The sequence below is a fragment of the Cornus florida genome, unplaced genomic scaffold (assembly GCF_030987335.1).
Source record: "Cornus florida cultivar Cherokee Brave unplaced genomic scaffold, ASM3098733v1 CherokeeBrave_3.0.0_Hap2_Chr09, whole genome shotgun sequence".
Lineage (NCBI taxonomy): Eukaryota > Viridiplantae > Streptophyta > Magnoliopsida > Cornales > Cornaceae > Cornus > Cornus florida.
In genome coordinates, this window is record NW_026775579.1 from 20,478,416 (window position 1) to 20,550,504 (window position 72,089).

A 72,089-nucleotide genomic window follows, 5' to 3' on the forward strand; every position below is an offset into this window, starting at 1 on the left:
TTCCATGCAACTCAACATCCTTCCGATGAGGATGATTGTTTCCTTATCGATGTGGTAGATAAAGTGGTCGAAGAATCTCTCCCCTTCATTTTAAGCAAAGATCCTTTGGAAACTTGCATGTCTCATTTTGACTTCTCAAACTTTGATATTGACCAATCAATCCAAGAAGTAAACTCCTTGCTTGACATTAATGCTGTCATGGATAATCCTCCTTAGGAAATTCCAAAAGAACCACTTCCTCAACTTTCTTCTACTCCTCCGGTCCCTTCCTTGAAGTCTCCTCCACAACTTGAGCTAAAGCCGCTCCCGGCTTACCTCAAGTATTTGTTTCTTGGTGCAAATCAAACTTTTCCAGTCATCATTGCTTCTGACCTTTTAAAGGATCAAGAAACTAGACTTTTAGCGGTGTTACAAGAGCATAAAGAAGCTATTGGCTGGGCAGTGGCTGATTTGAAAGGAATCGACCCTTCTATTTGTATGCATCGCATCCATATGGAGGAGGACGCTAAACCTTCTAGAGAGGTGTAGCGCCGGTTGAATCCTAACATGAAGGAAGTGGTCATGAAAGAAGTGATCAAGCTATTGGATGCATGAATCATCTACCCCATCTCCGACAGAAGTGGGTGAGTCCCATTCAAGTTGTTCCTAAGAAATCCGGCTTCACCGTCGTTGAAAATTCCGCGGGAGAGCTCGTGCCACAACGCACCACCACCGGGTGGCATGTGTGCATTGACTATCGAAAACTCAACTTTACCACTAGGAAAGATCATTTTCCACTCCCATTCATTGATCAGATCTTAGAGAGGTTAGCCGACCAAAGCTTCTATTGTTTCTTTGATGGTTATTCCAGCTATAACCAAGTGGCAATTGATCCACAAGATCAAGAGAAGACCATATTCACATGCCCCTTCGGAACCTTTACTTATTGACGCATGCCTTTTGGGTTGTGCAATGCACTGGCCACGTTCCAAAGATGCATGATGTCCATATATTCGGATATGGCTGAAAAATTCTTAGAGGTATTCATGGATGATTTTTCCGTCTTTGGATCCTCCTTTGACTTGTGTCTCCAAAATCTATCTCTTGTACTTCAAAGGTGCAAGGAAACAAATCTCATTCTAAGTTGGGAGAAAAGTCACTTTATGGTCCAAGAAGGAATCGTTTTAGGACATGTCATTTCAAAAAGGGGAATTAAGGTTGACAAAGCTAAAGTGGAGTTAATCTCTAATCTTCCTCTTCCAAATTCGGTCCGTTAAATCCATTCCTTCCTTGGACATGCCGGTTTCTATCGTCGCTTTATTAAAGATTTTAGCAAAATCTCTCAGCCCTTGTGTAATCTTCTTGCCAAGGACGTTCCATTCAATTTTGATGAAGCTTGTATGGAAGCTTTTGTGAAACTTCGCACTCTTCTCTCATCCGCCCTAATCATGAAACCGCCTAATTGGTCTCTTCCATTTGATATCATGTGTGATGCATCCGATTATGCATTAGGTGCGGTTTTGGGCCAACGTGTGGAAAAACTTCCATACGTCATCTATTATGCTAGCAAGACTCTCTCCGATGCCCAGTTAAATTACACCACCATTGAGAAAGAATTACTAGCTGTGGTGTATGCCTTAGATAAATTCTGTTCCTATCTTCTTGGATCCAAGTTCATTATTTTCTCAGATCATGTCGCTCTTAGGCATTTGCTCGCTAAAAAAGAGACCAAACCCCGTCTAATTCGATGGATACTCTTACTTCAAGAGTTTGACATTGAAATTAGGGACAAAAAAAGGGACCGATAATGTTGTCATAGACCATCTCTTTCGTTTACTCATTGGAAAATCTTCTGAATTTGCTGCAGTACGTGATTCCTTTCCGGATGAGCAACTTTTTCAGATTTCCCATTCCAGTCTCCCTTGGTATGCAGATATTGTCAACTATCTAGCGATACGCAAAATTCCATCCAATTGGTCCAAACAAGAGAAAGACCGGTTCTTCTCCCATGTTAAGCATTTCTTTTAGGAAGATCCGGAGTTGTTCAAATATTACCCGGATCAAATCATCCGGAGATGCATTCCGGACAATGAAACCACAAGTGTCATAAATTTCTGCCATACTCTTGCTTGTGGGGGACACTTTAGTGCCAAAAAGACCGCCGACAAAGTCATTCAAAGCGGATTTTATTAGCCATCCTTGTTTCAGGATGCATACAATTTCTGTAAATCTTGTGAGCGATATCAATAGCTCGGATCTATGTCCCGGAGGGACATGATGCCCCTCACTCCCATCTTAATCATAGAAATTTTTGATGTGTGGGGGATCGACTTCATGGGACCATTTCTATCTTCTTATGGCTATGAGTACATCCTTGTAGCCGTGGATTATGTTTCCAAATGGGTTGAAGCCGAAGCTACCAAAACCAGTGATCATAAAGTAGTGATTAACTTCATTCAATCCAATATTTTTAGTCGTTTTGGTACGCCCCGAGCAATCATTAGTGACGGTGGATCTCATTTCCGAAATCGTTACCTTAAATCCGTCCTCTCCAAGTACTCCGTCCTTCATAAGGTTGCCACACCTTACCATCCTCAAACGAGTGGTGAAGTGGAAGTATCTAATCGGGAGATTAAGCATATCTTGGAAAAAATGGTTCGACCGGACTGCAAAGATTGGTCATTAAGACTAAACGATGCGCTTTGGGCTTACCGGACAGCTTATAAGACATCCATTTACATGTCGCCATATCGACTTGTCTTTGGCAAGGCGTGTCATCTCCCCGTTGAACTAGAGCACCATGCTTATTGGGCCATAAAAAGGCTTAACTTTGATCTCAAACAAGTCGGCTCTACTCATAAATTGCAGCTCAATGAACTTGAGCAAATTCAAAATGATGCATATGAAAGCGCCAAAATCTTTAAGGCAAGGACCAAAACTTTTCATGACAAGCACATTGTCAAAAAGACTTTTGCCCCTGGACAAAAAGTTTGGCTTTTCAATTCTAGATTGAGACTCTTTCCCGGAAAACTTCGTTTATGATGGGATGGTCCATATGCAATCACATCCGTCTTTCCTCATGGTGCAGTCGAACTCCAAGATCCTACCAATGGATCTCTCTTCAAGGTTAAAGGCCAACGGCTTAAGCCTTACGTCGACGGCATAGTCCCTATTCGAAAAGTTGAGAAAGTCCTATTGACGGACCCAATTTACGAGGATTGATGCGACACGCAATGCCTGGTTCGTCTAGCTATCGACATTAAATTTAGCATTCGTGGAAGCAATTCTTCCGATTTCTGAACTTCTGCTTTCTACATGTCCAATGCCAAGCATTTCCTGGGAATTTGTTAAATTTGACCAATCGTATGCCTGCTTCTAGAATTGGTTCATCCGGCCTTCCGGTGGTTCCAATTGGTTATCTTTATCATTTCCAAATCCTTGTTCAGTCTCTGGACACTTCCTAAGTCATTGGACATGTCTCCCATCCTATCCCAAATTCTTTTACTGTTCAAATCTCATGGCCATCCTTTGTGAATTAATTCGTTCCATCTCATTCTCTGAGGTTAATGAATCTTTATCGCACCTCATTTCATATTTGAAGTCCAATTGATTCAGTCAGGGGCTTGTATGTTGCACAAGGCAGCATCTCTAGAGCTCCCGCGGGCGCCCGCAGCGCATCTACGGGTACCTGTAAAACCTACCAGTGTACTTAGATATCTGGCGGGTGCCCGCCGCGCATCCGCGGGTGCCCGCGAACCTTGCCCGTGCTCTGTGTAGCACCGCGGGCGCCCGCGGATTCCCTCCGCTGGATTTTAAATGGGCTTTCAAGCCCATTTATGCTCTTTTAACTCCTATTCTCCCTCTCTACTCTCACCCCCATCCCTCTCAAACCCTCAAACCATCCTACTCTCTCATTCATTCATCTCACCCATCATGATCTTCCAATCTCCATCCTCATCATCCATCATTCAAGCTTGAGGGGATTTAGTCCTACACTTTGGGTAAGTGTTTCTACCTTTCTTTTTCTTTAAATTTTTGCACTAAGGAGTATAGGATTCTTGTTATGAGGGATTGGTGATTGTTGGGTTGTGATTGAATGTCCATTACAGGTTAGAATTTTGTAGTTTCGCATTTCTAACCTTATTTTTGCTCTCTTCCCAATTCTACTGTACACCAGGTGTTCGATAGAAGTCCTGAACCAATTTTCTTCCTTCTAATGGCTCCTAGGGTTGTTTCCAAGTGTGCTCGTTCATTTGAGGGGCCTTCAAATTGGGCTGATTGGCCAATTGAAACCGAAGCAAGATTCGACATTGTAAATAATTTCGAGAGCAATTTGGAGACCGCATGGTCCATCCGCAAATTGAGGGCCTGTGGCCTCGCCTCTCTTTTCAAACCACGCACTCATTCTTACTACCCGCGTGTGGTCCGTCTATTCTATGCCAACATGTTCCAGTCATGTGCGGAACCGGACAAACTCAAAACCACCATTGATGGCTATGATTATGAATTTAACCTGGATGACCTTGCTATGACTATGGATTGCCCCTTGGCTTCGCCGGTGGATGAGGCGGGCCTCCCCCTTTATGTTGAAGGTCCCGATCGGCTTACCTTGGCGGACATTGTGGGAGAAATTTGTCATGGTATATTCACCGACAACAGAACCACAAGCACCAATAAATCCTTCTTACCATGCCTGCTGTGGTTTCTTGATTCGGTCCTGGCCAAGAACGTCCTACCCGTGCCAGGCCATTCTGAGCGTAAGGGGGATTTTCTGAAAACCCTCTACCATGCTGAAAAGGAGTATTGGTTTTGTGTCCTACAGCTTGTCTGGGACCAATTGCTAAAAATCTACAATGAATTAATCTTGGTTCGGTCGCGCACCACCACCACCTGGGCATTCCCATTTCCATACCTTATTAAAAGGTTGCTAAAAAATGCGGGGTTTCGAGCTCCCAGTGGTGAGAAGAAAGAGAAAGATGTGTTGAACTTCAACCTTGGGGTCTGGAAGTCCAGCACAGTTCAGCTTAGACGTCCCGTCAGGCCCGCATTGGTGGCGAGTTGGATTGGGGTGCTCCGGCTCCCCCTATGGCTCCTGCCCCTCATGTTCATGATGCCCCCGCTGCTTCAGCTGCCCCTTTTATACCGCCGCCGGATGTCATGACTCACGCCGACTATCTCGCCTTGAATGCTCGTCTTGATGCATTTACCTTGTGCTTTGACGCCATAGAGGGTGCCGTCCAGAAGACTCAGGAGAATCAAGAGATTCTGTAGGCTATGCTCTAGTCATTGATTGACCGTACACCTGGCGCACCTGGTGCTTCCTCCTCTACTCCGATGGTGGAGTGATTTCATACTTTTCGTTTTATTTCCCTTTTCAGTAGTACTTTTTAGACTTATTTTTGGCCGCGTTTGGCATTTGCTTTTCAGTTTTTCTTTTGAACTTATAACTGCATCACTTTTGCTACTTTGCATGGATTATAATTTTTAGTCGAATAAATTGCAGTTATTTTCATTGAATCTGGATTCATATGATTCTTGCTTTGTATAGATGTCTTTTGACAGGTTTTTGAAACCAAGTTTGGGGGCATGCTCATGGAATTCACGAGGTGGCCTATTTTTGCACCGCCACTCCAATCCTCTCAACTTGGTACTATTGTTCCTTTCCCCCTTTGTTTATTCTCTTTGCTTGTCCCTTGTCTTCTCACATTGAGGACAATGTGACATTCAAGTTTGGGGGTGCATGTACATGCTATTACATTTTTGGTGCATGTGCATGTTATTGCAGTTTTGATGATTTTTGCTCATTTTTGATGCTCATAAGTTAATAAAATCATATTATTTAAAGCAATGATAGTGTAATCATGGAACTTTTTGAAGGTTGAAGCATGTGCTTAATACTTTGTGTTTAGAAGTCAAGACAATTTTTGAAAATAAAGAAACTTTTGAAATAAGCATGTTGATTCATAATCGGTTTGTATAAAGACTTCAATTAAATTTTCGTCGGATTTCATACTCTGTTATGCTTCACATTGCACATTTGCACACCGGAAACCTAATTGTGAGGCATGCAACCCAAATTGACCTTGATCGGGACTCAGTGATCTGAATTAATGACCCTAATGAATGGATATCCTTGGCATTTCTCTTAAAAAAAAAAAAAGCAAATCAATGACCAGTTAAAGTTCGTAACCTTTCCAACTATAGTTATTAAGCCCTAGGAGTGTTTCTACACTTAGCACCCTAAAGCCATCTGGTTTGGGAGTTGTTGGCCTAACACTTGTTACATGGGTTAGTTAGAAAGCTTAAAAAACTTAGACATTGCACGGTTGTTTAAAAATAAATAAATCTGGTTCGTCAAAGTTCATAGCCTTTCCAACTTGAGTTATTAAGCCCTAGGAATGTTTCTACATTTAGCACCCTAAAGCCATCTGGCTTGGAAGTTGTTGGCCCAACACTTGCTACATGGGTTGGTTAGAAAGCTTAAGGGATTTTCGACATTGCACAACCATAGTATGTTTCATTTTGAGTTAGAATAAAATTTTCAATAAGCAACAAAAGTTATATTATAAATAAAGTTATGCCTTGGGGACCTCATTTAGAAGGAGATTTAATGATGTGAAAAGGTGCTCTTGGGATTGGAAAAAGAAGGTAAAAGCCGCATATTGGGAGTTCGGCTCACTTTCACTGAAGTTAGAGTTCATGTTATTCAACAGATGACAATTGAAGTTTTTATATAGAACTTGATGATTCATGTTTTAAAGTTGATCTTATTTTGCCATTTTGTGTGTTAAGGCTTCATATATGCAAGGTAGTCTGCTTATTGTCTATCTTCGAATTTTTTGTGTTCCAAATCATAGTTGAGCTTCGTCGATATTTTTGTTTCATGATTGATGCATGTGTCAGCATTTCATTGGTCATCATTTTCATTAAGCTCTTGATTTTGTTTTGCTAAGGGACTAACAAAATGTAAGTTTGGGGGTGTGATAAGCGCTGAATATTACATATTCAAGCGCCCTTTCTTGCATTAGTTAAGTCCATTATTAGAGGATAATGTACAGTTTTAATTCATTTGTGTATTTCTTTCTGATTTTAGGTATTTTGCCCAAGAATGATCAAAGAAGCGGTTTTGATATCATTTGTGTTGAAATACGTGCGCCGTGTCGGGGAGTCATCTTTTAGATCAAACCTCTTCTGTTGCCGTTATTGTGAAGACATGGCTTAGTGTTTCAGAGTGGAAGTATGTCTTCACTCCAGCTTGAAGAGGCTTGTAACAAAATAAAGCCTTGATGAAGTGCAGCTGTAAGCTCCCGCGGGCGCCCGCCGAATTCCACACCTCACTGCCAGGTTTCGCGGATCCTTGCTGAGCTCCCGTAGAAGCCCCCGCGAACTCCCGCGGGCTCTCGCCGCGTTATTGCGGGCGCCCGCCAAACACACCAGTAGCATCCTCGCAAGGCCAAGCCACTGCGGGCGCCCGCGGAACTGTAGAAGGCAGTTCAACTGCCCCTGATTTCCAGCTTTTTGGTCCCCTTATCCTTCTTTTGTGTGGTCTAGCTTCATGCAGAGGGGGGAGCTCGGGATTGTGAGTATGGGGAGTGGGTTTTGGATGGATAAAGTTGGGAAGGTGATCTCATATCACATATCTAACATTTTTGGGGAGATCTAGAGAAGAGAGAGAAGTGTTCTTGGAGCAAAGGTGCAGGAATGGAGGGATATTCTTCTTCCTCTTTATTCCTTGTAGCATTAATGGATAACTAAACCTCCATCTAGGGAGGTGATGAAACCCTTTCTTGTAAGCATGTTTAATTTTTGATTTATTTTGGGGAATGAAATGTATGTATGGCCAAGTTCCATAATCTAGAGCATATTAAAATTTGTAATGAATGTTTTTAATTATAAATGATCATATTGAATCAAATGTTCTTGTCTTAGATTATTTATTCTCATGGTTGTATGGCTAGTATTTTCATAGTGACAATGGAAACAAGACTATGGAATGGTTTTAATGGCATGGTTGTTGAGAAATTTGTTAATCCATAGCTTAAGACTTTCTTTTGATGGGTTAATCTTGCATCTTGATTCCATGTGCTTTTACCATTTAATTAAAGGTTTGATAATCTCTAGCTTAGCGAGCATGTCTAAGGTTACACCATAGTCTATGTAGCTCAAGTATGTGAAGCTTTGATAGGTTATTCTTACCTTGTGATTAAATGAATTTCTTGAAGATATTGTAGTAATTATGTGTTGCTATGTATCATGGTTATGTATGTACATTAATTCTCCAAATCAATCATATACTTAGCATGTGTAAAAGGTAGGAGTGGATTCACTTCCCTAGACCTCTCTATCTAGGTCTTTTTCTTTCTAAACTCCTTGCAATTTATTGTTTTATGCATTTCTCAATTCATAGCTTAAGTGACAAACCAACAAATCCTCGTTACCCCTTTATCATTCTAAAAATAATTCTAGACACCTAAGTTACCATAAATTAGCAGTCCCAGTGGTTCGACTTACCCAACTAATAGCCCTATTTTACAATGATTTGTGCTATTGCAAAAGGGTTAAATTATAATTGATAGTCCAGCCTTCAATCACAAGATAATGTGGCAGTACGAATAGTGACCAGAACCCGCCCACGACGTACTCAAATGTGTGGTAGCAACGACAGTACCTAGTGCCCGCCCACACTTACTCGTTAGTAAGGTAGCATCGACGGCAAGTAGTACTCGCCCACAACATACAACTTTGCACGGTAGCATGACAGTATAAGGCACAAGTTCATAACCTGCCCCCCCCCCCACTAGGTCTACCCTTGAAACTCTCGATACAAATGACATTAATGTCATAAATGATCATTACCAAAAGCACTACAGAGACCAACATTTCGTGAGAGTTAAGATATGGTCCAAGGATGTCCGGCCGGACCATCTTGGCCAATCCCAAAACTCTAACAACAATGTCATAGGCACCATTATGCTTAAGGCCCTAAATCCTCAATACAGCAAAACCAACATCTCTAATGTCTCAAAATGCCACTACCAACAACATCAATCGAGAATCCAAAATCTGAAAAGCAAATCAAAACCTCCAAAAATCAAAACGAACCTCACCACAAGACATTTCATCGAAAGTCCTACATTTCTCCCTGAAATAGATCAACTACAAGACCAATCACCATGATCAAACATCAGATCCACATCCCTATCACGGATAACTAAATCCTCAAAGTACAAATCCACCAAGTGGCACACACATCAAAATACCAACAACCAAGGTCACAAAATGAATCTCTCAAAATCGTATTTGGCAACACTAAGCTAAATCAAAATTCCTCAATTTCAATCCACAACCAATCATTGGAACTACGATTCCTCAAAACCACGCCTAGTCATAACTAGGACGAGAAAACTCCACAATAAACCATATCCAACAACGATCCTCCAAAACTTCTCCTAAGAGTCAACCACATCCAGGCCTCCAAAACTGGAACAAGTCTCCAAAAGACATTCTCAAAAGAGTACCGAGCTCACCTCTCGAATCAATCAAATCCTCAATGGTATGGACACAAGTGCCCGTAAAATGATCTTACACCAATCAACTCACTCTGAGCACCACAACCGTCAACAACCACGGCAGAAACTCCCCAAGGGAAGACACGAAAGAAAGGAAACCACCAGTCCTAAAAAGGACAACACCACAACTCCATCTCTGAAATGAAAGACAACAAGGTCAAAGACTTCACCCCCTACATAGAAGTAAGTCGACCAAAATCCATCAAATCCTTACGAAGGACTCAAGACAACAAAGATGATCCTCATAGACCAACCAACCCCAAAACAGTGCACAACGCAACGGAGGGAAGAGACTCACTTCTTGTGAAGTCCCTAACACGAACCAACACAAAACCATTGTGGAAACCCGTATACACACTACGTGCGACCGAGGGAAATAAATGGGAAAACCAAACCTGGAAGTCATGCATATGACAAGGAATGCAACTACCAGAAAGAAAATCTACTCACATAGATAAAAATCAAAAGTACATGCTGCACGTCTCCACATAAACACAAAAGCATGTCATTAAAGCGCAGTAACAACATGGCATCTCTAAGCATATAAGAAAGGCATGCTATTACCACACAACAAGAAGGCAAATGTGGATAGACCTCCACCTACTTACGCATCACAATAGCATAAATCATACTACTAACATGGTAGTAAATGAAACTGCAGAAGATAAAAAAAATGATGCAATAATGAACCCTATGGACATCGTGTTCTAGAGTGTCTGAGTAAAAGGAAGGACCAGTCCTAACCATAAACTGACTCCAAAAACGAATGCGACAACAACCTGTCTCAAAACAAATGTGAGCCCTTACCATAACGGTAAGACTCTAACAATCCATCTCTGAATCTAAAGGTGACACTACAAGTGACACTAACAATGTAATGCTCTCTCTACCCGAAGCATCAATCAATCAACTTGATCCCAAAAGCGTCATCACGCAAGGAGAACTCCAAGAAAATGGCAACTATAGCCATACTAACAACAACCAAATCAATCACTACAACTGATCCCCAAAACAACCATCATCATTATCGATTAAAGGGCAATGCCTAACAAAAAAAAACCAACATTGATTCCATCCAAACTACACTTGTAGCTAGCCAGTATGGTAGCATGACAGTGCCATGCACCCGCCCACAAATGTACCCACCCACGAAAAACGCAAGTTCCAGAGGAATCATCCTGAACAATCAAGGATCCTAAGAGGTCCATAACCTCATAATGGCCCAAAACCAATAAATCCAGCGCTAAAGCAATGCCAAATGACTCACCTCACGAGAGTCTAAACGAAAGGTGTCCCTCCACCTACCTAAAAAACAATGCTAGGTTGACAATAACCTAAACCACTACAAGACTGTGACTGCAATCACCATCAACCTCAACTCGGGTCTCAATGACTAATCCCGTGTCATGCCAAATATGCAACATAGTTATGCATATACAATTCAAATCTAGCATACGTCACATGTCATGCTCTTTACATTAGAATTAAAACAAGCTAAACAGATAGCATACCACATACAACACGTAAGCACATAAACATGTTGTCAAACCAAAACATGTTATAATGAAGCATATAAACACATAAAGTATGGCAACAAAAGCATGATATGCACCCAAAACCCATCGTCTAAGGTATTCAAACCAAGGAGATCTGATACCACTTGTGACGGCCCAAGTTTTTCTACCCAGTGCGTCAGTGATGAACCGAAAGTTGATCCGATAACGGATCCGAAATGCGGAAGCAAAAGATGAAACCAAAGTCTTTAGAGATATAAACCATCTCTAAGACACCAATTTGACCTTCCATGAAGTCACGAAGCTCAAAGAGAATGAAAGCAAAAACAAAGGGTCAAAACGGGCAAATCCGTGAACCAAGGACAAAATGGTCAATTCACAAATAAAAAGAGAAATTTAACTTTAAATAAGTCAAACTAGGTGAAAAAAAAACTTAATCTAATCATCTCAAAACATTCCAAGAGGTTCTAAGAACATTGGACAAGAATCTCACAAAATGCCCTTTCCTGGTTTAAGCAAAAACTGACACCCTCTCACTAAAACATGAATAACTCCCACTGTGATTGGAATCTGAGAATGGCATTAGTACCATTGGAAGTTTGACTCAAAATCTATGAATTTAGGCTCAAGAATCAACCCATTTGGATAAGAAATTAAGGAGATATGACCCTTTGAAGTCAGGACAATAGTGTTGAAACTAAACTAAAGCTGTGCTCGGGACCTAGCTATTTCGGTTAACCGAAATGAGCCATCGGACGACCGAAATGAACAAAATTTATGCTGAAAACATGTTTTTGAGGTGTGGTTACTTCGGTAGACCAAAATGAACCATCGGTCGACCGAAATAAGCCATCAGTTGACCGAAATGGCCTTGAAAAGTAGAAATGGCTACTAGAAATGGGTTTTTGAAGTCCAAATAATTACCAAAAGCTATTGGTTGACCGAAATGAAGCTTCAGATGACCGAAATGACTTGAAATGGCACAAAAACACTTGTTATGCACAAGAAATGTTGAAACTTCACCCAAGCCTCGAACACCAACATGAATATGGATCAAAAACAAGATTTTAAGCTATATAAGCACGCTCGCAAGTGTACTTTATATATTGAAATATATTACAATGGCCTATGGCCTCATTGCATGTCATTTACTCAAATTCACATGCCAAACCTTAAAGTTGGAAAAGTTTACATTTCAAAGGCAAAACTTGAAATTTAAGTACATACACTTGAAATTTAAAGTCTATGCCCTTGACCTCATGTCGTACATATCAAATAGATCCTAGTTAGTTTAACTAATTACACTTTACACATAAAAAGGCAAAAAGAGCATGTTGAACCTAACTAAGTGTTACAACATCAAAAGAAAGACTTAAACATGCTAACACTTGCATGTGAACAAGAATGTTTTGAAAGAAACTTCAAATCTCCAAACCATCAAAGATAAATGCCAATCTCCATATCTTGAATCCTGCACCTGAAATATGCCCTAGTAACTTTGGGGTGAGCAACATAAAGCTACTCGTACGAAATGAGTATGCATCAATCTACGTTTTACAATTTCATTACCTTAAGGTGAAACATATTTAAGGGGTTCATGTCACCTAACGTCTATGTCAAGATGAGACTCAGGGAACATCCTAAGCTACCCTAGATCATTTCTAGTATAAATCACATTCTTCATACAATTCCAGATAACATAGGAACATGCTATACAAAGCAACAAGGTATAGGTTCTCAAAGTTATCAACTTGAAATCTAAAATGCTAGAATAATCAAAGTGGGTCATGCCACCTAACGTCTATGTTCCAAATAAATCAATTGGATCATTCCTAACCGACATTTGAACATATAAGGCATAATGTACTTAACAACATCAACAACATCAAAGTTCACAATGATTCACTAAAATCATAAAGCATAGATGTACTTAACAACATCAAAATGATTCATTAAAATCATAAATATAGATGTACTTAACAACATCAAAATGATTCATTAAAATCATAAACATAGATGTACTTAACAACATCAAAATGATTCATTAAAATTATAAACATGGATGTACTTAACAACATCAAAATGGCCAATAGCCAAAACCACAAGTCACAATATAAATATGATTGTTAACTTTGAATTGAATGCGAAAACAAATAGTGGAAAACTTGGACATCAAATCCTGGATTTCGGCCGAGAACAAAATGGTTATTTCAGGCACTAACCCACTGGGAAGACCACCCTAGTGCGCACTATCTCAATTGGGAAGAACTCATACCTCCCGCACTAGAGCCAAACTCTTGCTATATCACAGTAACAATGTCCCAAGATTCCAAAATAATCCAAATAAGTTCACAACTTATACATAATTTATATAATGCACGAAAACCACCTTCCATGCACAAGCAGGTTGAAACCATACAATCCATGCCTTAAAGTTTCAATTCTAAAATGACATACATAATGTCAACACAAGGTGTACAATTCATTACACAAGTCAATCATATATTCAATATTGGAAACAAGTTCTCATGAATATAAATTTAACAACAATGTACTCAATGCTTAAAACATAACCAAGTGACTTCACGACAAGTTCAAATCCATGATTTAAATATAGAAACAACTTCTAAAACATGATTAAATCCATGGATAAACAAGATAGAATTTAATTAAATCAAAATATTTAAACTTTCTAGATTTCACATCATTTCCAAATGGCCTTAATTTAATATATGTTAAAGGACAAATCATGGTCATTACATATATGCATTCAAAAGCTTAATTAGGCCAATGAAACTACAAAATAGATTTTAATTAATTTATTTAGTTAAAGTCTCTAGAATTTCAAACTCAACCAAATTCTCTCAAATTAAAGTATGTTAAAGAACATGCCAAGACTTAATTTAAAAGCATATCACATGTCAATTTCATGCAAGGTACGGCCATGGGATTTAATCTTTCGTAAAAGATAAATATTAAATAAAAGTGCAATCCTTATTCAAATAATCCCAATTAAATATATGTTAACAAACATATTAAAACTAAGCTTTCTAGCGTACCACAATTCAAATCCAAGTTATCATTATGAAAATAAAATCTTATACAAAGAATTAATTATTACTAACTTTCTAGATTTGATACAAGGCATACATATAAGCTGTATAATCATGAAAAACACATAATACAATACGCAAATAATCCTAAAACATCCCCTATCTCAATTTGAGATGAAATCTCAAATCCCCACCAAAATGAATGTGCTCCGAATCCGACGAAACTTCTAGGTTTTGTCGGGGACAACACCGTGAACATAACCCCCAAGGAAGCCCCATCAAAATCATAACATGTCTTCAAACCCAAACCCAAGAAATGGTTAGAAAAAAATTCTAATAAGGGGGAATGATAGAGCACGTCGAGGGGAACAATAAACGTTAAGGCAGAAGACTTTTCATCAAGGAAAAGTGAACCAAAAGAGGGGAGAGAAGATGGCATCCATGGATTCAGGCCAGAAGAGAGGAGAGGAGAGAGAGAGAAAAATTTGATATTTTCTCTTATGTGTTCCTATTTATAGAAAAACCCTAAAAGTGTCCCGAAAGGGCCCCACCGGGTCCGAAAAAGTGAAATTTGAGCAAACGCACTCAAACGGAAAAACTCCGTGAACAAAAAAGATTTAAAATAAGAAAATATGAACAACGGAAGAAACGGCATAAAAAACCGAGTCTCGACCAGAAAGTTATGCCCCAAACAAGTTTGGCGCTAACTGTGGTCAGAAACTCAGAAACTGAAAAACATCAACCAGTAGGAAATTCCAAGAGTACACGACTAGACGAAAAGTGAAAATGAATCCCGTACGAGTATCCAGGCTCAAAACAAGGCATTTAGCAATAACTTTCATTATTTGCACAATGACCCTTCCAAAAAGTGAAAACTGCACTAATGGCCTAGAATGAAAATATCTTCCAAAAAATATTTTCTTAAAAACTCCTGAAATAAAATATCTTCAAAAGATATTTATGAAAAACACTACAAGAAAAGAAAAAGTTCCCAAAGAACTTTGCATCCATGCCCCTATGGATACCGGGAGCAACTAGAGTACTTTCTTGCAAAAGTAAAGATACGTATTTCATGGAAACTACTCAAGATGAAGATACGTTAAGTCAAAAACCAACTTCGAACACAAGAAGTGTGGTTATGCCAACAAAGTGGCAAACGGGAAAAAGATAAAATAGGGAAAAGGACAAAATAGTGAATAATGTCGAAAAACGAAAAATGTGAAAACGACTCGGTCCTCAAAGGAAGTTGTCAATCCACATAAAAGAGTCTCGGAAATCACTTCAGAGCACTCGAGACGACACTAAGTGACAAGGGATTGAACCCGGAAAGGAAAAGATCAACAGAAAAAAATATCCGTGAAAATCTAAGAAAGGGAAAGGAATGAAAATGACCGGGTCATTACAACATTTCCATAATAATTCAATATTTTAAAGTTCTACATCACACTTCTGTTTTTCCCAACAAATTTGGTATCCGAGTTTCAGGTGATGATAAAATCTGGGCATGACAAAAAAAACAGCTGGTAAATTGGTTTGCGAAACAGATAATTGGAAGAAGATAAAAGGGGAGAGGTGAAAGTTTTAAATATTTCCAAAATGGATAGCTAAAAATCACCACGTCAAAGGAGTAGAAAGAAAAAATGAAGCAAAATGGATGAACAAGTGGTTTTTATATATATATGCATATTGGAGTTTTAGAATCCATTAAATTGAGATTTTGAGTTATGGGATGATATTGTCGAGGATTCTATATTTGGAATTTTAAAGAGGAAAATGAATAAAGAAAATAAAGAAGTATAAGCAATTAAAGTTTTAAAGAACGTTGCGGATCAAGAAGTTTGGAAATATTGTCCAAGTTAGGTATGAAAAACCTTAATTTATTTCTACAATGAAAGATAGTATTTAACAATTGAATATTGGAATTCAAAATTATGATAAAGATGAATATAAGCAAAAATAAGAATAGAAGAAACACAAAGAAAAATCAAATAGTGAAATAAAGGCAAAATTTGAGAAAGAATAACTGGAAGGGAAAAAATAAATAGAAAAGAATAAAATGAAAGTGTTGAAAATGAAAGTTTTGATAAAAGCAAGAAACCAAAGTGATCGAGTACAAGAAATTCAAATTTGGAAGAAGTTGGTGAGAAGCAACTTCAAATTATTAAGAAAAAATTTATTTTTCACAAGATTATTAAGTATCAAATAACTACCACATTCAGGGACGGAGCCAGAAAAAAATTTCGAAGGGGGGGGGGGGGGGGGGGGCACATTATAGTACTATATACCATATCATATATTTATAATATAATGTACATGTATATAAGTCAATATTTATGAGTATATATATGTAGAAAGAGATAATGATATTTTTGGAATGAAATTAATTTATAAATATAGAATATAAGGATTAAAGAAACAATTTAGGATAAAAAAATGTGAAACATGTATAGAATTCTACGGAGAATGAGAAAATTGAGGGGGGGCACTTTCTATATTTTCATTAAAAAAATATATATATTATTATAAAATATATATAGAATATAAGAGAGGGAGAAAATCCAGGGGGGGCTCGTGCCCCTCCTGGTCCTTAATTGGCTCCGTCCCTGACCACATTGATATATTAAAAAAATATTGGCTTAGCTGCATAATCAGAAACTCATTTTCCAATTAAAAAAAAAAAAAAAAACAATATTAATAACATTTTATTAACAAAATTCCAGTCCATCTCTAGTAAAAAACTATAGTTGACAATCTAGATGCGATCATATTCCTTCCATACCAAAATATTCACCTAATTGTTACTACTGGATATGGAATCAAACAAATACGTACATCGCATTCCATCTGTCCAGGTTGCTGAAGATAGATATATAGGCCAACGATTCATAGTAATGAATTAATCCATAATAATTCCAGTCCATCTCTAGAACCATATATTAAACTATAGTTGACAATCTAGATGCGGTCATATGCTTTCCAGACCAAACTATTCAATTAATTATTTACCACTGGAATACAGAATCAAACAAATACATACATCGCATTCAATATGTCCAGGTCGCTGAGGAAGGATAGATAGGCCCAGTCCGAGCTGCAACATGACAGAGAAACCCACAAATCAAACTGATCACAGCCCACTTCTCAAACCACAAAAATTCTGTAAAGATTATCAAACTCTGAGCAAAAAATTCAACTTTTTCACTATATCTTTTGCTCTATTTTTTTCCTTCCAAAAAAACAGCAAATAATGGTTCAATAGAAGTTCTTGGAGAAGATGTTTGCACACAATCAGAGAAACCCACAAAAAAAGGAAGATGAATACAGAATTGGTAGATATTAAAATAAATATTTTGGATTTAAAAGAACTAGAAACTATTTGGTTTTCAGAAACCCTCAAGAACACAAATAAATTCAGAAAGCATCGCTTTAAGTAAAGCAACATCAAAGGAAATAACAAAAGGAAGGTCTTTAAACAGGAGAGAAATAAAAGAGAGAGTACTCACAGCCAATATCATGATTCCTTTTCGTCGCCTCCCAAATTGCCAGAGTCTAGGGTTTCAGAGGAGAGAGAAAATATCGGGTCGAATGTTGCAAATGTCTTTTAAAGTTACTTTCTCTGTTAGACCCAACTTACTTCATCCGCTATAGTGCTTTTTATTGGGCTACGGTATTGAAACAACAAAAAACACCATTTTGGTGTTTTATTTTTGGGCCCAAATTTAGTACTGTTTAAAACAATATTTTAGTACTGTTTAAAACAAAACAATAGCTACCAAACATGTTTTTGGGCCTGAAATGAAGCCCTGCAACAAAAACACCAAAGCAAAATAGTTAACAAACAGGCCCTAATTGAAGTAAAATGTGGCCAACCAAGGCCTCAAGTCAGTGAACAACAGGGGCTGCAGGGGTAATCACGTCAGAGGATTTGCACCCTTTAGGTTTAGGGTTTATAATGGCCTGCATAATCGATTTCAGGTGTCTGGACGAAGGCTTTGGTTGCAAGACATACAAGAGAAAGAGATCTGAACAAGCCCAAGAACTCAATCGATCATCATCGATCCAACAACAAAGGATCAGCGATGGTTCTAGCTCCATGGAGATGGAGATCGAGGAGGGCAATCCTCCTCCTCCTCCATCAAAGAGACAAGCAGTGTCTTTCTCAGAAGACCCTAACAAGCCCATATTCGGAAAGCCTACATACGATGGAGTGATCTCCGGAAAAGTGTCGGGGCGCAACTAGAAGCAGCCTAGAACCCACCGTGCCTCTACGATGAAGGTGAGTCGAAACAACACATGTTTTAAGTAGAGGATGAAGCAGAAGGAGATAAAGAAGGCGTACAAGGAGAGGATGACCGAGCTCAAGGAGGAGATCAGGCAGAATAAGGTGGAGAAGAGGAAAAAGAGGGAGGAGAGAGAGAAGAAGAAGCAGGAGAACATACTCAAGTCTGGTACTAAGCTCCAGAAGATTACTAATCCCAAGACCCTCAAGAAGATTGCCAAGTCGAAGCAGAGGAAGCTCCTCAAGGTTGTTCCTGATGATCTGCTCAACAAGAAGAAGTAAGCATCCATGCCAAAAAAAAGCAAGAAAATTTCTGATAATTGAGCTGCTTTTTTTTTTTTTTGGACAGATGAAAAAATATGTGTTTAATATTATTGTTTTAATTTTCTTTCTTTCTTTTTTGTTTTTTTTCCCTTTTAACACCTTGTTGCACTCATATCAATCAAGAGGAATCTAATTTTGTTTATTTTTATTCCAAAAATAGCTTGTTGTGTTAGACACATCTATTTATAACACGTGTGTGGCCTATATTGCCACAATACATTTATATTCTAATTCATTGCGTCTGACACAATGTTACACGTTGTGGGAACTTACAGCAGCGTGGTTATGGGAAGTTGATGGTGGTTATCATCTGATTAGTTTAAAACAAGGGTTAGCATGATGGATTGCTCTCTCTCGTTTCATTCATACAGAATCCTTACAGAGGTCCCATGCCTAACAAAAGTAGTCTGTGTTGTCTCCATCAAGTACACGCATAAAGATTTGTATAGGTGTGAACATCATTAAGATTTCCAAATTTGTTTTGCAGGCATTAACCAAACTGATTTCATGGCTAAAGGCATTAACCAAACTGATTTCATGGTTGGAGGTAATGCGATCTCTTTGGACTTGATAGTTTCTTTCATTTGGTATCAGTGCGATACCTTTTGGCTATGTTATCCTTCGATTTGTATGTTTGTAATATTTGTTCAGCGACTGTGTTGCCGTTCTTTTTCTGGCCTGTAATATTTGTTTAGCGGCTATGTCGCCATTGTCGTTTTGGCCTGTAATATTTCCTTTGTGTTCTATTTGTTCTGTATTATTTTTGGTGGGTGTGTTTCTGTTTGTAATATTTTTCCGGTGCTGTTTTATCGTTTAGTTACGTTGGCCAGAATAAAGTGGTAGAATACTACACCCATAAGGATTGCGATGAATAAAGTGTTCAGACCTGAGCGGTTTAACGACTGCTTTAAATATGGGAGAATGTTATCGTGAATTTATACAGTGGGAACAACGTTGGCCTTTTTGATGGTAAAAGTGATTCAGACCCGAGCGGTTTCATGACTGCTTTAAAAAAGGGTGAATCTCATCATAAGACTATAAAGATTTGTTTTATAATGAATTTTTTTTTATGCAGAATACTTTGGAGTAGTATAGTTTTGAAAATTTCTATACAAATGAAGAATACTCCAGAGTTATACAGTTACTGCTTTTTTTTAAAAAAAAAAAAAAAAAAAAAAAAAAATTCATGTCCAATATATTCTCATACATACAGTTTATTAAAGTATGAGTATTACTACTATTTTAATGTGTATTTTTTAACCAGAGAGTAGCCACAGCATCTTTGGTTGTTGGTTTTGTGATATAAAATAAAAATAAAAAATAAAAAAGTTTTATTATATGATATTTATATCACATAAAGATTATGCATTAAAAGGTTATAGTTCATTCATAAAAAGTGTTTTATTCTGCCCTACAGGGAAATAATCATTGTTTATGAATGAACGTGGATAAACGAAAAAAAAAAGGATATGGAATTAAACTGGCAATGAATACAAATGCCCATAGGACTGTATTATTATCAGTTTAATGCTAGTAAAGAATATTTTTTTCCCATTATGGTTATATTTTTCAAAACTTTAATGTATTAAAATCTCTGCCCACAGGAAGGTTATAAAGACACATTGTTTTGATATGAAATTTTTAACGTGGGTTAAGAATTTCAGTAAAGTTTATTGTATAGTAGAGTAATGTTTGGCATGTTTTCTTTTTACAGTAATTTCATTTGGTTCTGTCAATATTGGTTCATCTCATATCCCATTTTTAACTCGTGATAATTATTCGGATTGGAAGGAGAAAATCCTTCTAACATCGGGGTGTATGGACATTGATTTGGCACTTCATGTGGATGAACCACCCATCCCCATGGAATCAAGTACGCCAAGTGATACAACTTCTTATGAGAGGTGGGAGCGATCAAATCGCTTAAGTATATGTCTCATTAAAAGTTATATTGGGAAAAACATAAGGAGTTCAATTCCTGAATATACTAAGGCAAAAGAATACATGACAGCAATTGAACAACAGTTTGTAAGTTCCGATAAAACATTGGCTAGCACCCTAATGACCAAATTATCATCAATGAAGCATATGGGTGATAAAGGGGTCCATGAACATATTATGGAAATGAGAGATATAACTACCCAAATGAACTTATTGGAGTTTACCTTTTCAGAGACATTCCTTGTCCAGTTTATACTCAACTCCCTGCCTTCTAAATATGGGCCATTCAAGATTTCTTATAACACACATAAGGAAAAATGGTCAGTTAATGAATTGCTTACCATGTGTGTTCAAAAGGAGGGGAGATTGAATCAGGAGAAGCTAGAAATTACTCATTTAGCGACTCATGGAAAGGGACATATCAAAAAGGGTGTGTAATTTAAGAAAAAGGGGAATGCATCAACTAGCAAAGTTGACGATAAGGGTACCATCAAATGTTTCTTCTACAAAAAGAAAGGGCACATGAAAAGAAATGTCCAAAGTATAAGACTTGGCTGCTTAAAAAGGGTAATCTCTATTCCTTTGTGTGTTATAAATCAAATGTAGTTAATACATTTAATAATGCTTGGTGGATTGATTCTGGTTCTATAATTCACATTGCCAATACCATGCAGGGTTCAATCAACCTAAGGAGACCGACGAAAAGTAAACGTTTCATCTATTCGGGAAACAAGATGAGTTCACATGTGGAGGCGGTTGGAACCTACAGACTCACATTACCATCTGACTTTGCATTAGAACTTGAAAGAACTTTTTATATTCCAACTTTTTCAAAAAATTTGATTTCTATTTTGAAACTTGTTGGATTTGGTTTTAGTTTTAATTTTTTTAATACTTCTTTAAGTATTGTAAAAGATTCTGTTGTTATTGGTAATGGTATTTTGGTTGATGGTTTATATAAATTAGATTTAAACTCTAATATTGACCATAACCATTTAACCTTGTATGGAAATATTGGCATCAAGCGTAAGGCTAAAACAGAGAAATCTTCTTCATTATGGCACAAGAGATTAGGACATATCTCCTTACAAAGAATTAAAAGATTAGTAAATGATGGAGTACTTGATACTCTTGATTTTTCTGATTTTGGTATTTGTGTGGACTGCATAAAGGGTAAGCAGACTAACAAAACCAATAAGGGTGCCAGAAGGAGTTCTCATGTTTTAGATTTCATACGCACTGATATATGTGGACCTTTTCAAATTTCATGTTTCAATGGTCAAAAATATTTTATCACCTTTATTGACAATTACACATGTTTTATGTATCTTTACTTTCTAAATGATAAAAGTGAAGCACTTGATACTTTTAAATCATATAAGGTGGAGGTAGAGAAACAAAGGGAAAAACAAATCAAGATAGTGCGATCGGATAGAGGAAGAGAATATTATGGTAGATATACAGAATAAGGACAAAGACCAGGTCCATTTGCAAAATTCCTTATGGAGAATGGCATTATAGCACAATATTCGATGCCAGGCACACCAGAATAAAATGGTGTAGCAGAACGAAGGAATCGAACGCTAATGGACATGGTAAGGAGTATGATTAGTAATTCTTCTCTTCCTTTATCTCTATGGAGTGAGGCCTTAAAAACTGATGTGTATATCTTAAACAGGGTTCCAACCAAATCGGTTCCAAAAACACCCTTTGAGTTATGGAATGGTTGGAAACCAAGTTTAGGACATTTACACATATGGGGTTGTCCAGTTAAGGTCAGGGTGTACAATCCTATAGAGAAAAAGTTAGACTTAAAGACAATAAATGGGTTTTTTTTATTGGCTATGCAGAAAAGTCCAAGGGGTTCAAGTTTTATTGTCTTTCGCATAAACCCATTATTGTTGAGGAGAGAAATGCTAGGTTTCTTGAGGATGTTGACATTCGTGGGAGTGAACAACCTCGAAATTTAATTTTTGAGGAAACACGGGATTTGGTTGTTAGACCTGTGACTAAAGAACCTTTACCTGTACTTCAAGACATTTCTCAAGATGTTATTATGGAAGAACCGGTAAATCAAGAAGTTCCTACCCACGAGAATCCTATTGTCAATGAACCTGTTCTAAATGAACATATAGAGTTAAGAAGGTCCTTAAGAGTAAGAAAACCTGCAATCCCCTCTGATTATGTTGTATATCTACAAGAAATTGACCATGATATTGGAATTGATGAAGACCCAATTACGTTTTCACAAGCCATGGGTGGAGAAAATTCAAGGTTATGGTATGATGCCATGTTAGAGGAACTAGACTCTATGGCTAAAAATTAAGTCTGGGATTTGGTTCAATTGCCAAAAGGGGCTAATGCAGTTGGCTGTAAATGGGTTTATAAGACTAAAAGAGACCCAAAAGGCAAGATTGAACGATATAAGGCCAGACTTGTAGCCAAAGGGTATACCTAAAGGGAAGGCATTGATTACCATGATACATTTTCTCCCGTTTCTACAAAGGATTCTCTTCGTATTATCATGGCATTGGTAGCTCATTTTGATTTAAAGTTACATCAAATGGATTTGAAATCGGCATTTCTTAATGGGGACTTGAATGAGGAGGTATACATGAAACAACCTAAAGGTTTTCATTCTAATAAAGAAAAAAATATGGTTTGCAAAATCAAGAAATCCATATATGGGTTGAAACAAGCTTCAAGTTAGTGGTATTACAAATTTCATGATGTTATCTCTTCTTTTGGGTTTAAAGGGAACATCGTTGATCAATGTATATACCTTAAGGTTAATGGGAGTAAGTTCATTCTTTTGATCCTATATGTGGATGATTTTTTGCTGGCCAGTAGCGACTTAGGGTTGCTACATGAAGTTAAAGAATTTCTCTCTAAAAGTTTTGATATGAAAGATATGGGTGAAGCATCCTATGTCATTGGAATAGAAATTTATAGGGATAGATCCAAAGGATTGATTGGATTATCCCAAAAGGCCTATATCAATAAAGTTTTAGAGAGATTTCGAATGTTGGGTTGTGCTTCAAGTGTTGCTCCTATTGTTAAGGGTGACAAATTCAGTCTAAATCAGTGCCCAAGAAATGATTTGGAAAGGGAAGAGATGGAAGTCATTCCTTATGCATCTACAGTAGGATGTCTAATGTATGTGCAAGTATGCACTAGACCAGACATTGCATTTGCAGTAGAAATGTTAGGCAGATACCAAAGTAATCCAGGAATAGATCATTGGCGAGCTGCAAAGAAAGTGATGCGATATCTATAAGGGACAAAGGATTACATGCTGACATACTAAAGATCAGATCTTTTGGAAGTGGTTGGATATTCTGATTCTGATTTTGGAGGATGCATTGACTCTAGAAAGTCAACATCAGGATATGTATTCCTCTTTGCAGGAGGAGCTATCTCGTGGAAAAGCTTAAAACATAAATCAATTACTTCCTCTACTATGAAGGCGGAGTACGTAGCATGTCATAAGGCTACAGGACATGCCTTATGGTTACAAAATTTATCACATGTCTTAAAATTGTGGATTCCATCTCTAAGCTATTGAGAATCTATTGTGATAATTCCGCTACAGTTCGTTTCTATAACAACAATACAAGTGGGAGTTCAAACAGGTGGATTGACATAAAGTTCCTTGTTGTTAAAGAAAAAGTTCAGAATCATCAAGTGTTAGTAGATTACATACGAACAAGGTCAATGGTCGCAGATCCTATGACAAAGGGTTTGCCATCCAAATTGTATAAGGAACATGTAAGACATATGGGGCTTATTGATATGTCTTGTGTTTGATTTACTAAGATACTTTAAAGTGTGCAATTGCATTTATGTTCGGATAATTCTTAGTATATATTTGTCATTTTTAAGGAAGTATACATAAAGTTTATAAATGACAAATTATCCTTTTGGATAATAAAGTAGGACCTCAGAATAGGCTTATGGGAGCTTATTCATACAGATAGTCCATTGGGACAATAAAGTTGACTTCCTTGAATAGTTTTTCTTGAAATAACTATTTATAAAGTACTATCACATAAAGATATTTATCTAAAGAAAGACAGTGACATAATGATACATGGAAGGTAATACTAATATAAAGAGTGTGATTTCCGCCATGATTTTATACACTTAAATTCTTTAGATAAAGTTGTAGTTCTCAAACCTATAAGGAAAGCAAGTTTGTCAATATTGGCCAAGTGGGAGAATGTTAGACACCTATATTTATAACACGCGTGTGGCCTATATTGCCACAATACATTTATATTCTAATCCACTGCGTTTGACACAATGTGACACGTTGTGGGAAGTTACAACAGCGTGGTTGTGGAAAGTTGATGGTGGTTATCATCTGATTAGTTTAAAACAAGGGTTAGCATGATGGATTGCTCTCTCTCGTTTCATTCATACAGAATCCTTACAGAGGTTCCATGCCTAACAAAAGTAGTCTGTATTGTCTCCATTAAGTATACGCATAAAGATTTGTATAGGCGTCAACATCATTAGGATTTCCAGATTTGTTTTGCAGGCATTAACCAAACTGATTTCATGGCTGGAGGTAATGCGATCTCTTTGGACTTGATTGTTTCTTTCATGTTGCACTCTGATTGATTTGTGGTGATTGGTCTATATGATGCTCAATTGATTTGTGGTAATTGGTCTATATGTAGCTTAATTGAACTCAGCTCAACTAAACTTGTCCCAAAAAGAATTGTTGTATAATTGTTTCGACTTCATCTCCCAGAAACGAAGTAATTAAACATGGTTGAGTGACGATGAGAGAGCTATCTTGATAATCTCTATAGTATTAGAGTGAGTGAGGGAGAGAGAATTTTGTGTCGTTGAGTTGTAAACCCATCTAGATATGGTGATATCTATTTGATTGGAAGGGTCTGTGATGCTGAAGAAAAGAGGTAGAACTTGAAACAAACTAGAAAGGCATCCAGGTATGTACGTGCTCATCCAATTGAGCAAGCAACATTCAAACTTGTCTGTCATATTTGCGCTTCCCCGGAAGGAGTGGTGGTGATGATGAAACGCCACTTAAAATTTCTCGGAACGCAAACTTTACTTTTAGTAATATAAATATAATGCTAAGCGTATGCACGCCACATCACAATGTTGGAGTCGACAGGTCAACTCAGAAGAACGATCAACATCCTTTTGATGGTACTCACTTTCTTTTGCATCATTCCTCACCTGATAAATTGTGTTTGTTTATTACTTCCTTTTTAACAAGATTCTGAATCAAATTAGTTGCTTGTGTGTTAGGCTGGAGAAAAGGCTGTCAGCTGTGGCATTTCTAATGTCTCCAATATTAATGAATTCACCTTTGTGAAAGGACTGCATCTCAGGTAAGAACTTCTTTGTCCTTCCAATTCTAATGTCAATATTTAGAAGCCTTATTTTGCGTTGTGTAAATTGAATCCATTCTAATTTAGCATAATTACAATATTTTCAGGACCATTGATGAATTGGGAGTTGACAGGTCCACCATTGCAAGTTAGTTTTGATTTTGGAATAGCATTCGGTTATTGTATGTTGATGTGAATACTTTGGACTTGAAGTTTCCTTATTATTGTTTATACATTCTCCACAGTAAATCAATTTACTATATTCTGTACAATGCCTTCCGGTTGTACTAACAGTTGTGCACCATGTATTACTTCCTCCCTATTTGATGCATAAATAGATGGGCATCAAATTTATGACATTTGACTTGGGAAACATTTAGGTCATTTATTGTTTGCTAAAACAAAATTCTGGAAACTGTATTGGGGAAATCCCATTAATGATGATTGCACCTCAAAATTTAGGAATTCCACTGATAACAATTTGAAAATGTTTCATTAGTTAAGTTAAAGAATTTATACTCATTTTTTCTTCCTGTTTCAGAGGCAACTCTTGATGTAGGACAAAATTTTGAACAGTTCGACAAGTCCGTTTTCGACAAATCAATAGTGTTTTTTGGGTGGAAACGACGCATTGAGAAAAATCTACTAGCTTAAGCTTATGGGCCATACTGGTTTTCGGCTGAAAATTTCCGTTTAGGGCTCCGAAATCGCGTTTTATTGTGTGCGTTTTATTGTGTTATATGAGGTCTGTAGATTATTTCGGGATTTTTGTTCGAGGGCTTAATGAAGTCGTAATGCTTTGAGATTTTAGATTTAGTATTTTGTATTTATTAGGTTTCTTATTCTATTTTTTCAGATTTTTTAGAAAAACTTTATTTTTAGTCTTATTTTTAGGCTTATTTTTCTTTTGCTATTAGATTTCTTTATGTTTTAGTTTTCTTCTACAATTAGGTTTTTTTGTATTTATAAATATGTATACTGTCAAGTGCAGAATTAACTTTTATTCATTCAATTATCAAATAATATATCAGATTTCTTCACCTGCATTGTGGATTCAAGCTAACCTATTCCTCATGATTAAATTTATTGCTTCTGCTTACGTCAGTTGGTATCAGAGCCTTTTCTTTTCCTGGTCTGATGGCAGGTGATCGTTTTTGTGGCAACCTCGCTGGCGACGAAGATTGGCAGAGAGTGGCTCCTTTTAGGGCCGAATTTCAAGGCTATCAATGTAACCCGGCGAACGTTGCAAGATATTCAAGCAATGATTGTTAGGTTTGAGTTGGAACAAAATTGCAAGAGCAATAGGGTGCGTAACATTGATGAAGATCGTGTTTGTCCTGTTCGGAATCGCAACCCTATCCCGCCTCGTAGGCAACCAGCCTACGAGGATGAATTTAGTGATGATGATGATGAAGATTACGCTGAAGACGTGTTTAGGGGTCATAAGGACACGCGAAAATATTCTAATCATAGGGATTATAATCATAGGAATTTTCCTCCTAGTTTTGATAGTCTCTTTCATATTGAAGATTTTTTGGATTGGTTAAAAGATTTTGAGAGGTTTTTTGATTACATGGAAATTAAAAAGGAAAATAAGGTGGCACTAGTTGCATATAAATTTGAAGGAATAGCTCTTAATTGGCAGGATCAGTTGCGAGTTTCTCGTGCATAACAAAGAAAAGCACCGGTACGATCTTGGTTGAAGATGAAACGTCTTTTGCAAGCCAAGTTTCTTCCACCTTACTATGAGATTAATCATAAGAAGAATTTTGTTGTTTCACCTCTTGTTGTTGAAGTTGATGCCATTTAAGAATTTAACGTGGCAAAAAAAGAAGATGATGACAAGAACTTTGAAGTTGAAAGCGAAAAATATGAATCAATTGATGATGGGGTCAAAGAAAATTTTAAATTGCATATCCAATATGGTTTTCATGAATTTGAGATTCAAATTGGTGAAGGATCATTATTTGAACAGATTGCAAGTGAAGAAGTTTTTATTCAGAAAGGTGCTAATGAAAATAAATTGGTATTGCGCTTTGGAGATTCTCATGGCAGTGAACAATATGATTTTATGGTATTCAAAGCCAAACTCGAGGACGAGTCTTTTTGAAGTAGAGGGGATTGATGTAGGACAAAATTCTGAACAGTTCGACAAGTCCGTTTTCGACAAAGCAATAATGTTTTTTTTGGGTGAAAATGACGCATTGAGAAAAACCCACTAGTTTTAGCTTGTGGACCATTACAATGACCAGTACATATGATTCGATTACGTTCTGAATAATCAGGAATTCTATCTTGTTGAAAAATCATTTAAGCACTATAACCGCACCGAGTGCTATTTTTACCCAAGGCTTTGGTACTTCAGGCCCCATTTATTATTTTGTCCCTAAGAATTCTCTTAGGCCTTCGTTTAGGGCTTCGAAATCGCGTCTTATTGTGTTATAGGAGGTCTGCGAATTATTTCGAGATTTTTGTTCAAGGCCTTAACGACGTAATGCTCTAAGATTTTAGATTTAGCATTTTTATTTATTAGGTTTCTTATTCCATTTTTTCTAATTTTTTTTGGGAAAGTTTATTTTTAGTCTTATTTTTAGGCTTATTTTCCTTTTGCTATTAGGTTTCTTTATGTTTTAGTTTTCTTCTAGAATATGTTTTCTTTATTTATAAATATGTGTACTGACAAGTGCAGAATTAACTTTTATTCATTCAATTATCAAATAATATATCAAATTTCTCTGAATTATCTTTTCGTTTTGTGGATTCAAAACACCCACCTTATGGATTTAAGGTAACCTGTTTCTCGTGAACAAATATATCGCTTCTACTTGCGTCAACTCTCCAGGAAACAAGCTGGATATGCCAGCCTTACTCATCTCTTGATGACCAAGTTCTTCAGTAATATACCTTATAATGGTAGAAGTACAATGAAATGTAACTGTTGATAATGAAAATAGAGGGTTTCCACATTGACAGCTCATTCTGTAAAACATACTCTGCATTTATGATTTTCCTTAAGATATCTCTGATTTTTCCTTATTTGTTTATGGCCCATTAATTTTGTTATTGGTCCTCATTTTTGTTGAGCTAATATTCATGCAATCTTACTAGTGTGTGTTTTTCAATGTCAATGATGTTTTCTGATCATTTAAATCAAGTATAGTAAGCTTAGCAAAGTTCGTATTCTCCATTAAGTGATAAAATAACTTAGTAATGTCTATAATGAAGAACGTGACAAGAGATATGAATTCGGGTCTATATGTTACTTCATGGTCAAACATCACCTATCCTGTGATTTTAGATGTGGATTTCCCATCATTCAGTTTTCTTTCATCTATTTTGAAATGACCCATCTTTTTCTTTTTATACTTATATCCCAACTGATGAGGAAGAGGGAAAGAAATTTTCTATGAACAAGATATATATATATATATATGCAGTATTATCAGCACCTCATATTGTTAATTTTTTAAGACAAAGAACTTGCGAGTCTATAGTTGCTTAACAATTTTTGCTGAACAGTATATCAGAATTGTTTAATAAACCAAAACAAGGATCTCAGATTGAAATGATTGTATGTAGAATCAGATGTTATTTGGTTGTTTCACAACTCTAAACTGTGCTTAATATTTAAAGTATCTGTAGATTTGGTTATGTTTTATAACATGTATCACTTCCTGTCTTCCTGATCTCATTTTAGATTTATGTTTAAATTTAGTGATAAGTGTGTTGTGTTTTTTATGTCCTTGTATTTTACATCTTAAAACTGCTGCTTTCAACCTTTTCTCATAGTTCTCTTGATATATTATTGGTTTAATTTGTGGTTGGTTAGAAACAAATTAAAAGGATAAATGTAGTATTCCTTGTCACAGAGTTATTCTATGAAAGCCTTTGTGCGGCATAAAAAAAAATGATGTAGTAAGCCTATTAATTCTAGTTGATAGAATCATAGAAATATGATTGACCAACATGATATATTAGCTGACAGTAAGTATCCACTTGAACATTAATATTTAGCTAGATAAGATGGGAGTAAATATTATATGCTTCTATACTTTATGTTGTTATTGGTTAAGGCTTTGTAGATAATTTGAATGTCGTAAATTGTACAGAATATTTAGGTCAAGTATGAAAGGATCATTAATGTTCGCGACCTATTTCTAGCTGGTTTAAGGATCAAAATAAGATATGAATGATATATATATATATATATATATATATATATATATATATATATATGGGAGTAAATATTATATGCTTCTATACTTTATGTTGTTATTGGTTAAGGCTTTGTAGATAATTTGAATGTCGTAAATTGTACAGAATATTTAGGTCAAGTATGAAAGGATCATTAATGTTCGCGACCTATTTCTAGCTGGTTTAAGGATCAAAATAAGATATGAATGATATATATATATATATATATATATATATATATATGCATGATCCTATAAAGATGAGCTTCAAAAAGAATTTGTAAGTACTTTGACAATGAATCCTAAACACTCACCAACCTATTTACCATTTTACCCTTTTCTTCTAATATTGTCATTGATTATTGAGCTTTAGGGATTCTTTCTTTGAAGTCCAAGTCAACTTGAAAGCTTCTTGCTTTGACTTTTGAGTCCTTTGAGTCATTTCCAGGTCCATAGATGTCTTCATGTGTGTTTGGATGCTTTGACTTTGATTTTCATAGCTTCGTTGAGGTTAATCTAGGAAGTGTGACAAATCTAGCACAACACTTAATGTAAAGATTAGTGCCTAAACACTATTAATGATTTGTAATCATTGAAATTACTAAATTGCGTTGAAATCTTTGGGTCAACAGATATAATATTGAGGCTGCTTAGATGTGAATACATGGCAGAAAAAAAACTGTATACAGAAAATTCTTGTATATAATTACTCTACTAGTTTATTTGTTTATTTTCTTGTGAAGGGGAGAGAGACAGAATTTTTTTTTCCTTTTTTTTTTTTTTTTTTTTTTTTTTTTTTTTTCCGAAGGCAAGTAAACTTTCATTGATTGTTGATTAAGCGGAGTTACAATAACTAATGGCTAGCTCACTAATAGCCTACAACTCAATAAATGATGGAAACACATCATAAAGACAAACACATTCTCTCCTTTTCATTGCATACTGTTCAAGGTCACAAGCTAAATCATTTGCTCCGTCCTGTATGCATTTGCAGTAGAGAACCAATATTTCTCTAATGGCAGCAATACTCAGTCTCCTGTCACCACCTCTGTCAAAACCCCTAGTTTGAGCACATTTTAGAGCTGACCTTGCAAAAACACAATTCGGTATAAGAGTTTATTTGGCATCATGTTTACTAGATGACTTGTAACATCCAGGCAAAATGATGTGATGAGAGAGATCTGGTGGATGGAGCAAAACTATCCATTGATAATGAGGTTTCTTTTAAAATTAACATGCCTTAAAAAGTAGGAAAACGGTAATAAATCTCTTTAAGAGCAGTGTAAATTTGGAATAAATTAGCAATGATGTATTCTCATTATATCTCAATATTCCTTTGTTGAATTTTCTTTAAAAGCTTTTTACAACATGTTTCTTGACTTATTTGAGAAGCATCATGTAGCATTAGGTACACATTTAAAATGATTTCTTTTTTCAAATTATAGACACCTTTAGAAAGTATTGGGCATGAATTTGTTGAGTGTTCGACAGATGTTGATATTTGATATTGACGATATATGAATACCTCCACCTCATAAAAGAATGCTTCTTAAGTTGGGTGAGGCACTCTCAATTAGAACGAATTTGGTCAATATTGGTTTGATTTATCAGATTTTTGGGTCCATGTTAGGGCTCTTTTGAGTTCTAACATACTTTAGTTTATAAAATTTTCTAAGTAATGCACGGTTTGCTTTCTTCACATATGTATTTATTGAAATATAATATTATATAAAATTTTGATATGGTATTTTAGTTGTTCCGCTCAAAATAAACACAACATCTCGCATGGTTTGGCAAAAGCCCTATTTTTCTCATACCAAGAGCCCAAAGAAAATAATTTGATCACATTTGATGACTTCACTCGTTGTTGGGAATTTATTAATGAAGATTTGGTTTTTGATGATATGTTGATTTTGATGCTTAATTAATTGGGTTTCAATATTTCAGAATCACTCTTTGGATTTATTTGACTTTCAACTTATATTGAATCTCTCTTATGGCTTCTGAGGTTGAAAAACTTGGATTGATTACGGGTCAGTCGCGTACTTGATAGTTCATAGCAGCCACAAGGAAGTGTTTCTTCGAGAGCTCGTGAGGTAAGAATATATATTTCTGGTTAATGTTAGTGTCTTTTCACTCTTTGAAATTAATAAAAAATTATATGCTATGACCACAGTTTGTTCAACTTATATGCGTGTGTTCATCATTTCACATTCAGATTATCTAGCTCTAAAGTAACAATTAGTTTAGATGCTATTTGTGCACTTCATGATCTGGGTAAATAGTGGTAGCTCTCTAATGATTTTGAGGGTTTTTAGGCAGGCTTCTTCCCAATAAATGTTCCCAACTTACCATCTGCTCGATGAAGTTAAAAAGGCATGAAAAAGATTCAAAAATGTTTGTTGTCGTTCTTCAAAAGTTACTGACTATAAATCTGGCCATTTTATATGAATTACGGATTTATATAATAAACTCTCATTTCATGTACTCTGTGTATCCCCAGATGACAGTTTTGTCACTGCTCATCAAGCACCATAAATTCCTCTTCTCTGCCATTGTTTTCATAAACATAAATTACCAAGTCAGGTCTGCTCTATAAATCAGATTTCATTGTTGAAAAATTATACCTTGCTTTTGCTACTAATTTGTTTTTTTTCCTTTCGATTTCTTTAGTTAAGAACATTCTAAATCTGAGCCAAAGTTAAATTATATTATTCAGCGTTTTGAATGATTATTTAAAGCTTTCACTGATAAGAATGTATGGGTTGAATTTATGTATACATTGAGTCTATGTTACATGGACTCTTCAAAAGTAATGAAGTACGTGTGTCGGACACATCCTCCGGATATGAGTATGGGATATGTGTCCGACACTTTTGATTAGACATGTATTTAAAAAACATATTCAATCATTAAATTATATTATATTATTACTTTAAAAAGAGCTAAATGTTTATATTGAATATTATATTAGATAAAAATATTACTTTACTTTAGAAAATAAAGTAAAATAATTAATAAAATAAATATTTAGCCATGTCCGTGTGTCCTTCTGTTTGGAGACTTGACACGTCTGACACACGGGATACATACCCGTGTTCGACACTTGAGTCCACGTAACATAGTCTTGGATAAAAAAAAATTCTCTTACGCAATAAAATGTCAAAAATTCACTCGGATCAAGCCTGATCCGATTCTGGGCCCAAGTGAAACCACCACAACTTAGAAGAGCAGATAGCATTTTCATATATATATATATATATATATGTATATAGATTGTTGAGCTAGTTAATAGAAAAAGAAATATGAATACAAGCAAGTAAGAACATTTCATCCATAGAGATTTCATTATTCTTGGCTTAGGGTGGTGTTATATTTAAAAAATCAAAAAGTGCGAAGGCCTTTATTATAATGTCAATACAAACATGAGGTCATGCATCATTATCAATCAATTATATCTTATCGCATAAGAAAAAATGCATTTATTTAGTAGATCATATTACTACGTGTCAGCATCTAACCTTTAACTTTTCTTCTTTTTTCTTTTCTATGCAAAAAAAATAAAAAATATCTTGTCCCATAAGAAAGAGTGCATTCATTTAGTAGATCATATTACTAAGTGTTAGCATCTAACATCTAACTTTTCTTCTTTTTCCTTTTCTATGAAAAAAAAAAGGAAAAAATGATTACAAAGAAAATAAAGCAATATCTTTTGTAAACCTTTATAGTGTTACATACGCGCTCGCACACAACCAATTTTAAGTGAATGATTATGAAAGGGATATACCCTAAATTTCAAAGTAAAATAGCCACGAGTTTCATTATCCCTCTCCAATAGTTAGGTGTTAAATGCAGAGACTTGTAACAAATAAGTGGACAAACCTTGTTGCCACACACACTCTTTTGTACAATCAAAAACTTGTATGATCGAAGTGGGAAATTTTGCCCTTTCCTTAAGAGGACTTGGACAGTTAAGACAATACATAAGAATGTGGGCATACAATGAGATCTCACTGTATAGGACACAGTGTCTCACCCACCACTACTTGAATTGATAGCTTTATGCTGCAAATAATTCACATAATAGAATGCTTATGCATTATACTCACAATTCATTTTCTGATGGTTACTTTGGTTTTTGGTCCAAATTTAGGTGCGTTCGGACACATGGCAGAAGTACTATCTCTTCCTAAGGAATTTTTATTTATTTTTAATAGAAGTTGAATGCACATAAAGATAGATATAAATAGGTTGTCAATGAACGGATCGATTATAATCCATATCCATTTTTTTAGATAACGAATTATCGGATGCAAATCATTAACGGATTATCAGGTTGGATTATTCGATTTTTTATTCAATCCATATTTGAATAATTAGATCGGATTCAGATCAAAATTCGATTCAGTAATACGTTTAAATATAAACACCTAATTAGAAATGAGAAGGATGTCCATTAAGATTGGCAAACAAGCATAGCAACTTGGATGGTGTTCCATGAAAATACCCAAAAACATCTATATCTGCCTTAATGGATAGTAGTTGTAGTGGACATAGGGGTACCCATGTTCATAATTTAGTAGATGATCCCCTTCCAATGGGCCATGACTACCCAACTTAAGGTGGTCTACTGCTTTCAAAATCAAGGCCCATTGGTAAGTTCATCAACCCATTTGTTTAGTTGGGCCTCAATACAGGCTTGGTCTTTTTCTTTTTCCTCCTAAGTAATTAGTGCTTGTTCTTGAAATCAATGGGTCATCTATATTCGTTTAGTTTGCACTTTACCCTAAAAAAAATCATTTGTGTGCAAAGAGATGGAATTGATACCTTGTTACCTAGGAATAGGAAGCACATATATTTTTCTTAATTTGTATGTTATGGCGGTATCAGACACTTGTCAGATACGCAAATGCAACCAGGACACGTGTCAGATACTGTTCGAGGTTTTCTAAATAATGAATATTTTATTCTCTTGTCGGATATGTCGACTGAGACACGACAAAGATACGTTTTGAAACTTTCAAGATACGACAAGGTGATTTTACAATTATTCTATTTAAGAAAATAGAATTCAATGCAATTTAAAATATATTATGGGTTAATTAGAAAAATAATATAAAATTTAAGAAAAACAAAAATAACAAAAACATCTAGCTCTAAACTCCAAACTCTTAATTTATTTATGATCATATGAATAAAATGGCAAAAAATATATTATATATTATATTATTATTTTTTGACGTATTCATGCTGTACCCATATCCTATTTTTTTTTTTTGAGATTTGTCGAATGGTTGTATCCGTATCAATACTTCCTAACTTGTTACACTCCTCTCTTTTTTCAAATAAAATAGTAAAATTACTCTTTGAAAAACACTAGCATTCCATTATTATAAAAATATTGTAAAAGATCCTATGTGAAAAAAATAAAAATAAAAAAAATTGTGTGAATTGTTAAATATACTTGCTTAAAATTACTGTTCATTTTGGGTTCTAAGAAACCCTAACAGATTGCATTTTGAAACTGTCCTTGTAGCTTCAATATATATATCTATATATGTATGTAACTTGTGTTTGTTGTTTAAGCAAAGGTGAAGGGTGGGTTAGTGAGCAGTACTTGATGCAGGACATGGGTTTCCAATCTAGTTAAGACAAGGCAGGATGGTTCAGACCATTGAGCTCACAGCTAAAGAGGCATGGTCAACACCCAAGCACCAAGAACCCAAACCTTATCCAGTCCTTTCCAGTATACATATATGTGAATATATTATATTATATAGACTGTCTTATATGGATTTGGGTAAAACAGCACAAGGGATGGCAGAGCTCAGAGGAAGATATCAGTTTCAGTTGCAGTTTCTTGAGATTTGTTAGTTTGCATGGTTCAATGAAACCTATAGCATTGGAAACTCACATGGTTCAGTAACAGTATGTTTGCTTATACCTAAAAATTGATTGATATATGCTGCATATATATAGGACTGTAATTAACTGGAAGATCCATAAGCAAATCGTCCTTTTCGCACTTTTATTTGGGTTTTTCTTGCAGCTTCAGCTGCGTAAAAAAACACCTATAGTGTTTGCATTAAATGCTCCTCTCTCTCCCTCTCTCCGTAGTAATTTTTTTTTTATTTTTTTATTTTTTATTTATTTATTTTTTATCTTATTTATTTTTAACCTCTCAAAATTTTGAATATCTCATGCCGCCCAAGTTAAAGATGTTGCATGCAATCCTTAGCTGCTAGAAGAAGAATTTCAGGAGGAATACGGGCAAGAGCAACATCCTTAGGCAAAGGACTACGGGAAAGCGCTGCAAGAGCATCGACCACCTCATTGCCATGCCTAGGATCATGGCTAAGACAAGATGAGGCAAAACACCAAAGCGCCAGCTGAAATGTCGAAAGAAATGGTTTGAATGTCAACAGGTCCTGGATCAATGGCAGAAACAGCCTTAACCAAAGCCAAAGAATCTGATTCAAACCAAACCTTAGCAAAAGGGAAAGATAACGCCCAAAAGACTGTTTTACGAAGACAGAAAGTCTTGGCTGAAGTCACTCTAGAAGCCGGGAATGGACAAAAAACCACAGCCTGTAGAATAGTGCCCAACAAATCTCGGAAGACCGCTCCACCTGCCCCCACTTTGGAAGATTGAGAAAAGGATGCATCCATACTAACTTAACAATACCTAGAGGTGGAGGCAGCCATCGAGACAAGGAAGAGGAGAATTGCTGATAGGAGCTAGAGGCAATTTGACCTCGTGAAAGACGCAAAGACAATACATCCGAGCCCTCTTGTACTCCCAGAATGATGAACATGTCAAACTAACAATCTTCTGAGCATCCTAAAGCTCCCTATGAAAAACAAGCTTATTTCTAGCCTTCTAAATAAACCAACAACAGAAAGCAATAAATCCCAACACATCCAATCCCCCCTCCTTACGCCCCCATTATTGGGATAAACGCCACCACCAATCCACAAAGGAGGAAGGATGTTCCATAGCAAAGTCAAACTGAAGTGGAGAAAGCTTCCAAACCTGCACCGAATGGGAACAGTGGAAAAACAAATGCTCAATAGATTCCTCATCTAAACCACAACAAGGGCACACAACAGCAACATCAAGACCATGAACACTTAAGCGTTCACGTACAAGAATAGCTCGCTTACAACATTTCCACAAGAAATGCTATATTTTTGGCGTAGTCCCATAAGACCAAACACTGTTCCAAAAGAACTTACTACTAGGATTTAAAATAGGCCCCACCAAAGAGCGATCTCCACATCCCAAATGACCATACGCAAGCTTATAGGCTGATTTCACTAAAAACATACCATTGGATTCCAAATCCTAGCCACATTTAAGGATAGCATCAATAGTGGCATTCAGAAATAAGCTTCTAAGCAAATCCACGTTCCATCCCTGGCCTGAAGGAGCAATCAACTTAGCCACAAACTGGGGGACAATCAAATATGATAGCCTTGGAAGCAGAAAATGATGCCTAGGAATCCAACGATCGTTCCAAATGTGAATAGATTGCCTATTGCCCACGATCCATCGAGAACCGGCAGCAATAAAAGATTGAGTTAACTAGATACTCCTCCAAGCCCATGAAGGATTGAATCTTAACAGGCTTCCAAAATTGAACAATGCTGAAAGTATTTAGATTTGAATAATTTGAATGCCATACCTTGATGGAGAACCTGAAAGTTCTACCCATGTTTAGCCAATAAAGCCTTATTAAATGCTTCAAAACTACGAAATCCTAAGCCCCCATTCTCTTTTTGCTCACATAAGGACTCCCATGAAACCCAGTTTATACGTGGAGAATCTCCTGGCTTACCCCACCAAAATTTGTGAATATGTCTCAGAAGGGATAAACATAATTTACGGGTCAACTTAAAACAAGACGTCACTTATGTGGGTAAAGCGCCCAGAACTGCTTTAATGAAAATCTCCTTACTAGTTGGAGACAATAAAAGAGACTTCCACGAGGCTAAACAATCAGAAACCCGCTAAACAATATAGTGAAAAACATCCCATTTAGAACGGCCAATAATCGCTGGCATACCCAAATATTTAGCATATAATCCTTCCTCATGAATCCCCAACATTTGACATCGGCTGGACTTGACCTCCGCAGACGTATTTTTGGAGAAAAAAAATAGATGATTTAGAAAAATTAATCTGCTGTCCAAAAGCTTTTTCATACCGCTTGAGGAGATTCTTAAGGAATTGGATTTCTGAAATAGAAACCCTGCAAAAAATGATCGAATCATCCGCAAAAAATAAGTGTGAAATAATTGGAGCCCGTGGGCAGATACAAATACCCGAGAGAACTTTATGTTGAATTGCCACATGCATAGAAAGAGAAAGAGTTTCTGCACACAAAATGAATAAGTATGGGGATAAGGGATCTCCCTGGCGTAAGCCGTGGGTAGGTGAAAACATCCCCACAGGGCTATATATTAGTGCATATATAAATGAAAATATAATTGGTCTTTAAGGTTCAAAGAAAAAAAAATATGAAATGTGAATTAAATGCTCCCCTCTCCCTATTACTGCTATTTTTATTTTTATTTTTATTTTTGGATAAATTGCAGTGACATCCTCAGGTTTGCTTAAAAGACAGGTAAATACAACTTTAGTTATTTTTGGACAGTGACACTTCCTAAGTTTGGAAAACTAGACAAAGGCACCCTAGTCATAATGAAAATACATATTTACCGTATGACCACCTAAAATGACCATACTACCCTAAGTGAATATACAACCACATGTGTATTGCATCAATCTCCTCCCCTCTTTCCAAATCATTGTGTATCGCATTGATCACTTCCTTTATTATCACTGTGTATAGCATGTTTGTATCTATCCATCGTTTGATTTTTGTAAGGGTCTATCTTTATATGTATCACTGTGTGTGCCCTTGATGTTTATATATATATATATATACACACACAACACATATGATGCTCGTGACCGGTCCTTTGGCATTAGAACTGAAACAATCCAAGGTATAGTTTGAAGCTTTTGTAGCCAACTGTTAGCTTAGTATACAGTGAATAAAAATAAAATAAAATCAAAAATCAAAATAAAAAAAACCAAAAAATCAAAACACATTTATAGAACAAGAAGCTTGGATTCATCCTTGCCGCCTGATCCTCTCCACCGCTGCATTTTTTCCTCATAGCCGAGCCCTATCCGGTCTGTCACCGCTGCTGCACCACCCGTCGTCCATCACAGCCGACATCATCCAAAGTCGAAAACGCTGAGCCCGTCTTCATCCTCTCCACCGTTCGAAGCCTCCTTGCTCACCGTGAGTTCAGCCGCCATTCAATCCCACTAAGCTCGCCGCCGCAAGTCATTCACGGCCAAGTCAGCCGAGCCCTACATTGGCTGAGCCACCGCCTTCTTTGCCGTTCAGTCCACATACCTCACCGTCGTAGCCAGCCTGTTTCCACCTCGCCGTTACAGCCAACCCGTCTCCATTAAGCTGCCATAGCCAAGCTCATCACCTCCTTACCGGCTGTTCTGTTAATCACTAGTTTCGTCGTTACCTTTCCGATTTGGGGGTTCATCGTGTTCTTCTGTTGGTGGACGGTTGTGCTTTTCGTTTCACCGATTACCGGCGAAGAACGATGTGCAGAGTTCGGTTTGGTCTTCCATTACATAGCCCCATATTTTAAATTTGGGACTTTGATTCCGGTGCATAAAGATGAGATGAGAGTAAAGTTATGTTTGTCTTTGAAAGAGAGATGAAAGAGAGATAAGATGAGAGGGTAGTTTGGCCATTTTAGTTGAAGATAAAAATACATCTTAAAGCATATTAGACATTTCATGTCACTTAAGGCTGTGTTTGGCTCTTTATTTACAAAATGGGGTGTCATTGTTCAAGTTTGCATACCTAGGGTGTAAGTGGATCACACTTTCTCCAATTTGTATCTACTTGTTTTTTAGACAAACCAGGGTGTCACTGCAATTTACCTTTTATTTTTTTTAGATTAATATGGGATATGAGGCAAAGCCCGACTAATCCTCAAGCACCTATGAAGGCTTCTTATCACAGCGGGTAAGTCATGAAGTATGATCGTAGTGGTGTGATTCCGAAAAATTAATTGCAGTAACTTCAAAATCGAATGCTTCATGAGGCACCAAAATCAAAAGACCTTAGTACTACTATGTTGGAACGTGTTTTAAAATATATAATTATTATTGAAAGATTTTAAAAGTATTTTTTAAATATATTTATTTCCTACTTTATAATACAACCAACAAGTTATCTAGTTGGTAGATGGAGATTAAGAGTTTTCATTTTGCACAAGAGATCTTGGGTTCGAGTCACACGGGTGCGAGGAGTCTAGAATTTTTACTCTTAATCGTGATTGATCATCTCCCTTGATTGGTTACATGATTAAGCAATCATAGCCATCGGATCTCTCGCGAGGGTACAAGATCAAGTGATCTAGACCATCGAACACAGGTTAGTGGTTAATGGAAGAATTCTGGTAAGAGGGTGAGAAATCCAGTGAAACATCGATGAGGTTTCCGGCAACAAGCCTAGATTTCGACGAATGTCCGATGAAAGTTTCCAGCCGACGAACCCAGATTCCATTGAGGTACCGGCGAGACTGTGGCATATTCCGGTGAAGTTCCCGGTAAGGCTCCGGCGAATGTTCTAACATTTCAGTCCGGATTCCGGTGATCATTCTGACCAACTTTTGAGTAACAAATTATAAGATGGTGTCACTTTATAGGCATATAGATTGTTGAATCTGACTTAGTTGAATCCCTGAGATAGTGCTGCCATTTGATATTCCGATTACACCTATGAAAGGTTTCAACTATCTTCAAGAAACGATTACGCGCCTTTAAGTTTGGATTTGAAATTAGATTTAATTTCTTTATTTTTATTTCAGAATATTATTATTTGTCATATATTTTTATTTATGTGATTATCTTCTCTTATATAAGATATATTGTCATAGTTGCAACCCGATTCCTACATATTATATATTAGAATATATGTTGACCGATAGCCTTTACAAGGGTCGCGATACCAAGTCAAGCTTGAAGAGTTGTGAATTTAGGAGGTGGCCAAGTTTTACATTTATAGAAAGCCAGTACTACCTTTCTCTATATAAAATATAGATAGGGCTAGTAGGGATCGTCCCAAGGGATTTGATGGTGTATCGAATTGTGAAACTATGGTAATTAGGGTTAGTAGGTCGAGTGATCACACAATTGATTGATTGGTTAATTAAGCTAAATTGAATTCAACTAAATAAAATAATATGAAGTAAACAAGAGAGAGAGAGAGGTCTTGGGGTGTAGAGATCACCACCAAGCAATACTTTTCTATACCACTAACAAGTGATCAATTAAGGGTAATGGATGTGTTGCAATATGATAAGGGTGTGTGTGCATTAGGTTGATTCAATTGGCAAGAATGACAAATCAAGCAAGTATTGTCTAAACATCATGTGAAGAGCACAATATATCTAAACAATAGAGCATATATTGTCTAGACAACATGGGGATAGCACAATAGATCAAAACAAGTCATTAATCCTTCATTAAGCTCACAATCCACATACAACACAATATTAGAGGAATATGCCATTTGTACTCACAAGCATGGAACATCAAACATCAAGAGTAGATTGTCCTCCCATCTAACATTACACTACCACTACACTAAATCTACACTACTAACATGAAAATAAAGCTATCTAGACTAAGGGAGAGGCACAAACCATCAAGAATAGGCATAAACCATCAAATGAACCAAAATAGCATTCATTAAGCATATCATCTTGATAATCTCTAGATCTATAGCATCAATACACATAGACATGCATCAAAAACACTAAATCTAGAGATAAGCACATGAATATCCTACTCTAGCATACATAGACATATGGATATAATAGAATAGTCAATTGGAAGCATTAAACCATACAAACCATGAAATAATCAAGATTTATATATACATGAATATCAAGATGTATCATACAACACTAATCCCTCAATAATACACAAGATTAGAGTATAGAAAGCATGCTTGGGGCTAACTCTAGCCCCAATAGGATGTCTAGCCACTCATGGTAGTGATGATCCAACCCTCAAAGGCTAACTCTATGGCTGCTCCTTGTTGGTAAAGATCTCCTCCAATGGTGCTCTAGCTTCCCTCCTTCCTCCCCTCCAAGAATAGCCTTTAAGATCAATTTTCAATGCGCGACAAGAGACTCCCTCAAAAAGTGTATCATATTCCTTATATAGGTAGGTCAAATACACCTCATGATGAGCTGTGGTCGTGCAAGGCATATTCTCCAATGATTGGATGAAGGACGGAATAAATGAGCTGGACTTTAACTTTTTCTCGCTGGAGGAAGTTCGATCGATCGAACCTTAACTTGGATCGATCGAAAATGGGTTCGATCAATCGAACTGCATCTTGGATCGATCGAAGTGGTCTGACTCCTCCGGATAATGACAAGGCTGGGATATTTTCAAGATATTTATGGGGAAAAAGACAAAAGTGGTTGGTAGGCATACAGTTGTGGATAAGATCAATCATTTGAATAGAACAAAATAGGGTTCGATCGATCGAAGGTGATGCTCGATCGATCGAACTTGGAATTTTAGCAAAGGCTAAGGTTGGATCTATCGAGAAGTACTGTGATCGATCATAGATGTTCGATCGATCGAACTCTAAGTTGGATCGATCGAACTTTTCAGCTGCACAACTTGATTCCTTTTTGCTCCTTTCTTTCTCCACTTTGCTCCCTCCTTTGGTTTATCTCAGGATTGCTTCAATTAAGCTCTTATTTGGCTGAGTTAGCTCAATTTTGGGATTAGTGCCTAAAAATATAAATAACACGTAATAAGTCTAAAACGGCAAAGTAAGATAGATAAAGGTACTAGAATGCTTAAGCTTAATGGGTTTAAATGCGCACTTTTCAGTGCTCATCACACCCCCAAACTTAAATATTGCTAGTCCCTAGCAATGAACTAAGAAGTAAAGGAATGAAATAAACAACTATACAAATATAAACTGGAAAACAAGTAAAATGATAACACCATTTTCGTAGGGAACACGATTGCATTTAGTATATGCAACAAGCCTTTTAAACCCCTAGGTTACCCCTAGTGGACGAGTAAAGTCTCGTGAGGGTTTCCAGAAATGGTACCCACAAACATTAAGCTCATTCTTTCAAAAGAGGCACCAATATTGCAAACAAGCATTGGGAGAAAACTACCTCAAGTATGCAATTTTTCAACCGTTTCTAAGAAATCTCCCAAAATTTCAATATCAAGCAAGCAAGTATGGTCCTCCACATATCAAGAAAATGATCATGAAAATCGAAACAAGTCTAGAATCCATGTGAGAGGTCCGGCATCAAGTGTGTTGCTATCTTAGCCAACTAGAAAAGTAATCACATCCTTACCCTCAAACTAGCACACAAATCTAGTACCGATCATCAAGATAAGAGAGTGGACCTTTTATTGAAGCTTTATTGTTCTAGGTGCGCTTATTCTTTTCACTCTTTTTCTTTTTTTATTTTATTTTATTGAGGATCAAAGATGGAAATATTGTGCAATGTGTTGATCTCTTAAGCTTTCTAGAAGATTCATGTAGCGAGCTTTAGGTCAATGACTCCCAAACCAGATGGCTTTAGGGCATTAGGTGTTAAGACATCCCAATGGACTTACAAACTCAAATCAACTAGGCTACAAATCAAGACAACAACCATCAAATCATTTCCCACTTCTCGCCTTTTGGAAAAAGTCCTCACTTTTATTGCTTTTTGCAACTTTTTTTTTTTTTTTTTTTTTTTTCAATTATTAACCTAGAGTTTGGGCCCTCCACCTTTCGGCGCGAGAAGTTCACTGCTTAATAAGGCAAGAATCCCGGCTACTCAATGAAAAGGGGTTGTTATCTACCTTTATCAAGAATGAAAGCTTTCAATGCACTACTAGCCCAATTGGGATATAACCAATTCAATAATCAATAAAGCATGTACCCCACAATTGAATGCTAGCGTGCGCTGGTGCTAGTGTAGAATCCTAGAATGAATCTCAAAACAATCACAAAATCAGGATTATGTGGACCACAAGTGCAAGCATGATATTAATAATTTATTTATTTATTTATTTTATTTTTTATTTTTGAAAAATTTACTCCTAAATGGCATTCAAAAGGCATACAAGGAGTATTGAACTCTTAAGTCAAGCAATTTTTAAATTTTAAGCAATATAATCCTCAAAAGATCAAAATCATAGCTAGAAATGGACCAAGTATAGAAATATCCCTAAAATACACAAAACATGCTCAAAATTTGAATTTTAAAGCAACACTGAAACATACACCAATACCCCCAAACTTAAACTGCACATTGTCCTCAATGTGTGAAGAGAACAAAGGAAAGAGTATACCAGTGCTGTAGACATGAATGATCGAGATAGAAGTATCCAAAGTGGGTGGCATGGCCCCCCCAAACTTGGGATAAACTGTGGTCCTGAAAAGTTTGCACTCGGATAAACTCATTAGATAACAAAGTAGGATAATCAGTGCACAGTGGACATGCAAGTGTAAAATGGGATAAATAGAGAATAGAGAGAGAGGTGTAAGAGTAGTCCTGAAAAATTGGGCAGCACTCTCTCACTGAAGTCACTATGGTGTACCTGATGGAGTCAAACATACAAATATGATATACTAAGAGACATCCATAATCAAAAAGCAATATATAGAGAATATAAAGTGCAGGTACATCAATAAAATAATAAAGCCGACAGACAGGCCGCAAAGTATAATACAGTAACAGTGACAGTATAATACAGATCCAGAATAAAAGAAATGAAAGCATAGAACAACTGGAAGTGGAGTCTCAAGAGGCCTGATCGTGAAGATCTGTAGTGGCTGGAGGTGCAGGTGCAGGTGCAGGTGCAGGGAGTCGGCTGGAGAGATCGGCAAAGCAAGCCATGACATCCGCCCTGAAAGAGGTGAACTCAGCTCGGTGGGCAGTGATGTCGGCTCGCATGGCTGCTACGTCCTCCTCCAGTGTCTGCAAGCATGCTCCGAATCCGGGAGTGGGAACTGGAGCCTCAGGCAGAGATGCCTTTGAAGAAGACTCCCAAACTCGCTCCTGAGCAACGGCTCGATCACTGGTATCATCGGCATCAGCATCATCTGCAGCATTGGCATACTCCTCCGCAGGTCGCTCCAGGTCAATGTCCATGCGATCGGCAGCCAGACCGACTGGTGCGTCGTTCACTGCGATATCTGCTGCTGTTGGAGGTACCGGCTGTGCCTGGGCTGCCTCCTCCTCCTCTAGTTCAGCTGCTGCCTCTACAGCTGGCTCCTGAAGACTCCGAATAAGAGCATTGTAGCTCTTCTTCCAGTCGCTCCTCCCATAGAAGCTGGACCGTGCAAGGGGCTCCTCATCTGGGGGCACTCTGTAGCGCTGGTCAAGAAGGATCTGTGTGATGAGGTGTCCGAAGGGTAGGACCTTGGACCACTTAGGGTCCTCCCTGGAAATGAAAGAATCATACAGCAACCTCATCACGCTCCAGATGAAGACTGGGATAGATACCCAGCAGCCCGTGTAAAAAGCGTAAAGAGCTGTCAAGTAGTCATGACGCCTCTGGATCTTGTGGCCCGCCATGTAAATGTTCTGGAAGAGAACTGTGTCGAGGAACCAGAGGTCGTCAGGCAAGAAGGTCCTGGTGGCGAATGTCTGACCACCGGCATGATGGCTTGTCATGGAGACAGCCATGTCAGAAAATGAAGGCCTATGCAGCCTCGGGTATGTCTCTGCAAGCTCAGGTGGACACCGGTGTGGGCACCGGCAAGCACGGGCCAGAGTGTCAACTGTGATGACAATCTCGTGGCCGTCCACTGTAGTGATCATCTCCGCGGTAGATCATGGCAAGGGCCGGAGATGCTAAAAGAATAGCCGCACCAGTCGCGGGTATACAAGGCCAGTGACTGGGGCAAGGATGGCTGAGAGGCCCCGCTGCATGATATCCTGATAGCCAGACCGGGTTAGGATAGACTCGGAGAAGTACTCAGTATCGAAGTACGACTCCTGAGCCACGGTCATGGCTGCATATCTCGGAAGCAACTGGTCACGGCGCTGAGCCGGTAGAAGTGGTTGCGGTGTTGGCATGGCGGCTGCATCTGCCTGATGGCGCGCAGGAGAAGGTGATGGTATGAAGGCTGGAGGAGCCTGGGATGTAGATGGCACGTGGTCAGCTCCCTCCTTAGCCTCGTGGGATGGGGACTGAGGGGGAGTAGCCTGTGCGGGCTCCTCCTGAGCATGAGATGGCTCTGCAACCATCTCTATCCTGGGTCGTATATGCCTGCGGGGTCACTGTGGCCCCGAAGATCGCCTAGCTACTGTCTTGAACCATGGAGGCATGATCTGTAAAAAGACAAGAAAATTTCAATATATAAGTCAGTGCCAGATATATAAGAATTTAAATGCATAATAGAAACATGTATGTCAAATAAGATAGACAAAATATGGATGACATGAATCTATGATAATGATGAAATATGAGTCATGCTAAGCAATGTAGGTATGAAATGCATCCAATGTGGAATATCACAGGCATTGTGCATATAAAGATAGCATGAAGACGACACAAGATGAATGGAGTGTGTATGTGTGATCTTTTGAAAGTTCGATCGATCGAACTTTAAGTTCGATCGATAACCGAAAATTTTCGATCGATCGAAGTGAAAAATGTTCAAAAGTTGGATCAATCGAAGTGAATTGGATCAATCCAACACTTGGATCGATCGAAGCATGAAAGTGCACAAGATTGGATCGATCGAAGGTAGTGAAATGAAGTTCACTACTTCGATCGATCGAAGCACAAGTTCGATCGATCGAACTGTGCGAATGCCGAATTTGAAAAGTCGCAGATCTGTGAGATCTAGAGTACAGGGCCCACATAAACGTGTTTGTGGGCCCATCTACACACCATTCATACAATCAACAACACCCAAACACTCCCCAATTTCAAATCAAATCAAAAACCCCCAATTTTGGTTTGGCCGAATGCATGTGTGTATGTATAGCATGTAATCATGAAATTGAAGCTTCAACAATGAATGATTCATACATATTGAACAAGATTTAACATAAACAATCAATAACATGCATCAATTTAAGCTTGGAATCAAGAAAATTGCATTCGGTTTACCTCTAAACCGAGAGAGATGAGATGAGAGAGAAGGGGCAAAGCCGCGATGAAAATGGAGCTTATCCTTGGCGGAATTGGCTCGCTGGAGATGGGGAAGATGATTGGGATGGAGGTTAGCCGGATTAAGCTTGAGATTGAGAGAAAGGGAGACTTAGGGTTAGGGTTTGTTTCGAGGTTGGATTGATCCAAGTGTATCGATCCAACTCGGTTTTATTTTAAAAATACGATATGCAGAATTCGATCGATCGAACATTAAGTTCGATCAATCGAACCTAGGTCTCCACTCTAAATTTTTTTTTTATTTTTTTTATTTTTTGAATTTTGAATTTTGAAAAATCAAAGGAAATTAAATTAATGAGATGCAAATTTCGATCGATCGAAGAAAGATTTCGATCGATCGAAGAGGATAAAGAATGTACAAGTTTAAGGGCTCAAGAGTTGACACGTGTTGAAACCTTGGATCGATCGAACTTGGAATTCGATCGATCGAACATGAAAAATTTTGAAAAGTCCCGAGAGCATACATTTTTGAAAAATGGATGAGGCCTGAAAATTTTTCTAAGTGTTGGGACTCATGATCGATCGAACCACATGTTGGATTGATCGAAAGATAGTTCGATCGATCGAAATGGTTTACGATCGATCGAACTTTCAAAAATTTAGAGATCCCGAGAGCATGCATTTTGGAATTTGGATGCAGGTCCAAAATTTTTCTAATTGTTGGGTGCAAAATGAGAGCTGGATCGATTGAGTCCATAGTTGGATCGATCGAACCAATGTTCGATCGATCGAACCAAAACTTAGATTGATCGAAATTATGCCTAAATGCTCAAAATGACTTGAATGCTCATGCAATCCCTTACTCAGTTCCTTCCAATGTATATGAACCACAAAAACAGTATCTAGACTTCGCAAGAATCAAAATGCAAGATAGAAATGAGGGAGGAATAGGGTTTTGACATCCTACGAATTTCGGTGCTAGTCTTTAACGTCTCTAGCAAGACCTAGGGTTCTTTTAACCCAGATCAAAGATCTTGCAATGCATCCCCTCCTTTTTGGGATGAGAGATGTTTTGAGTCACTCCCAACAAATGGTTCTTGGAAGAACTTGTTGGGGTAAACTCAAAAGACGTCTTGAGTTCCTTGTCAAAACTTTCCTTGGGCTTCCACGCCCTTTCACAACAAGAGTTCGAAATCACTTTTCTTGCATGTAATGCTGAAGATGAAGATGAAGGCTTTGAAATATTGTTCATACACAAAAGCTCATTCCTTTCACAAGTAAGATCATGATATTCCTCTACCACATTAACCTCTTCCTCATATTTGTCAAATGGATTGGGTGTGGGGTTAAAGATGTTCAACTTCATTCTCATGTGCCTAATAGAAATCTTCATTATCCCCGTCCTACAATTTATGTTGGCATTTGAAGTTGCCAAGAAAGGACGGCCAAGGATAACCGGAATTTGGTTCTTTGGATTGGGCACCGGTTCCGTGTCAATGACGACAAAGTCAACCGGGAAGAAGAACTTATCAATCTTAATCAACACATCCTCAATTATCCCCCTAGGCTTCTTAATGGATCGGTCGGCAAGTTGTAAAACCACCGACGTCGGTTTCAATTCACTTAAGCCCAATTTGACATAAACCGAATAGGGAAGAAGGTTAACACTAGCCCCTAAGTTAAGAAGTGCACGGTTGATGACATGTTCACCAATGATACAAGATGTTGTAGGTGCACCGGGGTTCTTAAACTTTGGCAAAGTGTTGTGTTGTAGAATGGAACTCACTTGTTCGGTTAAGACCACTTTCTTTGATGTTTGGCTCTTGTTCTTCCGCTTTTGGGTGCATAAGTCCTTCAAGAATTTGGCATAAGCCGGAATTTGCTTAATGGCATCCAAAAGTGGAAGATTGACTTTGACTTGCCTAAACATATCAATTATCTCATTGTTCTTGGTCTTTTGCCTTTCTTTTGAAATGGACCCTTTCAAGGCGTCCGGAAATGGAGTTTTTTCAAAAATTCTTTCAGCATTTTCTTTCAAAGAATTCTCAGCATTGGACTTGTTCAATTCATTGGATTTCAAATCACTTTTCAAAGAGGAATCATGAATAACATTTTTCAAAGAACTTTTCTCAAACACATTTTTCAACACTGTTTTCAATGAATCTCTTTGGAAATCATCTTTCAACTCACAATTTGAGGGCTTCTCATTCTCAAGATCATGCACATGCAATGAAGGAGGAATAGTGTGTGGAACGGGACGGGTGACAACTTGAGGTTGTACCGGTTCACTCTCTTCATTAGGCATTCTAACTTGATTGTCTACTACCCTACCACTTCTCAAGGTTGTTACCGCATTGACATGCTCAACATTATGCCCTTCCAATGAGGATTTGGTTTCTACAACACATTGTTGTTGATTGGGGCATTCATGTGCATCTTTCCCTTCTCTCTAGCATTAAGTGTTTCAGCTATTTGCCCTACTTGGGTTTCTAGCTTGGCAATTGATTGAGAATGAGAATGCAACAATTGAGTATTTGCTTCTAGAGTGCCCAAAGCATTTAAAACCTTTTCCTCAAAAGCGGAACCTCTAGAATTTCCTTGAGAATATGATTGGTTAGGAAAATGAGAACTAGCAAATTGATTTCCTTGTGAGTTATATGGTCTTGAACCTTGGGATCCTTGGTTTTGAAGTGGAGGTGGAATGTATTTCCCTTGAAAACCGCCTTGGGAAAAGTTTGAGCCCTCCCCTTGGTTTTTCCAAGAAAAATTAGGATGATTCCTCCAACCGGGATTGTAATGGTTACCATAAGGATTGTCCCCTTGGTTCACAAATGTTGCATTAACTTGCTCAATGGGTTCATTTTGAATTTGTCCATGAGGATAACTAGAAGTAGAATGAAGAACACTAGAACAAGTCATACATGATTCATTTTGAGCTCTAGGAGAATGGTTAGGAAAGGAAGACACTTGATTCGCCAAGTTTTGATTGATCAATTGATCAAACTTTTGAGATAAAGACTTCATCTCGGCGGTTATATCATTTGAGTGGTCAACTTGATGCAAGCCAACACTCTTCCTACCTTGAGAATTTCTACCATTCCTAGATGACAATGTTCTATGCAAAGAGTTTTCACTCATGCTCTCATAAAGACGCCACACGTCTTCCTCTTGCCGGTCTATATAAGAACCTCCCATTGAAGCATCAACCATGCCTTTATAATTGTCCGATAAGCTTTCAAAGAAGAATTGGACCAATTGCCATTTAGGCATGTCATGGTGAGGACACTTCCTAAGCAATTCATTGAAGCGTTCCCATGCCTCGTGGAAAGTTTCTCCCTCCCTATGTGTGAATTCTCTAATGGCGGTTCTTATAGCATTGGTCTTAGAAATCGGATAGTACTTTTTCAAAAATTCTTGTTGCATTTCTGCCCAAGAAGTTATAGAAAAAGGCCTAAGGTTGTTAAACCAATACTTCGCCTTATCTTTAAGGGTGAATGGAAAAAGTTTCAACCTTAAAACTTCTTCCGGCATGTCCGTGTATCGAACGGTAGAACAAACTTCAAGAAACTCATCCAAATGCTTGTAAGGTTCTTCACTAGGTAGTCCATGAAAGTTAGGTAGCATTTGGATAGTTTGTGCTTTAATCTCATAATGGTGTGCTCTAAATGGTGGCAATTGAATGCATGTGGGTGCATTATACTCATTAGGCACATAGTGATCTCTCAATGCGAGTGGTGGATTAGCAACTTGAGGTGCAACTTGGACACCTTGGTTATATTGAGCTTGATTAATGATGGGGGGTTGTGGTGAATACATTGGCCTTGGAATTCCCATTGGAATTTGGCCTTGTTGTTGAGGAGGTTGATGAATGTATGGCCTAGGCATGCCTAATGGAACTTGCATATTATCATTTTGCACATTAGGATGAAGGATGCCTTGTTGGTCTATGTGACCAAGGTCTTCAACATGATCATCATTGAGAGCGTCCATTGGTAGATTGGTTCTATGTGAACTTTCTCTTCCCCTTGGATTCCTAATAGTGGATTCTAAATGCAAATCAAGAGGGACAAGAGTAGGTTTCAATGAACGACGACCATGCATGCACAATGCAACACGAATAAACAACTTTCTTAACAATGCAATTAAACTTCACAACCACAATTTTCAAATGCAATGTATGTCAAATAAATGCCTCCACGTGGGCCCCCGATTTAACTAAGGAGATTGAGTAAGAAGGTCTCACAATAGTCCTTTAGCACTTCAACTCCAAAATTAAAAGCTTAGCTTAGCAATTTTACTTAACAATTTTTCATTTTAAGCATTTTTCCTTTGCTTTGCTTTGCTCCTTAGCTTGGAATTACTTTGCTAGCTCCTTGCTCAATGCACCTAGTCAATGGAGAACAAATTCAATAAGCAATCAAAAACAGAATATAAAAAGAAAGTAAAGACACAATAAAAAAAGTACTAATCCTAATTGAATTTCACAATTCGACGTTGCCAATTTAAAATCCCCGGCAACGGCGCCAAAAACTGACCGATAGCCTTTACAAGGGTCGCGATACCAAGTTAAGCTTGAAGAGTTGTAAATTTAGGAGGTGGCCAAGTTTTACATTTATAGAAAGCCACTACTACCTTTCTCTATATAAAATATAGATAGGGCGAGTAGGGATCGTCCCAAGGGATTTGAGGGTGCATCGAATTGTGAAACTATGGTAATTAGGGTTAGTAGATCGAGTGATCACACAATTGATTGGTTGGTTGATTAAGCTAAATTGAATTCAACTAAATAAAATAATATAAAGTAAACAAGAGAGAGAGAGATAGGTCTTGGGGTGTAGAGATCACCAACAAGCAATACTTTTCTATACCACTAACAAGTGATCAATTGAGGGTAATGGATGTGTTGCAATATGATAAGGGTGTGTGTGCATTAGGTTGATTCAATTGGCAAGAATGACAAATCAAGCAAGTATTGTCTAAACATCATGTGAAGAGCACAATATATCTAAACAATAGAGCATATATTGTCTAGACAACATGGGGATAGCACAATAGATCAAAACGAGTCATTAATCCTTCATTAAGCTCACAATCCACATAAAACACAATATTAGAGGAATATGCCATTTGTACTCACAAGTATGGAACATCAAACATCAAGAGTAGATTGTCCTCCCATCTAACATTACACTACCACTACACTAAATCTACACTACTAGCATGAAAATAAAGTTATCTAGACTAAGGGAGAGGCACAAACCATCAAGAATAGGCATAAACCATCAAATGAACCAAAATAGCATTCATTAAGCATATCATCTTGATAATCTCTAGATCTATAGCATCAATACACATAGACATGCATCAAAAACACTAAATCTAGAGATAAGCACATGAATATCCTACTCTAGCATACATAGACATATGAATAGAATAGAATAGTCAATTGGAAGCATTAAACCATACAAACCATGAAATAATCAAGATTTATATATACATGAATATCAAGATGTATCATACAACACTAATCCCTCAATAATACACAAGATTAGAGTATAGAAAGCATGCTTGGGGCTAACTCTAGCCCCAAGAGGATGTCTAGTCACTCATGGTAGTGATGATCCAACCCTCAAGGGCTAACTCCATGGCTGCTCCTTGTTGGTGAAGATCTCCTCCAATGGTGCTCTAGCCTCCCTCCTTCCTCATCTCCAAGAATAGCCTCTAAGATCAAATTTCAATGTGTGACAAGAGACTCCCTCAAAAAGTGTATCATATTCCTTATATAGGTAGGTCAAATACACCCCATGATGAGCTGTGGTCGTGCAAGGCATATTCTCCAATGATTGGATGAAAGACGGAATAAATGAGCTGGACTTTAACTTTTTCTCACTGGAGGAAGTTCGATCGATCGAACCTTAACTTGGATCGATCGAAAATGGGTTCGATCGATCGAACTGCATCTTGGATCGATCGAAGTGGTCTGACTCCTCCGGATAATGACAAGGCTGGGATATTTTCAAGATATTTATGAGGAAAAAGACAAAAGTGGTTGGTAGGCGTACAGCTGTGGATAAGATCAATCATTTGAATAGGACAAAATAGGGTTGGATCGATCAAAGGTGATGTTCGATCGATCGAACTTGGAATTTCAGCAAAGGCCAAGGTTGGATCTATCGAGAAGTACTGTGATCGATCATAGATGTTCGATCGATCGAACTCTAAGTTGGATCGATCGAACTTTTCAGCTGCACAGCTTGATTCCTTTTTGCTCCTTTCTTTCTACACTTTGCTCCCTCCTTTGGTTTATCTCAGGATTGCTTCAATTAAGCTCTTATTTGGCTGAGTTAGCTCAATTTTGGGATTAGTGCCTGAAAATATAAATAACACGTAATAAGTCTAAAACGGCAAAGTAAGATAGATAAATGTACTAGAATACTTAAGTTTAACGGGTTTAAATGCACACTTTTCAGTGCTCATCATATGTAAATCAATGTATAGTGGTTTTAGCGTTTAGATAATTGTAAGAGTATTGTTACACTTGATAGTTGGTTTTTTTTTTTTTTTTTTTCAATTACAACAAAAACTTTTAATTAGTGATGAATAAGAATATACCTCTCAAAGTGTAAATTAACAATACACACATCATTTGATAGTAATAGAGTATTATCATTTTTCTAATTATCGCGCGTGAGATTATGTTTAAAAAATAATTATGTTATTTTAAAATAAATAAATAAAAAAAATATTCTAGCATGAAACTGGATAGCATATATTTGGCTTCTTTTCTATTTTATCAAAATAATATTTTAAAAATAATTATGTTATTTTCTTTTAAAAAATAATAAATAACATGTTCTAGCATGAACGGGATAGCAAATACTATGAATTGATCAGGAGATCAAACTTGACCATATATACCTTACCTGGGTCAAGTCAATCACGTAGCCTATCTTATATGATTTTTGCCAAAATAACACAAAGGATGGTAGGGTTAAGAGAAAGATGAGATCATCAGAGACTGATTGGTTTTCAATTCTAAAGAGTTTACTTTTCCCCAAAAGAAAATAAAATTGTGAAAGGTTTGTCTGGAGACTTCTTATTGTTTTTGTTTGCTATAGAAAACCTTAACACAATGGAAGCGTATAAAAGTGAGAGTCATGGCATTTACATGTAGTGTAGCTTTGTAAGTTCAAATTTGAAAATTCAACAAAATCGTACGGTCCTTTTTCCTTTGATTCTTTAAGCTCTTCCCTCTTTTTATAAAAGGTCCATAGCCTTAATTCTCTATCTCTCTCTCTCTTTCTCTCTCTCTGTGCGCAAATATCTCCTGAACTATTTAGAATTCGAGAATAATTCCTCAAATATATTTTGTGCATAAAATTCTCTGAACCATCACATTTAGTTGCAAAATGCCCACAGTGCCTCGACTATATTTCGTTAAATGACCATAATACCCTTTCTTATTGAATTACTCTTAATCTATTTTTCTTATTGACATAAATTATGAAAAAAAAATTATACTAATTTGTTGACATATTCTTCATTAAATTTTCATAAATTTACCTATAATTTTTTAAATAAAATTTTAAGTAGATTATTTTTAAATAATTTCTTAATTTTTTATGAATATATCGCATAAAAAAGAATTTTTTTTTTTTTAGGTAATTTATTAAATTTTCATGAATATATTGTATGAAAAGAAGATATTTTTTATTGTAAAAAAGTTTATAGTGAGTATAATAAGTTTTATTATGAATAATAAAGTTGTAATAATAAAATAATCATTTTACAAAATTGTAGTTACAAATATATTTATTCATTTTTTCATTTTTTTTGATAAATTGATACTAATAATAAAATTAAGATAAATGGTATAATTAATATTTACATAAGAGAAAAGATAATAAAAAATAGTTTAGTAAGAAATGACAAATGTAATGAGAAAGGGTAAAACAATCTTTTATGATGGGTTTACTCAATTGCAACAAATCAATAGTTCTGGGGGTTATTTGTAAAAGAACAATAATTTAGGGGAATTTTTTGCACTTTAATATATATATATATATTTGAACATAGTACATGCACATATGACTTTGGATTAATGGGGCATTTTTTATCAATAGTATACCATTCTTTTAAAAAATCAATGTTATCAAATTGCTAATCTATGAGGGTTAACAAAACTTTACTCCTTTTCTAATTTTCCCCTTATTGATTTTTTTTTTTAATAGAAAAATTAAATTTTTTGAAAAGGTAGGCATATTGAAAATCAAATGCATGTAAATTTTTTTATTTTATTTTATTATTATTATTTTTATTTTTTTTATCAGAAGTAAACAAACAGACAAGGTTACAAAACAAAAGAAGCATCTATATATAGAGCCTTTGAAACAGAAATGAGGATTGAATCCCAACACATCAACTTATCCCATGAAATTGGGGCCATTTTGCACACTGCATATGCCGACCCATTACTCGACCTTGGGGTCCATTTTAGAGAGATGTTGTTTCCTCTATCCAGCAAAAACTTACAATCTTCAACAATCACATTCATAGCTTCCTTTGTTAGACTGAGCTCCATAACTAATTTGCAGTTACCTTCCACTACTGTGTTTGACAAATTCCAATCCAAGCACGCTTGAAGGGTGCCAAACCTTCTGCAACTGAGGCTGATGGTGTATAGGAGAAAGAAATAGAAGCAATTCTTAACAAAATACCTTCATGATTCCTAAGAACCAATGCCCCCTACTTTCGAGTGATGTCCCATTAAAGGCAGCATCGATATTCAGCTTACAAAACCCAGTTGGAGGAGGGGACCATAAAGACCTATGGTTTAGACTGGGGGGTGATTGTGACCTCATTAACTGGTGTTGCCTATGAATATTTTGGCCCTCAAAAAATCCCGAATTGCATTGTCTGCTATATCTTTAGGCTCCATCTTTTCATAATAAACTCCTAATTGTTTCGATGCTTCTATATATGCCAACATATATAGGAAGCCAAACCCGCACAATAGGGAAAACAATTTATCTCCTTCTAATCATCAACAAGAGATGCCCAACGTCTAGGCCAACATATGGGGAGTTAATTAGCAAAATCCAGCCTTGAGGGACATATCTTCTACACTGATTATGATTCAGGACACATACATAACATGTGGTCAACTATCTCTTTTGCTAGGCCACATCTTTTGCTCAAAGAGTGATCAATGATAAGCTTTAACTTCAAATTAACATTAATAGGGATCTTTTCATGCAAGCTTTGCCACAAGAAGAACTGAACCTTCCTAGAAGAATGAACTTTCCAAACATCTTTCCAACCCTTCCTGAGTTGTTGAAAGTAGTTGCATTCTGCATCTTGAGTACCGAATGGCTGAGAGTGAAGATTACCTTTAAGATAAGAGATGGCAAATGTAATGTTTCCAATTTTTCCCATTTTTCATTTTCTGGGAATTTTTTAATTTTTCGGGGGTTATTTTTATTTTGTCTCGTTTTGCGTGCCAGACATTGTGGGGGTATGCCGGGTGTTTTTTGAGAGTTAATTAGGGCATTTCCTTGAGTTCAGGACTTTTGGAAATGAATTGGTTGCCATTTCGGCAATTTTTCATTTTTCGAGCCCAAAGGTCCCAGGTGGGACCCGTAACCGAAGTTGTTGAACACAGAGATTATTTTTCAGGGCTGTCCCATTTCATATATTATTATTTGATGCATATTGATGTGACTGTGTGTTTAGACATAGGTTGTGGTGTGTTTGGTGTATGTACATTTGTTAATGAAATCAAAAGAGATACTTTTAAATTGGTGAACCCCACATATAATAAAGTTCAATGTATATATATATATAGTAGCACTTAAGAGATTGACACAATCTGTTTCTCTCTCCCACAGCCTTCCTCCCATTTTCCATTTTTTTTTTTTTTTTTTCACATAAACAAATGTAGATCTATGCTTAATCCTTAGGAATTTGACTTTACCACTGAAGGTAAAGTCGACGAGCACAACGAGGGCTTCGTTTTGATTGGAGCAAAGTCCCGTTTGGACCACTTTGGAATTTTGGTTTTGGAGCTATTTTGGGGTTTTCCTTCTATAATTGAGATAGGGGTGTTCTAATACACAATTTCTTTTATTTTAGTGCATTTCCCACTTTAAATTGATTCTAAGCATGCTTGATTTTATCATTTTGTTTATGGTATTAAGGGTTTTATGTGTCAATGTGAATTATTTCTTAACTATGATGTATAAGCATGCTTGATTGTGTTGGAATTTTATTTAATTTGAATTTTATGTTATATATAATTTTCAATGTATCATTATGTTGAGAATGCCTATGTGCTAATTGTTAAAATGTGAATAAGCATGCTATGTGGGTTTATTTCTTGCCTTATGTGTTTTAAATGCCGGATTGTAATTATATGAAAGTATAATGTGCCCTTTAGAAGATTTTGTACAAGCATGCTATATTGTTGAATTCGAATGTAATGTGTAAAAATTTATTATTGGTATGATATTGAAAGCATGAAGCATTCATGCATTGCATTGGGCAAGAAAAAGGGGAAATTGTTTTGAAATGAAATGAAAAATCATTTTGGGAAAATGTTTTGAAAAGTGGTTTGCGAAAACCCGGGCGCCTAAGAGCTGCTTAGTGGTCCGTGGTGTTAATGTGATCTAAAGGGAACTATGGAGAAATCCTAGCGTGGTTGAGCTACCTAGGCCCAAAACGACGCATTGGAGAAGCCATGTGTTCAGGGATAGCTAGCCACTCCTTCTCTTATGGCGCCATATAGCTGCTATGGGTCGGGTTGCATTAACGGTTTAGAACGGTGAAACGGAAGTGTTTTGGAAATGGGGATCGACATTGGCATGTCATGGCATTGCATTGGCTGTAATGTATACATATGGTTGGATGATCTGCCTTGTTGTTGTTGTTGTTGATGTTGTTGTTGTTATAGTTATTGTGTTTCCCCAAATGGCATGATCCCGTACTTTTTTATTTCTATACTTTGTGTGGATTCACGAGGTCATTATGAGGTATGTCTTAGGCACCTCCTACTGAGTCCTTGTGCTTACCCCTTCATTATTAATATTTTTCAGGTCACGGGAAGGAAGTGGCGGCCGACGTAGCCTTATCCACCTGTATTTGTGAGTTTTCTGTGATGTTAGACATATGATGTACTATAAGTCTTGGGATGATGTATATATATTATGTATTGATATTGGATAGGACTTTAATGCCCTTAGACGACCTTGGGTTCGGGTAAGGACCCGGTTAACGATTCAGACTCCCGGGTTCGGGTCGTTACAGCTAAGAAGTAGGTACTCTTTATTGAGAACTTTCCATTCTTAGACCAACTCCAGACCTTCATGTCTTTCCCCTTCGCAATACTCACCGATAATTGCAAAATCTTTCATCTGTCCTTACTGCTGAAATTAGCATTGATAAGATCCGCCTTCCAAACATGAGTATAGTCGTCAATAAGATCAGCCACAAACCGAAGATGTCCCCCATTCCTCTTAGATAAGACCCTGCAATTATATTTTCCTGGAAGCCACGGGTTAGTCTAAATGTTAATTGACTGCCCATCCCCTATTCGCCATATTAGTCCCAATTGAATAATTACTTTTGCAGAGTTAAGGCCTTTCCACTTCCACGAGGCTCTCTTCTTGCAATTAGATTCCAAGAATGAAGAATTTTGGAAGTATTTTTGATTCAATTTTTTTTTTTTTCCTTGAATGGGGGGATTTTATAAATAAGAATATACATTACAATAATTATAAGGAGGTATACTTCCTTTTGACAATCTCATGAGCTAGAATAAGCCCATTTTCAATAGATGCTAGACATCATCAAGAACTTCATAAAGAGGAAGAAAATACAATCAAAAGGTCCTCTAATATAATATTAAGGAAAGTTAAAACATCCCAAATAATAGATTGCACAACATAATTAGCACTATTTTTGCAGCCATGATGAAGAGTAGAGTTGCGCATAGACCAAATTTTCCAAATAGTTACTGAAAAAACAGCACACAAGAGATTGGACTTCATTGATTTAACACCAGTTTGCAACACAAACCATTCGACCAATTGAGCCATTGACTGAATCCATTATATTCCAGTTGAAGAATGCTGAACATATTACTCCAAACTTCTTTAACATACACACAGGTGCTGAACAAATGGTCATTGGTATCCAAATTACCAAAACAATTATGACAAATAGAAGTTACCATGATTCCTCATTTTTGAAGATTGACAAAGGATAAATTCTTATTGTGCAGGATGATACAAACCCTAACTGCAATCCTTGGTATGCAATGCTTCCAAATTAATCTACTCTATATCACAGGTTGCTTTCTTGATCTACATATCTCACAAGCAGCCTTCAATGAAAACAAACCATGTTTCCATACAATTGAATTTTCTCCAGCCTTAATAACAAAATTTTGAATGAAGTTCTTTACCTCAGCAGAATAATCAGTAGGTACAGTCCATGTCCCATTTGCAATGAAAGCAGTAACACATTCTATTCTATCAATTTGCCTAAACAAAGTAGCTCTAAACTACTGAATTAAAGATAAATTTTCACACCAAGGTTCTATCAACAATTTGAACTTCAAACCATCCCCAACCTTGAATTTAACATTATTCAAAACCAACTATCTAACTTCTAAAATCTATTTCCAAATTGGAGAATCCCCAAACCTTGGAATCACATTCTAAAAAGAAGATCTTTGTAAGTAGACTGCCTGTAACCATTGAATCCATAATTTATCTTTTTTCTGCAAAAAATCCTAGCACAAAGTAATCTTTGCAGCTTTGTCAATATCCTGAATTTGTCTAATATTGAAACCTCCCTCATCCACAGGTAATGTAATTTGACTCCATTTAACTTGAGACAGTTTTTTAACATCTTGTTTACCACTCCAAAGAAATAATTTCAATCTTCTCTCCAACTGAACTTTTATCCCCCAAGGAATCTTAAATCCAAATAACCAATGATATAGATAAGAATATAACACTGATTTAATCAATTCAATCCTACCTGCCAATGAAAAATTAATAGTGTTCCAGTGAACAAGTCTGTTATTCACTTTATCCAGTAGGCTTCTGAAGTCCCCAGCTCTCAACTTGTGATTAGATAGAGGTAGTCCAAGATATTTGAAAGGAAATGATTCAGTTTGGAAGTGTAAGATGGAAGACAGTCTTTTTCTACCCCTCATAGACTAGGAGAAAATAATAGAGCTTTTGTCTTTATTAACCTGAAGTCCAGTAACATCTTTGAATCTTTGAAAAACTTTATCCATTGCTTTAGCGGTAGAAATCTCAGCCTTGACCACCAAAATAAGATCATCAGCATAGAAAACATGAGAAATCTGCATCCCTGAACTCACCACTTCCTTATATAGTTTGATCCTTCCCATGTCAATATAGTTGTTCATAAGAGTGCTGAAATATTTAGTTACAAAGGAAAACAACAATGGAGACAAAGGACATCCCTGTCTGAGCCCTTTAGCAGCAGAAAAATATCCAACAGGGACACCATTACATAAAATAGAAAATTTAGCAGAGGATATACAAGCATGGATCTAATGAATCCATTTTCCACTAAAGCCATGTAGCTGTAACCTTGATAAAATGAAACCCCAGTCCACTAAATCATAGGCCTTCTTTAGATTGATCTTCAAAGTTATATTAATAGCACCATTTTTCTTACCAAAATCTTTTACCAAATTAGGAACTAACAAGATATGAAGTCTTCTGTTTTTGATAAATGCAGTTTGTTCATTTCCAATCAGTTTAGGCAAAACATCACTTAACCTATTGGCAAGAATCTTAGAAATAATTTTGTAAACAAGGTTACATAGAGCTATTGGCCTATAATTGGTAATTTTATCTCCATGGTTCAGTTTTGGGATCATATTTTTGCTTCATCATTCTAACAAGCAAAGAATCATATGCCTTAGCCATGTCCAACTTCAGAGCCAGCGATTTGTAGCGTCTTTGCCTTGTCTTCATCACTTGAAGAAGCTCATGTCCTAGAACTATATTATCATGGATCAATATATTTGGGAGGAAAGCATATTGGTTTTCAGAAATAAGGCCCGGGGGAAGAATCTTCAACCTGTTAGCTATAACTTTGGAAAATAACCGATAAATAACATTACATAAAGATATGGGTCGATAATATCTTTGTTGGATTACGAATTTTTGGAATTAGGAAGAGATTGGTTTGATTAAGAGCTTTCAGCAAATGTTCCCCTATCAAAAAAGAATTAAAACTATCCACCAACCCCCCTTTCACCAATTCCTAGTTTTTTTAGAAGAATAATGATGTCAACTCATCGGGACCTGGCGCCTTAAAAGCCCCAATTACTGAGATTGCTTGGTGAAGCTCTTCCTTTGATGTAGGCCTTAACAAATTATTGTTCATCACTTCTATAACCGTAAGAGGAATAAGAGACCAGAACTCATCATCCTCAACTGCACCTTTGGCTGTGAATAACTCTACAAAGTAAAATTCCGTAATTCTTCGCACATCCTCCTTTGAGTCACATCATTGATTTTTAGCATCTTCCAAGCCCAAAATTGTATTTTTACGAAAACAGATTTGAGCTTTTCTGTGAAAAAAAATGTGTGTTCTTATCCCTTCGGCCTTCACGGTTTTTGTTCCCCTCGACGTGTTCTACCATTCCCCTTTATTAGAATTCATTTTTGACCATTTCTTGAGTTTGGTTTTGAGGTCAAATTGTGATTTTCATGGGGCTTCCTTCGGATTCATGTAGATCGTGTTGTCCCCGACAAAACCCTTCGGTTTCGGCGGATTCGGAACACTTTTTTTTTCGGTGGGCTTTTGAGGTTTTCATCTCAAATTGAGATAGGGGATGTTATAGGTTTAATTATTGTTATATAACATGCTATTGATGCTTATACAATTTGTTTACATGCTTAAATAGAAATCTAGAGATTTTATTATTTAATTTTCTTGTGAAGGATTTAATTTTCCCGGTTGTCCATAACTTTGTTTAATCATGTGGCATGATAGAATATTACCCCTTGATATGTTGATTAACATATATTAAATTGAGAGAAATTGGACAAGTAATGAAAATTTTACTTAATATTTTACTAGAATAAAATATTAATTCATGTGGCCTTAACTAGCTTAAAATCAATGTGTGTTAGCATATTATATTAGGCCCTAGCATACTCTTCAACATAGATTAAATTGAGAGTAATCGGAGAAGTTTTGAAATTTAGTAATATTTAATTAATTTATTCCAGGTGTACTATTCACCCTATTGGAATTCCGACTTGACATTCTTGATATGCATGCTATATGGTTTCACATATATTAAATCTAGAATATTTGGTTAAGTTTTGAAATCTATCATCTATTATTTTTCTAGTATTAAAGTTTAATGCTCATGGCCATTCATTGCATGGAATTCACTTGTGTCGTGTTTTTAAATCATGTCATGGTATGTTGTATAACATATTTGAATTTGAGATCATTTGGATGAATTTCAAAACTTAGAGATTTTAATTAAGTGTAATAATTAAAATTCATTCAATAGCTCATTGGTCTTGATTAAGTTTCTAACTTGGAATTCATGCTTTTCGTGACAAATTCCTTCACATGTATCAAATTGAGAATAATCGGATAAGTTTGAAACTTATATTCATTTACTTCCTTTGTATGGAACTTAATTCACATGGTTATGTCTTGCATGAAATGGACTTGTAACTTGACATTGAACTTGACCTTGATATGGTCCTTGACACACCTTGTTCATAGAACATTTGGACTTGCCTCGTAATCGTGATAATTTAATCCCTTAGGTTGATTAAATTTTCCTTTTTATGCTTTCATCGGTTTAATCATGACCCCTTATATCTAGGTTTCATTAATGTACTTAATGAACAAGCACACTTGTCTTGGAATGATTTAATTACTCATATGTTGCTTAGAAAGTAATTGAATTATGTATCTTATACTTGTGGTATATTTACTTCAATGAACTCTATGTGCTATATATCTTGGATGTTGTCTATATAGTTGCATACTATGATTTCTTGTCATCTCGCATGCCATGATAGTTGATGAACTAGGGGCATGACTTGCGTGTTCCAAAATCTTGGTTGTGCATGAAACGTGGTTAATGTATTTATTGTATTTGATACAATCTTAACTTGCACAACTTATTGATTTTGGAACTTGGGATATCAATCAAGAATAGGGGAAGGTACCCTTGGGTTGATAATCCCTAAAATGATCCCAAGAATAGGGGAAGGTACCCTTGGGTTGATAATCCCTAAAGTGATCCCAAGAATAGGGGAAGGTACCCTTGGGTTGATAATCCCTAAAGTGATCCCAAGAATAGGGGAAGGTACCCTTGGGTTAGTAACCCTAAAGTGATCCTAAGAGTACGGTTTTAATCCGGGTGATATCCAAGTTTCCACATTGTTTGATTTCACTTTTTAAATTTCAAGTTGCTATTCTTTGAAGATTTAAACTTTTTGTGTTTGTGAAATGCTCCAATCATGCCAATTGCATTTATAATGTAATTCTTGCTAACTTATATCCGAATATACTTCTTGTCGTGTTAAATAGTATGTTCCAATCATGTAAAATGCCTTGACAATGTGAACTTGTATTCTAGTAACTCCTTGTCGTGTTGTATGGATTATTCCAAACTTTGCCTAATTGCATTGATAATGTAATTCTTGTTAACTTGTATTCAAGTATCCTTCTTGTCATGTTATTTGAATTATCCAAATCTAAATTCGTTTCATACATGTTTAAGTATCATGATTCTTGTTGATTATTACTTTAGGGTAGCTTAGGATGCTCCCTGAGTCTCATTGTGACATAGACGTTAGGTGGCATAAGCCCCTCTGACATATTTCACCTTAAGGTGATAAAATTGTAAAATGCTAGGTCGATGCATACTCATCTCCTATGAGTAGCTTTATGTTGCTCACCCCTACGTTACTGGGACATATTTCAGGTACATGACTCAAGACTTGAAGGTTTCATTGCCTTGGATGATTTGTAGCTTCTCATGACAAAACTTGTATTCTTTGATTCTATGTATGTAAAGTGTGCATAAGTACACTCTTTTCATTGTATTCAACATGTATAAGATGAGGCCGGTGGCCAATAACATGTATTATGTATTCTATGCACTTTACTTTCAAAATTATTATGTAAATATTGAAAATTCACAAGTCTTTTCTTCATAACTTTTGCATTGGGCATGGGAATTCTACTCTTTTTTTTTCATAGGGATTCTATAATCATGTATGAGGTGTGGCCAAGGGCCAAACACCATTTAGTGTTCATTTTTGCACTTTAGTTCACATTTTGCGTTTTGGGCTAAAATAGTAGAATCCGAGCCTTTAAGGTTTATTTTCAAATCGGATGGTGCAAAGTGTGTTCCGGCACCTCCACTAGGTCTCATTTATCTTGTATGAAGTTTGGCCAAGGGCCAAATGGTCGTTTGAAACCATTTCCTAATTTTAGTTTCCATATTTTTCATTTCAAGTTCATTTTCGCCTTTTTGGCCGTTGGGGGGTCAAATTTTGACTCGGCCATTTCCGGGAGCCGTGGACCATTCTTGCGCGCTCAAAATCACCATTTACGTCTACATGCATGATCGTTTCTGGGAAAAACCTCTTCCTTGGCAATTTGAGCCTCCTAGGGATTCATTTTGCATTTTTTTTTTGCATAATCTGATTTAGGGGCACTTTGGGGTTTTTCTTCGGGAAATAAATTTCGATCTCCTCATGTTCACTTAGAAAACGTGATTTTAGGGGGGGTTTCTTTTTCGTGTTTTTCCAGAAAATGTCGTATTGGTGCCAGAAATCGATCGTAAAGTTCAGCTTTCTGTTTTTCTTTTTAGCAGCTTTTTGGACCTGCATGACCAGATTTCATGGAGGGGAATTTCGGGCATTTTACATTACATTTTTTTTGAATTCTCTCGCGAGTCATATAGAAAATTCAATTTTGAGGAGGGTTTCTTCTTTGTGTTTTTCCAGAAAAATTCATCTTCTAGCCCGTTTTTGCTCTCAGTTGCAGACAGTCACTGTAGCAACTTTTAACCCTCTTGTTCAGTTCTGATATAGGGGCATTTTGGGAATTTCACAGTGAGTTTTTTTCGATTCTAACGCGAGGTAGGGTAGAAAACTCGATTTTAAGGGGGGTTTCTTCTTCGTGTTTTTCCAGAAAAATTCGTTTCGACCTCCGTTTCAAGCCTCAGTTTTGGAACCTCACTTTTTTTTACTTGCGGTCAGTTGGTGCATGCCATTGGGCGCCGGCATGGGCGCCGGTGGGCTCGTGTATGGGCGCCGTGTGCGCCATGGCCTTCGTCGGGCCGCCGCGACGTCTCAACTTTAAACCCTCGTTTCTCCCTCGTCCGGACTCCAAATCGAGTGAACTTTTTTTTGAACTTGACTAATTTTTTGCTGTCTTTCTAACGGTGTGCTCGGTTGTACCCGGATCTTCCTGAATAATTACTAGTTTACCATTTTAGCCTTAAGTGCTCAATTTTCTTCGTGAGGCCGTTTCTCCTTCGTCCGGACTCCGAATTATGCGATTTTTGAGTCCATCTTGACTATTTTTTTATTGTCTTTCCAGCGGTGTGCTTGGTGGCACTCGAATCCATTTTTTTAGAAATGACTATTTTGCCCCTAGGGGCTTATTTGTCATATTTTTGATCTTTTGCTCCCGCATCAGTTCTCATTGAGTTCTACAACCTCATAGAAGGTCACTTTGACTTCTTAGAGTCTTATTTTCTATTTTTGCTTCCTCATATCGGATCCGTTATCGGGTCAATCTTCGGTTCATCACAGGACACGCTGGCCTAAAAACCAGGGTCGTCACACAAACAAGGCCCATACTCCCAAAATCGAATCTAAATACACAAATATATACAAAGCATATACATATATATACATACATGCTTAAAGCTTATCAATGGTGGATTTATCATGAAAATGGCATGGATTGCACATGTAAAGCATGTAAGCATGAGATCTAAGTCGAAATCAGGCATGGTGCCTCGGATCTTACCTCAACTGAGCGAGAGAAGTGGAGATGAAGAGGGAGTGAGATTCGAGGTGAGCTTGATGTCGCCGGAGGTGTCACCGGAGATAAGGAAGATGTAGTGGGTGATTGGGGTTCACGGCGACGATGAGGGAAGCAAGGGGTAGGGTAGGGAGTTGTTGGATTGATCTTTGTAATCGATCTCACAACTCTCTGTTTTGTTTTTAAAAACATTTCCCTATTAGTTCGATCGATCGAACTGAGATTTCAAATCGATCGAACTTTGATGAACTCTCCTCAAAGTATTTTTTTTTTTGAAATTTTTGAAATTTTTGAAAAATGAAAAACCAAAATTAAGAATTAGAATTAAAATTAAAATTAAAAATTGTAAAATAAAATAAAATATTTTTGGGTTTATTTTTATTTTTTTTGATCAATTGAAAAATAAAATAAAATTAAAAATTAAAAATTAAAAATAAGATAAAAATTGAAAAAATAGAAAATATTTTTGAATTTTTGTAAAATAAAATAAAATAAAAATATTTTTGAATTTTTGAAAATTAAAATGTCAAATAAAGTCAAACAAGGGTCAAAATAGAGAAGTGAAGAACTGAGATCGATCTGAACAAAATGTTCGATCGATAAGACAGAAGGCAAAAAAAATATGCAGGTTTTTGGCTCAAAAAATTGGCTAAGTGTTGGAACTTGAAGATCAATCGAACTTTGAAGTTGGATCAATCGAAGAAGTTCAGGTCGATCTTGGAATGTTTTCGATCGATGAGACAGAGAGCTGAATATGCAGGTTTTTGCAGGCTCAAAATTTTTCTAAGTGTTGGATCATGAGATCGATCAAACTTTGAAGTTGGATCGATCGAAGGTCTCTTGATCGATTTAAGAATAAGTTCAAACGATGGGACAGAGAGGTGATTTGGATGCAGGTGGATGCAGGTCGAAAATTTTTGTAAGTGTTGGATGTAGGTGGAAGTTCGATCAATCGAACTCTCATTTGAGATCGATCGAAACTTATACAAAATGCTCAATTACAACACAAAAATTCATGCAATCCTAATCAAAGTTCCTAGCAATGCATATGAACCAAAAATAAGTATCTAGACTTCGCAAGAAATGAAATTTTAGATAGAAATGAGGAAGGAATAGGGTTTTGATACCCTACGAAATGTTTTTGCTAGTCTTTAACATTTCTAGCAAGACATTGGGCTCTTTTAGCCCGGATCAAAGATCTTATAATGCATCCCCTCCTTGTTGGGGTGATAGATGCTTTGAACTCCACCCAACAAATGGTTCTTTGAAGAACTTATTGGATTAAGCTTAAAAGAAACTTTTAATCCTTTGTCTATACAATCACAACCTTTGGGCTTCCATGCCCTTTCAAAGCAAGAATTTGAAACAAGACTTTTAGAATGCAAAGTTGAAGATGATCTTTTGGAAGTTTTGGTCTTACACAAAAGCTCACTTCCTTGACATTGAAGATCATGATATTTATCTACAATATAAACCTCTCCTTCATATTTATCAAATGAGTTGGGTGTGGGATTGAAGATATTCAGCTTCACCTTCATGTGGCCAAATGAGATCTTCATTATCCCCGTCCTACAATTGTTGTTGGCATTACGGTTGCCAAGAAAGGACGGTCAAGGATAACAGGAATTTGGCTCTTAGGATTGGGGATCGGTTCCGTGTCTATGACAACGAAATCAATGGGAAAGAAGAATTTGTCAATCTTTATCAACATCCTTAATAACACCCCTAGGCTTCTTGATAGATCAGTCGGCAAGTTGCAAAACTACCGACGTCGATTTTAATTAAGCTAGGCCCAATTTGACATAAACCGAGTATGGAAAAAGGTTAACACTTGCTTCTAAGTCAAGAAGCGCCCGATTAATGATATGATCACCAATGATGTAAAAGTGTTATGTTGCAAAGTGTCAAGAACCTTAAACTTTGGCAAAGTGTCAAGAACCTTAAACTTTGGCAAAGTGTTATGTTGCAAAATTGAGCTTACTTGCTCGGTCAAAACCACTTTTCTTGGTGCTTAGCTCTTGTTCTTCCGCTTTTGGGCGCACAAGTCTTTCAAGAATTTGGCATAAGCCGGAATTTGCTTGATTGCATCCAGAAGTGGAAGATTGACTTTCACTTGCCTAAACATTTCCATAATTTCATTGGTTTTTGCCTTTTGCTTTTCCTTCAAAATGGACCCTTTTAAGGCATTCAGAAATGGAACTTTTTCAAACACTTTTTCAGAATTTTCTTTTGAACTCTCTTTAACACAGGAAGTTTTTAAATCACTTTGTTTCAAATCATTTTTTAGCAAAATCTTTTCAAATTCATTTTTTTGCAAATCTTTCTTCAAATCATTTTCAAAATCATTCTTCAAATCACATTTCGAAGTTTTCTCATTCACAAGATCATGTATATGCAATGAAAGAGGAATGGGATGTGAAACGGGATAGGTGACAACTTGAGATTGCACTGGTTCACTCTCTTCATTAGACACTTCTACTTGATTATGCACAATCCTACCATTCCGCAAGGTAGTAACCGCATTAACATGTTCAATGGTTGGTTTCCACAACACATTGTTGCTTAGGTGGGACATTAATAGGCATCTTTCCCTTCTCTCTTGCATTGAGAGTGCTTGCTAATTGCCCTACTTGGGTTTCTAGTTTCGCAATAGATTGAGAGTGAGAATGAAGCAATTGAGTGTTAGCCTCTAAAGTGCCCAAAGCATTCAAATTTTTTTCTTCAAAGGCGGGACTTCTAGTATTTCCTTATGAATAAGATTGGTTGGGAAAATGAGAATTAGTAAATTAATTCCCTTGTGATTGATAAGGTCTATAACCTTGGGATCCTTGGTTTTGAAGTGGAGGTGGAATGTACTTCCCTTGAAAACCGCCTTGGGAAGGGTTTGAGTCATCTCCTTGGTTTTTCCAAGAGAAATTCGGATGATTCCTCCAACTTGGATTATAATGAGTACCATAAGGATTATTCCCTTGGTTCACAAAAGTTGCATTGACTTGTTCATTAGGTTCATTTTGCATTTGTCCGTGAGGACAATGATAAGTAGAATGAAGAACACTAGAACAAGTCATACATGTTTCATTTGATGCATGATGAGAATGGTTAGGGAAGGAAGATACTTGGTTCGTTGAGTTTTGGTTAAGTAAAAATTGATCAAACCTTTGAGATAAAGACTTCATTTCGGCGGCTATTTCATTTGAATGGTCGACTTGATGTAAGCCAACATTCTTCCTACCTTGTGAATTTCTATCATTCTTGGATAATAATGTTCTATGCAAAGAATTTTCACTCATGCTCTCATAAAGACGTCACACGTCATCCTCATGCCTATCAATGTATGAGCCACCCGTGGAAGCATCAACCATACCTTTATAATTGTCCGATAAGCTCTCAAAGAAATATTGAACTAATTTCCATTCGGGCATGTCATGATGTGGACACTTCCTAAGCAATTCATTGAAGCGTTCTCATACCTTATGAAACATTTCTCCATCCCAATGTGAAAATTCTCGAATTGAGGTTCTCATGGCATTGGTCTTAGAAATCGGATAGTACTTCTTCAAGAACTCTTGTTGCATTTCTACCCAAGAAGTGATTAAAAAAGGCCTAAGATTGTTAAACCAATACTTTGCCTTGTCTTTTAAGGTGAATGGAAAAAGTTTGAGTCTTAAAACCTCTTTCGGCATGTCCGTATATTTTACGGTGGAACATACTTCAAGAAACTCATCCAAATGCTTGTAAGGTTCTTTACTTGGAAGTCCATGATAGTTAGGAAGCATTTGAACGGTTTGTGGCTTAATTTCATAATGATGTGCTCTAAATGGAGGCAATTGGATGCATGTAGGTGCATTATACTCATTAGGTACATAATGGTCTCCTAAAGTAAGAGGTGGATTAGCTACTTGAGGTACAACATGAACACCTTGGTTTTGAATTCCTTAATTGTTGATGGGAGGTTGTGGAGCATACATTGGCCTTGGTATTTCATATGGAGCTTGGCCTTGTTGTTGTTGTGGTTGGTGAATGTATGGCCTAGGCATACCTAATGGTACTTGTATGTTCTCATTGTGCACATTAGGATGAAGAATACCTTGTTGGTCTATGTGACCAAGGTCCTCAACATGATCATCATTATAGTCATCCATTGATAGATTGGTTCTATTTGAACTTCCTCTTCCGCTAGGATTTCTAACGATGGATTTAAGATGCAAATCAAGAGGGACAAGAGTTGGTCTCAATGAACGACGTCCATGCATGCACAATGCAAAACACAACAAGCAAAAAAAATGACAAACACTATGCCTTCACAACAATGCAATTAAACTTCTTCCACAAACACTTAATTCATACTCACATGCTTTAACAACAATGATGCAAAGAACAAATAAGAATGCCTCCACGCGGGCTCACGCTTTATCTAAGAAATTAAAAACAAGCCTCCACGCGGGCCGACTATTTAACTAAGGGATTGAGTAAAGAAAGTCTCACAAAGGTCCTTTAGCACTTCAACTCCAAATTTAAAGCTTAGCTCAACAATTTTTTTAAATTTTTAGCTTTTTACTTTCTCTGCTTGCTTGAATGCTCATTTGCTTGCTTCCTCTCCAACAATGCACTTAGTCAAGTAAGAACAACACAATAAATAACTAAAAAGAAAAATAAAAATAAAGTAAAGACACGATCAAAAGAGTACTAATCCTAATTGATTCCACAATTCCGACGTTGCCAAATCAAATCAATCCCCGGCAACAGCGCCAAAAACTGGACTGTGGTGTGTCGCACTACCATCAAGTTTGAGAGTGTGAATTTTAGGCGAGGGCTAAGAGTTTTACATTTATAAAAGCCACTACTACCTTTCACTATAAATATAGCTAAGGCGAGTAGGGATCGTCCCAAGGGATTGTGAGGGTCGAACAAGGTTGTGGAATCGCTATTAGGGCTAGTAGATCGAGTGATCAAACAATTGGTTGGTTGGTTGATTAGACTAGAGAGCAACTAAATTAAACTAAGTGATAACAAAAGAATGCAACTAAGAGCAAATAAGAGAAAGAAGAGTCTTGGGGTTTAGAGATCAGTACCAAGCAATGCATTTCTATACCATTAACAAGTGACTAATCAGGGCAAATGGTGTGTTGCAATATTGGTGTGTGTGTGTGTTTGGTTGATTCAATAAGCAAGGATGACTAGTTAAGCATGTATTGTCTAAACATCATCTGAAAGACACAATATTTCTAAGCAATGAAGCATATATTGTCTAAACAACATGTGAAAGACACAATAGATTAAAACAAGTCATTAATCCTTTCATTAAGCTCACAATCCAAATACAACACAAGGTTAGAGACATATGCTACTTGCATTCAAAAGCTTGGATCATCAAACAACAAGTATGGATTGTCCTCCCATTTAACACTGCACTACAACTACACTACATCTACACTACTAGCATGAAAATAAACTAGGGGAGAGGCACAATCCATCAAAGAATAAGTATGAACCATCAAGAAAATCATAAGAGCATTCCATTAAGCACTATGTTTTGACAATCTCTAAATCTATAGTATCAATACACATAGACATGC

The 72,089-nt window shown here is 36.7% G+C and overlaps 1 non-coding gene and 1 pseudogene across 1 annotated transcript; both read left to right on the top strand.

Annotated features, from left to right (window-relative positions):
• Positions 1–18,067: 18,067 nt before the first annotated feature.
• LOC132273225 (uncharacterized) lies at positions 18,068–18,943 on the top strand (annotated as a pseudogene).
• A 31,752-nt stretch (positions 18,944–50,695) lies between these two features.
• On the top strand, positions 50,696–50,797 carry LOC132275681 (small nucleolar RNA R71). The gene has a single exon (XR_009470702.1). It is a non-coding gene; the product is annotated as a small nucleolar RNA R71 (small nucleolar RNA).
• Positions 50,798–72,089: the final 21,292 nt, after the last annotated feature.